We start from the raw sequence: 63865 nt of genomic DNA, 5'->3' as shown, positions 1-63865 counted from the left end.
AAGGAGCAGAGTCTGAGTGACTGCATGCTTCCCAGCCCACTAACTGTAAACCTCCACACATGCACCGCCAGGCCAACGCACACCTTGACACCACCGTCCATTAAGGGCTGCAGTGAGGTTGTATTTACCGACTCTCCCCCTAGGCGTTTCATCCCATGTCGTAACAGCGTTGCACGGCTGTTAAGTCTTCCCGACGTCAGGAGACATGGAATTGATGATGGACTCATGTAATAAGTGTAAGGCCAAGCACATCAAAGCAGGCGGCCTCAATCCTTCACAGCATCTCCTCGCCGATATTCATTTCACTGAGATAATTAGTTTCAACTCTTATCGGTTTTCAAAAATAACCTTTTTCCATGCCAACTAGAACATTTACACGCTTCCACAGGAACCGGCCGGGCGATGAGGGACCGAACCTTAGCCGAATAGCCGTTATCTTTTTGCTTTGGCACACAGCGCGAAAATAAATTAGGAATGTTGATACACTCATATCTGTGGTTCACAAGTTTTTGACAAGCCGCGACATGTTCACACTGCAGTTCCCTCAGAGCGAGAGAGAGACTGAGAGAGAGAGAGAAGGGGGGATGAAAAAGAGACAGAGAAAGCAAAACAGATAGATAGAGAGAACTCTGGAAAAAAGTGAAGAATGAAAGGGAACATGGGAAGGAAAAGAAAAGAGGATTTGGGATTGAGAAAAAGGTTGGGAGAAGGGGATTTGGGGGCTGAGGAAGAATAGAAAGAGAAGGATTGGTGACGGAGGAGAGAGAAAGAGAGAGGAGAGAAAGAGAGAGCAGGGGTTTTCCCACATCAAATGAGGAGTGATAGGGCTAATTGAAGTCTTTGTGCCTCTTGAGGGAGGTTCTAGGATGAGAAGGTGGAATTTCCTAAATGCCTCCTTTGAAAAAAAAATGAACGAGAAAAAAGAAGGCCTGAGTTCAAAGTTTGTGTTTATTTCACCACACCAAACACATTTAAAAAATATATACGTCTGCATATATCATCTCTGATCTACATAAAGTAACAGTTCAAAGACAGGCTGCACAGAGAGAAAATTGCATTTTCTTTTACAGCCATCTCTCATTTGTTGCCACACTGCGAGGGCAAAACTGACTGAAATTGTATGTTGTCGTCAATGTAATTTAAAATACGACTCTCGTATGACAGTTCTGTAGCTGAATTTCCTGAATATTCACTACCATCTTCTTTAGCTGCAAAAACAACAGAGTTTGTGAGCCAGTTCCTAAATAGGATGTGGTTGATGGCAATACCCGGCGCAGTGACATTTTCTGGTATGGGGAGAGTGTATATGATTTTTTGGGGGGGATATTTTTCCAAGCGCAGAACTGTTAGCACTCTCTAAAAATAAAACTCATTTGGCTGTAGAAGGACAAACACGCATGCTATAAATACCCAAAGGCAGTCTCCCATTCATTGACAATGGATTAGTGCCAGGTTTCATATCTTAAAGCTAGGAGGGCTTCAGGGGAGAGCCGTTCACGCTCTCACTATGAAAAGTATCTGAAATATATTAATTATATATTACTGGCATTCTCCTGTCATGCAATTGTTTTTTTTAAGCTGGCCAGTTCTACCAAAGGTTAATTCCACGCTTGGCATTTGGAGACATTAACATTTTAGTGTTCATCTGATAAATGTCCACATCCACTTCCCTATTGCACTCTTGTCAAAACAAAGCTTTGAAGATCCCTAGACGGGGCAACCTTTTTTCCACCAACCATGGTAATTGCTTGTAGTGGCCAAATCTTAAAAGGCAATTATCCCCCGTGTGGCATTTGGCTAACTGAAGATGCAATCGCAGCTCTTCTAATGGAGCTTATCAATACAACACACAGCTTTGATCTCATGACATTTATCCTGGTCAAAGTTATGAGCACGGTGCCGACGGTGGTAATGACGCCATGAGCTCACTGTGAGCATTTGCCTGCTTTTTACACTGAGTAATGGATGCATGGTGTGGGTGCCTGTGTGACGACTGTGTGACAATGACCCACACCCACTCATTGCAACCACGTGGCAGCCTGGCTCTGTGCGACGGGGAAGAAGAAAGCTAAAGCTTACGCTCTGTGTGTCTGTCTGTGTGTGTATGTGTGTGTGTGTGTGTGTGTGTGTGTGTGTGTGTGTGTGAATGAGAGAGAGAGAGAGAGAGAGAGAGAAAGAGAAAGAAAGAAAGCAGGCAAGTGAAACCATGTTAGATCCCGTATTCAGCCAATATCTCTCCGCTTTTATAAAGTCCATGAAGTCAACTAATCCTTATTCAGTTCTTTCCTCGTACATATGCCTGAACTCAATTGCTCCAGACAGTGAATGTTGTTCACACTGTGACCGTGTCTCTGTGCTATCCCCTGTAGAGTCCATGGAGGCCCTGGCCAGCCTGAAGGGCAGAACCACCCAGCAGTTCCACTTCAACCTCACTTCCATCCCCGGAGAGGAGCTCATCACCTCCGCAGAGCTTCGCATCTTCAGGGACCAGGTCATGGCAGCCGTCGTGGCCTCCGGCAACGACTCAAGTAACGCCGCCGCCGCCGCCAGTGGAGGCAGCTTCCACCGGATCAACGTTTACGAGGTGTTCGGCGCGCCCGCCGCCGCGGGCGGAGAGCCGCTGTCGCGCCTACTGGACACTCGGCTGGTGCAGGACTCTCTGAGCCGCTGGGAGAGCTTCGACGTCAGCCCCGCCGTGTCTCAATGGACCTCCGCGGGGCGCCACAACCACGGCTTCATGGTGGAGGTGCTCCATCCCGAGAGTGGGGGTCGGGAGGAGGAGCACGCCCAGAGGCAGAGCCGGCACGTTCGGGTGAGCCGGGCCCTGCACGGGGACCAGGACTCATGGCCGCAGGCTCGCCCCCTGCTGGTCACCTACGGCCACGACGGCCGCGGGGACGCCGTGCTCCACACGCGGGAGAAGCGCCAGGCCGCCGCCCGCAAGCAGCGGCGGAAGCACCAGCACCAGCACAAAGCCAGCTGCCGGAGGCACGCCCTGTACGTGGACTTCAGCGACGTGGGGTGGAACGAGTGGATCGTGGCGCCGCCCGGGTACCACGCCTTCTACTGCCACGGGGAGTGCCCCTTCCCCCTGGCGGACCACCTGAACTCCACCAACCACGCCATCGTGCAGACGCTGGTCAACTCGGTCAACTCCAACATCCCGCGGGCCTGCTGTGTGCCCACGGAGCTCAGCCCCATCTCTCTGCTCTACCTGGACGAATATGAGAAGGTCATCCTTAAAAACTACCAGGACATGGTGGTGGAGGGCTGTGGCTGCCGGTGAGAGGTTTGGCGGAGATGGGACGGACGGACGGACAGACAGACAAAGCGAGGGAGGGATGGGAGGGGATGCAAAGACTTATAAGAGAAAGAGACATCTGAGAGGTTAATATGGACACCCGGTTTCCCAATGAAGACGTTTATTTATATGGAAGAGAGACACAAAACAGAGCTATTGTGGAAGAAGAAGAAGAAGAAGAAAACTATATATGAATATATTTATGTCTACGTAATGTTGGGAAAAAAATAAATATTTTAATCAGAGGAATATTCCTTTACTGGTTTTGAAAATGTATTTCCGATGTACATTTCGAAATGGGTGCAATACCACATGAAGTATAATGCTCAAGATTTTTATTTTGTATTTATTTCTATTATAACCACTTTATTTGTAAATAAATAATGTGTATTTATCGTGAGAAAACACGTGGTCGCTCCAGTCTTCCCAGATTGCATACAGTGAACACCAGCGCTTGTTGACTCAGCCTCGTCAGAGGGATGTGTGGCCAGCTCAAAACACGAAATAACATGAGCCTCGAAACTCTCTCACATAAATTAGCCGAAAAGGAATAACACACAACTTGCAAGCTTGCAAGCTCTGCAGCGCTGATTGCAAACCAAGCATGGACTCCTACAGTAAACGTAACTAGAGACGAACAACAATAGATGTTTATAGAGGAAGATGATGGGGGGGGAGGGGGGCCAGCTACAGGTCAAGGGTGCCAGTGGTGTAATGGACTGCTTGTAGGGTGTAGGGTCACGGGAGGGGAGTGACAGGCCTACAGATGTTATAACCTCCCCGGGGAGGATTAGAAAAACACCACGACATGTTTTCCCGCATCGCATGTCATTGCAAAGCTCCCTGGGAAGGCTGTTCTCTATAAGCTAAACCCCTGGGATTTTCGTCTTTTCTTGATGGCTATGAAGTGTGTGCATGTGTGTGTGTGTGTGGGGTGGGGGGGGGTTAACCTGTAAGCTGTCAAGTCTTTCAAAGAGGGTCCATGCTTATTTATAGAGTGATTCGAGACATGACAGGTTGCAACCTCTGCGGCCTCTCAGCCAGGGAAGAACTCTACAGTACCTATACCGCCACTTTAATTAATAATAAAGACAAACAAACACGCACCTGTGCCACACACGCTCAGACAGATTCTGATACCTGGGCAGGGAGTTTGGCTGCCTTCCCTCGCTTCCTTTTAGCTGATGGCTCTGATGTGTGCTTTCTGGCACAGGAGGGGGGAAAAAAACACCCTCAACTTGGCCATGGGAGCCGTTTGAGAAAACCCGTACGAGTAGCAGCAGCGGCAGGATAATGAAGAGCAACACAAACAATACCACACACTGACACCAAGAACAGATTAGGCGTCATGTTTTATTCACTGAGACAGTGGTTCTGGCTGGCTGGCAAAAACAAAACGTATCGTGTGTCTGCTGCAAGTCAGTCCAGGCCTGAACGCCCCGAGTTAATATCTTAATACTGTGATGTTCACACTGTGAAAACAATGCAACCTCTAAACCAAACTGAATTGCTCCAGAATGCTCCAGAGAGAAAGAAAGAGAGAGAGATGAAAAGTCAGATTTATACTTTGTCGTATAACGGTGACACTTTCTGAAAATAGCCAATCTACAAGCTTACGTGTCACGTCCGCAACACGGTGTGAGCTTGTAGATCGGCTATTTTCGACGTGCAACACAGCGGTACGACGGAGCATGAATCAGGCATTACACCGCAGCCACGATGGCGGATCAAAATCAGATGATGAGAGGAAGGGAAGAGAGACAGAGAAGGGAGAGTTTTGTGGAGTTTTGACTGACTGCATTTTCTGCTGTGTTTGCATTAGAAAAAGGGTTTGGAGGGAACACAGGGCAGCTCAAAATGCTCTAAATAGAATGTGTTTTTTTTATGCGAGCGCACATCGGGACCGTGGAATGTTGGTTTTCAATCTCAGACACATGCGTACGCTCGCATGGAAAACCAACGTGGTTGTTTTTTCAATCATCTATTCAAGGGTTTCCTGGTGGGCTTCTCTCTTCCAAAAAAACAAATGTGCGTCGAACAAAGATACGCTTGTTACTCATATTCGGAACTGTAAATCAAAACATTTTGAAAGAAGGGGCCGTGAGGCTTTATCCATGGGCAGTAAAATAAAAAAAAGCGCAGAAACGTCAAATTCTTTCATGTCACGCAGATTACTTCCCTTTCCACCTTGTGCACTGTGCAGTGTTTTCGCTCACAGAGGGGGTCACGTTGTGTCTGTTGACACAGACGCTGTTGGGCAACAGCAGATGTCAAAATACCCATTCTTATCCTCTCTGGTGGCGTATAGCGCCCGTCCCGCTGCGGATGATGCAACCGGCAAGTCATTTTTGTACCCGTTCGACCCCTCCCAACCCATAGCCTCCCTTCCCTTCCCTTCCCCTCCTCCACCCCCCTCCTCTCCTTCCACCTCCTCCTCCCCCGCCTCCTCCCCACCACATTTCAGTTTCAATCTTCTGCATGTGTTATTTTATTTTACCTTGTATCCGCTCCCCCCCCCCCCCCCCCCCCCCCCCCCCCCCCCCCAGTCCGCCCACCCCTACCCCCCATCTCCCCTCCTCTCTTATCCCATCTGGTGTCCATTTCTCCTGTGTAGGACCCCCACCAGACCACAACCCCAGCAGCAGCATATGGGCTCCCCTCGTAGCTCTGCTCGGTAGCAGTGCCTTGAACACCCCCCCGAACACACACACACACACACACACACACCCCGCCATCCGCCATTTTAATGGACTTCGGGAGTAAGTCACTTCATGCGGTATACACTAACGGTAATGAACATTTGATGAAGATCAATGGAACATTTTTTACACAGTACAGGACAAAGATAGAAAATGAAAGTTACCAGTAAACATTACTTGGGTTGAGCTCAAGAGTTTGGCCAATGAGGTATAAAGGGTGGTGGTGTGGTGGTGGGTGGGGGGGGGGGGGGGGTTTGGTGGTGCAGCAGCAGCAGGAGAGAAAAAATGCTTGTGTTAAAAAAGTGTTAGATTTAGTGGTTTGCCTTTATAGCTCAAGTCTATAAACCTTTCATTAGGTCGGGTGGAAATACTGCTCCCAGGGTGGGTTGCACATGGGCAGTGTTCCTAAAATGTCGCCCCTCCTGCACACCCCGGTCCCAGCTGAACTTGGTTCCGGTTGTTCGGCGTTTGTAGTGTGTGTGTGTGTGTGTGTGTGTGTGTGAGTGAGTGAGTGAGTGAGCGAGCGAGTGAGTGAGCGAGCGAGCGAGAGAGAGGGTGGATAGAGAGAGATGGAGGTTCTGACTTCAGGAATCAGGTTAGTGTCAGACAATTCCTTAGGGACCACTCCTAAAACTCTCACTAAGAGCAAGGGGTCAAGGGTCAAAGCAATAAGGGCCTATTATCTCTGCCATTACTGACTGACTTCCAGGCTCATCACGTCAACATGGGTTAGTGGCTCAGAGTGTGGTCAGCCAGTGGCTGGGACTGAGAAGAATATTATGGCTATGTTCCAGAATCCAGTTGTGTGCTGCTACTCGCGTGCTATTTTAGAGCACACAGGATATAAAGTGATCTATTCTATAGCATACACTTTCAGATTTCAGATGCTAAACGTTTTGTCCTTTCTTGTGCGCGCGCACACTGTCTGTTTGTGTGTGACTTTTTGAGTTCTACGTCAGTGATTTAGTAATAAAAGCAGAACTGTGAGATATGCTTTCTTGGCAGGATGCTCTTCACCTGCTACACAGACCTCTGCAAAGTCGCTCTCCGCAAACTGATTTCCCCCCTCGTTCCCCCCCCCCCGAACATCTGGCAAATCAGTTAAAGGTGTGCTGTGCACTCTTTGTTTACGCGCAAACACACAACAGAGCGGCCGCACAAACTGACGAACATAACACTGGCATTAGCGTGGCGGGGCTCTTTTCGCTCTGCTCTGCGTACTGCGAAACCACACCAAACGGCTTCTCGGCAACTCCAAACAACCAAAATCATAAGGCCTATAAAATCAGATTTCCAGATTTCTTGGCTGGCCGCAGATTTTGGAAAGTATGCGGCCGGCACGCCGCCGTGCACCCCCTGATTTATACTTGGTTTGAGTGCCGTGTCGTGCACTTAACCCATTCTGACCTGAGATCAGATTCTAAAAATGTCAGTCGCTCTTCGATTTTTCAAAAATAGCAGACCTACAAGCTCGTATCGCGCCACTCGGTGGCGCGATATGAGCTTGTAGATCTGCTATTTTTCAATAGATAAAGCATAACATGATGCCAACACCAAAATTGGTGCCCGGTCAGAATGGGTTAAAATAGCGAATCTACAAGATCAGCTATTTTCGGGGCGCGCAGCGGCGCGCAACTTAAGCATAAATCACCCTTGAGATGGAGCAAAGTGCTCCATCGCCATGGGAGATTCTGGGCCGGGCTCGTGCCAGGGCGGGACACCAGAACGACAGGACGAAGGGAGGGACGTGGGGAGGGGCGACAGGGACGGCGGCCACTTTGGAGTTCTTTTTTTTTCTTCCTTCTTCTTGTTACAGTCCTTCACCCCCCTCCTTCATGCGCCGCACACGCTAATTTTAGAGGTGGTGCACATGGGTGTTTTTTTTTCTTCTTCTTCTTCCTTCTTTCTGTTTTCCGAGAACAGCCAGCGAGATGACGTCCAGCATAGCTGAAGCTGTGGCATCTGTGCTGCAGCTCTGAACACATCAAACGCACCCCACGTCCACACACAGATTCAGGAGCAGAGCAAATATGGAGATTGCTTTTCCAGAATGACTGTAGTGATGATTGTACTTTCATATATACAGTCTCATTACACTGTGTGTAGTGTATGCACAAACCCATTTTAGTGTGTGTGTGTGTGTGTGTGTGTGTGTGTGTGTGTGTGTGTGTGTGTGTGTGTGTGTGTGTGTGTGTGTGTGTGTGTGTGTGTGTGGGTGTGTGTGTGTGTGTGTGTGTGCGCGCGTGCGCGAGCGCAACTGTGTCTCAATCTTGCTTATAGTGTTTCAGTACAAAATGCAGAGCGACAGTGCTTGTAGAGGAAATGACAGTTGCATTACTAAAAGCCAACACTAAGTTGTTCCTGAACTATGCTCTGCTACTGTCATTAGTGTTAGAGCTAATCATCCGTGCAATCACAGTGAGGCTGGCCTGGAGTGACATGCTGGAATTATTACCTCTGGCTGGGACTCGCTGGCAGAGAGAGAGGGAGGAGCCCACATAACAGCCTTAAGAGTCAAGGCAGTATAGTGTAATAGCTGGGCTACGGTGTACTGTCAGCAGCTACCCCGCCAGCTGATTTATACTTTGTCATATTATGGTCGAGTGCTGACCATAGCTGATGCACGAGATCACAATGTGTTGCAGATGCGATGCGCCGTGAGCTTGTAGATCTTTGTCATTTCCGGCACCGGTGACCCCGTCGTACGATGACGGATAAATCAGCCTTTATGGTCGTCTCGAGAACAAGGCAATGAAACCGTAGAGGATGGACGCCGGAGCCTGCGCCAGACAGACGATGGCCGGGCACATCGTTACACCGGAACGCTTCATCTCTCGTCCAGGGGACTGTGAATCACACACACCTATCCTGTCATCGACGGGGGGGGGGGGGGGGGGGGGGGGGTATGTGGGTGGTCATGTGTGACTCTTTCCTTCCCTCCTTGGCCCCATATTCCCTCTCTGTCTTTCTGGTAAAGAACTACGTGATTCTCAGATAGAGAAAGAGTCTGTGAGTGTGAGAGTGTGCGTGTGTGTGTGTGTGTGTGTGTGTGTGTGTGTGTGTGTGTGTGTGTGTGTGTGTGTGTGTGTGTGCGTGCGTGCGTGCGTGTGTTGTGTGTGTGGTAGGTGGGGAATAAAAGTTATAAAACATTGGAAGAGTGTTTTAGAATATGGTAAAACGGCTACTGACACAGGGAAGTAATTTATAAGCAAATGAAGAACCTTGTGGTGGGTGACACTACAGCTAGTTGTCTGATAAAGCCAATGTGACGTGAATGAAGGACTTCGGAAAGGGGCTGTGTGCACCGTGCGCTTCCTTCCTCCTTTCACCTCAAGGTGAAAATAACCTGCATTCGCTAAATTATACACTATGGCTAGGCTATGGGTTTAAGGATGTGTACCTTTGCCGGTTTGTGGACCAGCACGTTTCCACACAGAAAAAGGACACAGGAAGCCAAGTCCATATGGACCACATATGGGCTTCCATGAAACACAGGCTCGGGGAGGGAGGATGGATTCGCCTCCAGACAACTGTTCTGAGGTCAGCGCTGTGTTTTCTCCTGTGATGGTTACAGTTAAGAGTTCGCTGGGGGAAGGGTTATGAACTCATCTGATCCTGGAACCGCGTCAAGCTGCAGCATCGGGGGGAGGGAGGTGGGGGCGTGTCCCTTTGAATAGGAGGGTTAGCGTGTGGTTAACGGGGAGCGTCCTCCATCTTTGTAGCAGGAAGTGAAGAGATCAATCACGGGATGAAGTACATGACACTCGCCAGCATGCCTGGTAGATAAATGTCAATCTGAGACACAGTAAATCTCGCCATTACCACATATAAACTTCAAATCGGGGGATGTACCAATAACCCATTCTGACCGGGCACCCATTTTGGTGTCGGCATCATGTTATGCTTTAGCTATTTAAAAATAGCAGATCTACAAGCTCATATCGCGCCACCGAGTGGCGCGATACGAGCTTGTAGGTCTGCTATTTTTGAAAAATCGAAGAGCGACTGACATTTTTAGAATCTGATCTCAGGTCAGAATGGGTTAATCAGACCAGTGTGTGTCCGGCGGAAACCTCGTATGAATCTGATCTCAGGTCAGAATGGGATAAAACACAAAGCGCTGGGCTCGGATCTTATCGTTTGGCCTGATGATGATAGCTGCTATAGTGGACAAAGTTTTTTACACGCCAGTTGGTATAATCTCAGTCTCGGCGTAGAATCTTCGACTCCCCGACTATTTGTAATCACAAACTTTGTCCTAACACAAACATGAAATGCCATTGACATTGAATGGCCAAGTTTTGCGTGTTTGTGTACTAAACACAAACATTGAAGACAAAGGTTGAAGACGCAAATTCTATTTGGCCGGAATGATCATGCAAAAAGTACCCGAAAGAAAGTAAAAAACAAACTAAACTAAACTAAAACTAAAACAATACAACAAAGCCCACAGAGCTCATTCCATGTGTGGACTGGACTGTGTGAGGAAGTGAAGACATTGTGATTTGATGAGCATGTGTGGCTTCTTTCATCTGTGTCCAACCAGTAGGTGGCAACAACCCATCTCCTATACTGTCTTACTACTGTACGGTGGCAACAACCCATCTCCTATACTGTCTACTACTGTACGCTGGCGGGAAATGTACTCAAATGTTTTACTTAAGTAAAAGTATCAATACTGCAATATAGAAATACTCCGTTACAAGTAAATGTCCAGAATTCAAAGTGCACTTGAAAGTACAAAAGTATGTACTTAAAGCACCAAATGTACTTAAAGCACCAAAAGTAAAATGTACTCATTGTGCAGAATATCCCATTTCCAGTTTTCAAATGTATTAAAAACATTTGGAAATAGCAGATCTACAGGCTCACAATTCGTCGCATTGGAAGCTTGTAGATCGGCTATTTTCAAATGGCCGAAATGTATATATGGCTGAAGTGGTTACTGCATGTTTTGTAATGAGAATTTGTAATAACAATCAAAATCTACAAAGTAACTATAGTAACTAAAGTTTTCAAATAAATGTAGTGGAGTAAAAGTACAACATTTGCCTCTGAGATGTAGTGGAGTAGAAGTAAAAGTAGGCTACAGGAAATTGGAAATACGTAAGTAAAGTAAAAATACCTCAATTTTGTACTTAAGTACAGTACTTAAGTAAATGTACTTAGTTACTTTCCACCACTGCTTACTACTGTGCCACACATAGCCTCTAACTCACCCACCCACCCTCTCTCTCTCCCCCTTTCTCTCTCTCTCTCTCTCTCTCTCCTGACAAGTGTCAGCCACAGACAAGGCCAAGATAGTGAAGGATTCTCAAATTGATAGCTAGGTATCACGTATCATTTCTTTCAAGCTTGAAGGCGGCTCACTGTGCTGGAGGTATTTCTGTATGATCACATTCCAAAAAGCTGCTCACCCCGGGACGACGGAGCGAACGGCAACTCAGATATCATTGTCATGGAGCTGTGAAGTTTGCCAGTTTAGGCACCTTGAGAGGCTGCAGGCCTGGAACGCCAGTCGACCAAAAGCATCAGTTGATCCCCGGCTATGAAAGGAGACCTGTTCTGCCGTTTTTTGGGAGCCTCGGTTGGTGGTCTATGAGAACAAGCTGCTGCTGAACCCTTTTGTGCTTATAGCAGATTACCAGGAGGCTCCTTCCAGATGCAGGGCGGTATATAGAGGCGACCTGGGTTCTATTTCCACCGGGTGCATGGGACAGATCTGCTCCCCACACTTTTCTCATCAGGCGTAATAAGCCTCATATAAGCCACAGGGTCGCCGCGGTCAAGGACACGTGCACCTACCTACCCCCAGCCGTCCATTTGTCTGTCCGTGTCTCGATATATCCGTCCGTCCGTTCGTTTAACTGTTCATCGGTGCATTTGTCCTTCCATTCGTCCATCCGTCTGTCCATGTAACCATCCAGTCTGTGGGTATAGTCTCTCCTCCCGGCCTCCTCAATCTTTCATTACGATGGGTGTTATTGTCGCACCCCTCAGTGCTGGAGGCAGGCCAGAGGATTCCGATGTTTAATGTGAACTTATTTCAGCTGCACACTCTCAACACTCTGTGACCGCCTTGCAGCCTCAAGCCTGAATAGAAGGTCAGGAAAAATGCTCTACGTATTTACTCTAACTGCAGCCGATCGCTATCTTGTTGGTCAGACGTTGCCTCACACACCTATACCGAACGTGTTACAGGATCTTACTGCTAGATGTGTGCATATATACAGAGTGAATAACAAAATCACACAATTCACAAAAGGTATACCAACGAGTTAAATAGAAAGGAAAAAAAAAAAATTAAGTGCTTTGCAAGTAAAAGCACTTGAGCAGAGGTACTCTGGGAAAATAAATCTCCAGTACCAGTCACCTCTCTTGAGGCCGGGCGTCATCGACCTGAGTGTGGAGGGAGATGAGTGGAGCCTGTTTATGTAAAGAGCAGGTCCCCAAAACCTGAGGCCCCTGGCCAGCTCAATTCTGAGGTGTAACTCACACTCCCTCACCCCCCACGCTCTCCCACAGCCTGTCAGTGCGGCATGGCAAAGACTGCCTCACTCCAGCTTCCTGTGACTCACTTCCTGTGTCCCGGCCCTGCACCTGCGCTCCCCTGGGTGATGTCATGGCAGGTTTTCCCTCTTGGAGTCGCGCTACCGAGCATACTCCCCGCCGTCTGGCATATTATGTGTGTGTGCGCGTATACGTGTGTGTGTGGTTTGTGTGTGGTTGTGTGCGTGCGTGCGTGTGCATGTGCGTTTTCTGTGTGCATCCATCAGTGTGCCTGGCTCCGACATCAATCAGCAGACCCCGGGGTGAATACGGCCCTTCATGGCTTCAGTGATGACCTCTTCCATGAGGCAAACAGAGGAGAGAAGCACATTAACCCATTCTGACCGGAGATCAGATTCATAACGAGGTTTCCGCTGGACACACACTGGTCTGATCAACCCATTCTGACCTGAGATCAGATTCTAAAAATGTCAGTGGCTCTTCGAATTTTCAAAAAATAGCAGACCTACAAGCTCGTAGCGCGCCACTCGGTGGCGCGCTATGAGCTTGTAGATCTGCTATTTTTCAATAGCTGAAGCATAACATGATGCTAACACCAAAATGGGTGCCCGTTCAGAATGGGTTAAAACGACAGCAGAGGAAGAGAGAGAGCAGTACTAGACAGAACATGGAAGCGGTCCCAAAGCTGGATTATCGTGAACCCCGCCTCTCTCTCTCTCTCTCCTTTCCCTCCTACCCTCCCAAAGACACCAGTGTCTTCGTCCATTCCATTTTCATATCTGCGCAATCAATTACATCATTTTAGGAAGCGTGCTGCGAATTCAGACCGACCTTCAACCTGTTGCAAACTTGACCTCTGCATGAAGGGGGAATCCGCAACGCAATGAGGACAGAGAGACAAGCCCAACCTCTAAATGCCCCCCGATATCTGTAGGAATAATTATATTAGGCTCTTCTACCAGCGGTGACCGCAGTGAAAATGATAGATTGCGGGGAACGCACCACTTGGACGGGCCTGTGAGCAAATGGAAATATCGTATGAGAACCGGTGCATACTTTTTTCCCTTATCCTGGACCGTACGAGGTAATGTTGTTTTTCTTCTGAACAGACCCTTTTTTTTTCTTCTTCTTTTTGCACATTTCTTTTTCAATCCTTCAAATTGGCCGAGTGGTTCGTGAGCTGGCAGGAAATGCTCATGGCTCCCGTCAGCAGAGGAGAAACCCGTTTGGGGTCAAGGGTCATGGGAGGAAGGCAGCGGGCATGTATCAATATTCATTTCCTTTTCTGGTATACGTTCGCAGACCTCTCGCTTCGTCGCACTGTTTCTCCCCACATCTCTTTCACCGCGTTCCGCGTCATTACTTCTCGCCTTCGCCGCCTGTTGACAGCGTTACCGGCTCTAATGGTGTTCTGTGGGAAAAGTTAGCGCTGTCTCCTACCTACGTTTGTGTCTGCCGCAATATATTTGTGTGTTTTTGGGTCTACAAGTGAATGAGTATACTTGTGTTATATATCATGTTTCTTTTTTTGAGCACGTGAGTGGTGACTGGTGAGTGAGTGAGTGAGTGGGTGAGGATCCGTGTGTTTGTGGGTTAGCTTCTGAGAGCTAGCATAGTCCAGACGCCAGTGGGAAGAGGAAGATTTCTAGCTGTATTTTCCCCCGTCTTCCCCATCAACTGCACTCCTGGTAACTGTTCTAAGTATAACGTATCCCATCCCAGTATCCCAAAGGAGTCCACTGCAAGACAGTTTGATGCATGCACTATTGGGATCCATTGAGATAATCACTTTGGACCGGTGAAATAGGCGATAAAGCGATCGCAGAGAACCCCATTTTCCCCCATTAGAACAAGCTGCATTTAGAGGCCCCAGAGTTTACCAACATTCAGGGATTGACTTTGGACTGCATCTCGGCGCTGTCACTGTGCAAACAGCGGGCGTTTTGTTGACTGGGACATAAAATAGTGCTGTTGGGTTTTGGGTTTCCAGAGCGGGATCAGGGCTACAGTATATTGAGTCCATGTGGGGAGTGCGTTTTTAATCTGAGCCTTACCCACAGTCCTTCCTGTTTCTAATTTGGCGCTGCAGCGGTTTTGTCCCTAGGCCAAAAGCCTCTCTTCCACAGAGTGTCTATTTCCTCTGAAGTGAATAGTAGCAGGTGTGCTGGCCCAAGATCCCTTGGTGAAGTCTGCTTATGAATGGCCCACATCTCCCTCTCTCTCCTTCTTTCTCTTTCTCTCCCGTCTTTGTTTTCGTTTGTTTTTTCCTCCCTTTCATTCTCCTCTTTCGTTCTCTCGTACATTCTTTCAGTCTTTTCCAACATACCTTTCTTTCTTTGTTTGCTGTTATGTCTTCACTGTTCTGCGGTCACTCCTGTTCTGCACACACCCACCCCCACCCCCTCCCCATTTTCTTTCATTCCACCTTTTCGTTCTCCTTTCGAGATCAAGATGGAGTTGTTTGATAAGTCGTAAAGCAGTCGCTCGCTCGCTGATGAAAACAATAAAAACCAATGGGGAGAAGAACAAGGGCAGCACGGCCACACATCGACGCCCCGCCAGACATCAGACACGCTAAATCACTTTGACAGTAAAGATGTCAAAACAATCCGAATTAGGTTCAGAATTAGGTTCACTGGAAATGCCTTTGTTGTGGCCGGATGTACTAACCCATTCTGACCGGGCACCCATTATGCTTTAGCTATTGAAAAATAGCAGATCTACAAGCTCATATCGCGCCACCGAGTGGCGCGATACGAGCTTGTAGGTCTGCTATTTTTGAAAAAATCGAAGAACGACTGACATTTTAGAATCTGATCTCAGGTCAGAATGGGTTGATCAGACCAGTGTGTGTCCAGCGGAAACCTCGTATGAATCTGATCTCAGGTCAGAATGTGCTAAAACACCTTCCTGTGCACGGCCCCTCTTCAGCAGCAGATTATGCCTGATTTACGCTTGGATGTACATCGGGTTGAGCATAGCTTGTGGATGTTCTATTTTTGATGTGCGACACCGACGCATGGCGAAGTACAAATTAGGTCTTACAGCACTGAAATTAGTCAATAAACTACATCCATTAGAATAGTATAGGTCGAGATAAAGAGCCATACAGAGCAAGATAGAGAAGTGAGAAATGTACAGTATATGAGCATACTGTATGTGTGTGAGTGTGTGCACAGCACACGCATCCAACAGCATTGAGGGAGAGGCTGTATTGCTTTGTCTGTGTGTGTGTGTGCGTGTGCGTGTGCGTGTGCGTGTGCGTGTGTGTGTGTGTGTGTGCGCGCGCGCACACATGCATGCATGACTGCGTGCGTGTGTGAATCAATCTTCCACACTTTGTCATCTGGTCCCGCCTGATCACTGAGAACTCATCCACTCAGTGAGCGGAGGAGACATGTTGTCAGGCTCCTTCAAGGAGGCACCGCGATTGGAATTAACCCCCGGTGACCTTCACTGCTCCTCCACCTCCTGCTTAAAACACGCTGCTTAATGAGTTGGGCTTGTAAGGGTGCGGGGCGCCTGGCAGAGTGGCAATAAATCCCATCAAGGCGCAGTCATATTTCCCCTTATCTCAGAGGGAAAACTAAAGGGGAAAAGAAACCATTGCCGGGTGTGAATGATTTGTGAGTTAACACTGGATTGCGATACTGTTGGCAAGGCAATAAGGAAACTGGGTCCTGACCGAGGGGTTATTTAGCTGGAGCACTTACACACATGAACTTTTAACGATGTTTGTGTTTATTCAATTTTGCCTCTGCGCCGTTTGCCAAAGTAGGATTTGGTGTAAAGGTCACGATGAGTGAGTCGCACACTCGATCCCAGAGGTTCCCAGAAGTTTCAAGCCAAGCCAGACTTTGCTGCATAACGCACACTTTGTAGCCGATGATGACTAACAATAATGATTGAAAGCGATTAGCATTTTGCAGTCCATTCCTCCGCCATGAAGAAGTGCAGAAAAACAAAATATTCTCCCCTTTTGACCTTCCATGTTACCCCCCCCCCCAACACTTCAGCACACTTGTCTGTGGAATAGGAAATGCCCTTTGACCGCCCCTTGGCAACAATAGAAGCTCTCCAGCCTGTGTTCGGTGCTCTGTACTCCCTTCTGGTTCCCTGCCAAAGACAACCGCGGGCATTTACGCGTCCAGCCGTGGTGTTTCCGGCATCTGCACACGCTCGGTGTTTACACAGGATGTTCAAACTCGATGCAGATTAAACAAATCCAATTTGGATAGCCCGAGTTCAATCGCCTCCTTTATTTCAACATTATAGGAGCATGAAGCTGGGGCCCAGATCACCGCTCGTTCCCCTTTTCCAAAAGGATTTGGGTGAGGGGTTCAGGATGTGTGTATGGGGAGGGTGGTTGGGGGAAGGGAGGGGGGGGCGGCGATCTGTGCACCAATAATTCCAGAAAAGTATTTTGAGAGCGTTTATATGTGGATGGATGTCATCCGCTCGCTCCCCACCGGCTTGCATGTGGTTAGATTTACTCAGTGTGGTGGTGGTGGCGTGTTTTTTTTTGTTCAAACATCTCTCCCCAGCTCTCTCCCTGGCAGAGCATTGTGGGTCTTCTAAGGGCTCATGGGTAGTTTGGCATTAGCTCTGTTCCCCACACTTATGGTGCAAACAGAGTCCTGGCTTTGTGTGCTCACATGGCCCTGACCAGGCAGGCACACACGTAGCACGATTGAATCTAATGAACATATAATTTTGTGTGGGCCTTTTTTTTTCCCTTTTCATTTTTTTTTTGCATCCCACATCAGATAATCACTGATTACTTAAACTCAGGAAATACAGTATAGGTCAGACGTCAAGCGTGCCAAAGTTCACATTCTCATAAGGGAGAGTCGAAAGCTTCCACGTTAGCCCATTCTGACCGGGCACCCATTTTGGTGTCGGCATCATGTTATGCTTTAGCTATTGAAAAATAGCAGATCTACAAGCTCATATCGCGCCACCGAGTGGCGCGATACGAGCTTGTAGGTCTGCTATTTTTGAAAAAAATCGAAAGAAACGACTGACATTTTTAGAATCTGATCTCAGGTCAGAATGGGTTAGAGATCTGCAAAATCGCTGGCCCGGGCCCTCGTATAAGGCCCTCATACGGTCCCTCTGTATGAGGCGAGTTTCAGCTCTCGCGGTCTCAGACTTCGGGATGGGAAATGCACACAGAAGGCCGGAACGGCCTCTGACATTTTCACAACTACAAAAGGACCTTCTTTGTGTTCAACAGGATTTTTAATTGCCGCTCACTCCAAAGAAAGCTCAGAGCTTGGCCCCGGCTGGCCGCGTCCTCACCTGGGTCCCTCTCTTGTCTGCCGCATGGGAGGGGCACTGACCTTCCCTGGCATCTGTTTGGCCGGCGTCCGGGCCGCCCGTCTGCTCCTGGCAATGCACTCTTCCAGCTTCTCGAAGCGAAGCAAACGAGCTCCATTGGCTAGCTGTCCACCTAATTGTATCACATTCTCGGGGCTTTGTCCTGGGGTTCCCTCACCGGCAAAAGGTTGCAAAAATCTCATCCGCCACATCAGAGGGGCCCTATTAACCCATTCTGACCTGAGATCAGATTCATACGAGGTTTCCACTGGACACACACTGGTCTGATTGATCCATTCTGACCTGAGATCAGATTCTAAAAAATTCAGTCGCTCTTCGATTTTTCAAAAATAGCAGACCTACAAGCTCGTATCGCGCCACTCGGTGGCGCGATATGAGCTTGTAGATCTGCTATTTTTCAATAGCTAAAGCATAACATGATGCTGACACCAAAATGGGTGCCCGTTCAGAATGGGTTAACCCCTGACCCCTGGTTGGTGTGTGTGGACAGGGTCGCTCCTCACACCCAACGCTGGGCCCATTAACACGTCGCCCCGCGGCAAAAAAAAACTATTTTGACGGGCTGTAATTGGCGCTAAGTGACGGCCGACAAAGGCCCCCTCTGTGCTGCCTGGCCGACCGGTCGGTACTCTCCGAGTTTCATACATGACATTTCCTCTCCGAGTCCGACGTGAGAGAAGAGGACCTGGGGAAGCCCCTGCCATCATCCGCCACTTCCTTCATCCCTCTGTCTCCTATAGCCCCTCCTCATCTTGCTGTTTGCCCGGTGCTCCTTTGAAAACATGAGATAATGAGGTTCGAGTAGGGAGAGCAGGGCCAGAGCAGAATCGCACGGTTCAGGCTGATTAAGCCATCGGCAGACCGGTCCTTTCAGAGCCGGCCTAATTAGTTTATGTTAGCTGGAGAAGGTCAGAGGGCGTGTTAGGCTGAGGCCTTTCTCTGTAAGTGCCACAATGGTGTGATGATCTGCGGATGCAGGTGCTGGAATCGGCCCTTTAAAGTTGCAGATTCACGTCGGGTATTGGCTGTACGGTTGAGTTGCGAGCAGGCACAGAGACAATGGGCTCTTTTAGTTTTGATTGAATGGCATTTTCAAAAACAGTGCCCAGCCATTGAGTTGGCTCTCAAAGTTCATTAGTCATGAACTTAAATGCTATTACACTCTCAAAATAGACAGGGGAGGCCCTCAAAACTGTATGTGGAGGGGCTGTCATAATATGATCAGTCAGACAGAATATTCTGACAGCTAGAGAGACCATGGGGAGTTGTATGTTGGTCGCCTTGGCCAGTGTTATAGTACTGGTAATCCACAGTCTGCCTATAGTGAAGTTCAAACCTCTCAGGATGACTCAGTATGTTATATAGCCAGCACTCCTACCTTCAGCCTTATCACAACTTTATGTCCCTACTTTAACGGGTCTCTATTCACATTTATGGCAGATACAAATCCCTTTAATGATTGGCTGTAATCCCATGGTTCCCCTCACTGTTGTATACAGCTCGTCTCCTTGGCAACCCTGCGAGGGAACCCCGCCAGTCGTATATTTAAGACGGGTCGGACTCCCTTCCCCTCGGGCCATGCCATGCTCTCATCCCCCGTATTTAACAGCCTGACGTCAGACAGGAGCAGAGGAGGCAGCGGAGAGAGAGACTTTAATACTAAATCTCTCCCTCTGTCATTACCGGCCTGCGCGACCGCCTATCAGAGGCCCATGAGTGATGTGGGAAACCCATGGCCCTGTCCTCCCAACCCCGACAGGCCGGGCCTGCCCGGTCTGTCCAAAACCAAAACTGAAAACTACAGGACGGGCCCATGCGAGGGCTGACATCACGGAGGCGCCGGGCTCTTTATGCCCTCTCTGTGGTCATGAGGAGAGAGAGAGAGAGAGAGAGAGAGAGAGAGAGGACCCTGAATATTAATCTCTCTCTCACCCTCTCTCTCTCCGTCCTTTTACTGGCTTTCTTTCCTTCCTCCTTCTCTCACCACGGAGGCCGTGTTTCTTGGGCTCTCCTTCCCCATTAGGTCTAAATCAAACGAAGGCGCAGACTGTTTCTTTTGAATGGCGCAACATTGCAGGAAGCATGTTCTCACACAGACACACACACACACACACACACACACACACACACACACACACACACAGTCACATCACACAGTCACACAGACTCTATGGACAGGAGGTTGAAGGAAATGAGCGATCCGGTCCAAGGCCGGTTCTGGGTGATGTATAGCCCATTCTGACCTGAGATCAGATTCATACGAGGTTTCCACTGGACACACGCTGGTCTGACGAACCCATTCTGACCTGAGATCAGATTCTAAAAATGTCAGTCGTTCTTCGATTTTTTTCAAACATAGCAGACCTACAAGCTCGTATCGCGCCACTCGGTGGCGCGATATGAGCTTGTAGATCTGCTATTTTTCAATAGCTAAAGCACGACATGATGCCAACACCAAAATGGGTGCCCGGTCAGAATGGTATAGTACCTGGAGTTCAAGCCGAGGTCTGGCATGTTTTCTATGTTAATCTCTGTCCATTAATAGCCTGCTTTCATTCAACCTGAATAAGTCGACCTCACCATATATACTGGTGTTCCGTCGACACCACCAAAACAAACCACTTCCACAGCTCAGTGATATGCAATATCATAAAATATAAGCATTATTTTCTGAGGGGCCCTCCTATATACAGGTTTAATGTTTTTAGTTCTTTAGTTCAATGTTTGTTTTGTAAACACCATTGACAATGAAGGGAAAATGTATGTCATAATGTGCCTCATTACGTGCCTCATATATGTATTCATTCATATTTAACACTTAAAATAAAGTCATATAATGCAAACTAAACTAATGATTACTTTTAATTGCATTAGTTGAATTCAAGGTGCAACGCAATCAATGCAATAACAGAAGAGCACCCCCACAACCCTATTGTCCGTAGCAGTAGTGAAGAAGAAGAATCAGTTACTGTATAAACACCCCTATACCCTCCCCATCCAAGTCAATCAGTCCAGGCCACCAGGCCAGCCCATGTGATGATGGTCTGTGTGGAAGGACACCTGCCGTCCTCACTCTGATGTGAAAGGCCTCTGAACTGGGCCGGGGGACAGAAGGGACAGCTAGAGGGCCAGACCCAGGTTTGGCCCCGTGGGTCTCGCTATCACTCCAGTCCACGGGCTGCCTTTGGCCTTGCTAACTGTTGCATGAAATGGGCCCCGGGAACAGTGCAAACCTCCCAGAAAACAGGCCGCTCACTGTTAGCCAACAGTGCTCCCTTTGTGTGAGAATTGTCAAAGCTGGCCCTTCTCTTTGCGCTGGTCCTCCCTTTCTTTTGAGCCTCAGCTGTGAGCAAACAAAGCTGGCTTGAAGTTTCGCACGGCGCGTTAGCTAGCTAGCTGGCTAGCAGCATTAGTAGTGTTTATGTCAATGAGAGCAATGGGGTTTGTGTTTCCTGGGTTCTGCAGGTGGGGCTTCAATGGGCTAATGAGAGAAGGCCCCGTCAATGCCCCACTGATAAGGGCTCATAAAACCAACAACCATTCCCCTCTAACCATTTACACACTTAGAGAGGGGGAAAGGAGCTAATTCAAGGATCCATACATCCTGTGTACTCCAAATCAAACAGGCTCCAGGCCTTAGTGGTTCTCATGATTATTATTAGTAGCATGTTCAAAGCTAGCGTGTGAGAGGGCCTCCACACAGAAAATATTTGCTCGTGGCAATGACCAATAGTTTTAGATTTCCAGTAATCCATGCACAGATGAAATGTGAAATGAAATGAAACTGTTTATTGCTGTACAATAACTTTAAGTACAGGGAAAGGAATGATTACTTTAGCAGACCTATAAATCATCTTCTATTGATTTCACAACAGAGGCGGAAACGCTCGCTGTTGGTCCGAAAGGATACTTATTGTTGAGAGACGGACCATGTTTGGAACATACAAAATAGCCGATTATTAAATTCTCCGGATTGTGTGGTTTCACTCTCGGTTCTAAGAGACCATCAATTCACCACAATTCGGAGCTCAGAGCTGTCTTGGGCCGCAATGTCCCAAAAGACACGGGCCAGTGGGCCACCGATAAGAACCAACAAAATGAAAAGATAGTCCTTAGATGATACGTGATTGAATTTCTCAGGAGTGTGAAACATATCAGTAACCTATAATACACCACAGGAAGAAAAAAAAAGATAGAACCCTAGCTGCCAAAACTATGGATAAATGCACAAGCATATTTACTTGGGCAGATTGATTTTGCTACTGCAGAGTTCTTCCTTGTTTCCTTTTGGATGGAAAGGAAAAGCAGTAGCACTAGGTTTAACCGCCTTTCACTTTGCATAATTGTTCCCAAGGTTGCAGTTTTTTTTTATTTCCAGGGCTTTCTGCGCCAATATAATTCAATTTCTGCGGCCAAGCCAAATATTTGCAGCATGGCTTACACTTCTAAACTGAGCTGTATAGTTTGGGCAGAAGAAGGTCCCTTTGCCAGCTCTTTTGCACAGACAAAGCCATAAACAGATTTGCTGCTCATCAACAACTTAAACTGTAATCATGCTGTCATTCTCATTACTTTTCCCCGTGTTGTGTTTCTGTTTTGCGATGAATGAAGAGCTAAACATTCAGTCAGTCTGTAAAAGTTTCACAGAGTGTTTGTTTTTCATCGCTCAAACCTACACCTATAGAGTCACGCTGAGCTACGTGCTGGATGGTTTGATGGTAAACCAACTGTTTACTACAGCTTAGGAACAGATGACCCAAACTGAAGGGAGTCAGAGTCATTTACAGTTAGCCGACTTCCCCAGCGAGAGGCCCAGCTAAATGCTCCTTCCACACAGGCCTTTGCTGGGAAATATTTGCAATGGTTTCCATCCAGATCTGGGTCACTCGGTTCCACGTCCACTGCACAGGTGAGCTGGAGCAGGTCTGTTTGGCAGCGGTCGCTGGCTGTCCTTTCCTTTCCACAGGGCTGGGAAAGCAGCACTGCAAACAGCTCCCGTCAACAAGAGATGCTTTTGTCCCCCGGCTTACTGTGGCGAAATGACACCACTAAGCCGCCTGCTGCCAATGTTGTCCAGGTCTCCCAGGACAGTCCCCAGGGGCTATGAGACCTGCTGTTGGCCTGCCCCGCAGAGGCCTCAGGAGGATAGGTAACTCTGTCAGCCAGCCGTGCCGCTGCAACAGGCAGATGAAAACACCCTCTTTCACATGGAGTGTGTTTTGGCTCCCAGGTCTATAATCATGGAAGATTAGCCTATAAGAACTCAATTCCGAGCCGAGCCTATTCCTTATTCCTGTCACACTGTCAGAAATTATATTTGCCTACCACTTTTGCTCAACGTCCCAGGGCATGAAGCAGGGACTTGATTGATCGATGCAAATCAGGCCAGCTTTATGATGTTGATTTTAAACATTAAGAAAACGCCTCTCTTCGGAATGCGTGACATCGCACGGCGCCTTCGGATGATCTCAGGATGTGTTTAGACTTTGTCAGAGATGCTGGATTGAGAAGAGGTTTTCGTAAAGCCCTCTGAAGTAATGCAAATATGTCCATTTGTAACATTCTGATATTTTATAGTCTGAAGAAAACTATTTGCACACAAAATTGAAACACATAATCACAATGCACGACTTCACACTATACCTGATCACAAATTGAAAATAAATAAATTGACAGCAGTTCATCATACAGCTTACAGAACCATGAAAGCAGGTGAGTTATTGTCCAGCCTCAGATAGGCATTCCGAGAATCAATTCTGCTCTCGGGACATTTTAATTATTCAATATGGAAGACATATCGTGGGCTGGCCCTCAAAACGGCATCATGCGTCAACTCACGCTGAGAACTAATTAGTCTGGAACACGCGCAACAGCTCTTGCTGGCTTGGAACTGGTTAATGAATCAAGGCGGCCTGACAAGTTACGAGGATTGATGTCACCCATGGCGAGATCGTCACCCCACGACAGGTGCAGCCCTCTCTGCTCCCCCTCCCCTCCCCTCCCCACCTCAACGCAGCTTGTTCTTTTTCTTCTGCATGTGGAAAACATCAGCATAGGTGGTCCCCTCCTCTCTCTCTCTCTCTTTTTCTTACTCTCCCTCCCTCTCTCAGTTTCTCTCTCTCCCTCATTCTCTCTCCCTCTGTTTCTTGCACTCCCTCTCCCTCTCTCCCTCTCTCTCTCTCTCTCTCCCTCTCTCTCTCTACCTCTCCCTCTGCCGGAAAAGGGAAGTGCTGATTGTAAATATGGAGAGGGCCTTCTGTGCCAGGAGAAACGGGATGCGTATTTCTGGATCCAAGCTCGAGAGGTTTACCGAAACGTATTTTTATCACGAAAAGCCAACATGGAATGGGCCGGCCTGTGCACAGCTGCTGGTCTAATTTGCTCTAAGCATGTACAAATAGGACGGCCCACATAGACCATAAAAAGTGAGTGGAGGTTTTGCTCAACGCGGCACTTTTGTCTGACCAGAGGGACAGGGATGCCGTCCAAAGAACAGACAGATCACAAAAGAAAAGGAAGGGAAGAAAATGCACACACACACACACACACACAGACACTTGCATGTGCACGAGCACACGCGCGCACACACACACACACACGCACGCACACACACACACAGAAAGACAGTCTGTGAAACAGCAGAGTTAACCCAGAAGAGGATGGACTACTGTATGTGCTACCTCGGTGTATTCAAGAAGCGAATGGTGCTTTAAACACTGAGTAAAGCCGCTGACTCTTTTTCCATAAGCTATACGACTATAATTATACCGCTGTACGCTCATTGTTCAACACCGGACGAGCACCTCCTAAACGGCAAACAGCATAAATATAAACGTAAATGTGACTTTTCCACATATTTCAACCTCCCCTGCACCGCCCCCCTAATGCTGTTTTTTATTTACGGAGGGGAGGTCAGTGACTGTCAGAACTTATATTTCAAACCCGTATGCATATATGTTTTCAGTTTTCCTACCTACGGAACCTCGCACCAATGTCTCCCCTGTTCTCCTGTTCTTTCCCCCATACATTTTTATTGCGCCATGGAAAGTTTTATTTGCTCTTGAGCAATTTGCTCTGGAAACCCCCCTGTAGATCCTGTAGAGTACTACTGTACACTCACATATAGACAGACACACATACACACACACGCGCGCTTACATACGTCTGAACGGGGTTCCCCTTTAGCCACCGGATAAATAACTAACTTCAAACAGTAAACTAGGTGCTAATGAACTGGATCCTGACAGGGTTTGCTTTGCCGAAGCGGAGACCCACCCCCACAATGGATCCATTCACGGGCTCTCAGCCATGGAAAGTGTCGGTAAAGTAATCCCGCTAGAGTTTGTGCGACCTTTTCTAACTCTCAGTACGTCTTTTCTCCCCCCGGGCCTTTTAAGGCCGAGCCAAAAACAACACTGGAACTGCATCAGCTGATACAGGCAGAGGCTGCCCCGGCATTTGCATGTTTCAAAATGGTGCCCATTCAAAGGCCGGTTGGCAAATTGATGCAGGGGGAGGAAAGGAACACAACGCCCCTGCTTCCTCTTACCTCTGTGTACCTGTGGTACGTGGGATCGGGTCACGGCAGACTGCAGGTTTCCAGGTGTCAAGGGTTAATAATATCCTCATTCCGCATGGTGCAGGTCTCCGGAAGTACAATGGCAATTCTCTGCAACATCTGGACAGATCCCCAAACAAAGCCTGCGAGAGGAGAAGGTGAGGACGGGTTAGTCCTTTTCATCTTCGGGGCAACATAACTTGAGCAGTGTTTCGGTATACGCTTTGACAAACCCAATAACAGTCACACTAGTCCATATAGGGCCATACGTTTCAACACAGCGCAGTTCCCTTAATACTACACCGATGGGTGGATATTCACAAGGCCAACAGAGCCGTCAGCCGTTTCATGGCCAGACGTACAGTACACCTGCTGAAGCAGACGATAAAGGTTATTGAGAGATATAAAAGACAACGCCAACAATTAACCTGTCCAGCTGAACCTGTAAAAAATGTCCCCTTTCCAGTATATATGTCCTACTCTTTTTGTCTGCTACAGTAACAGGCAGAAACTGTACCCGGGGGGTTCCAGGCGGGATCCCTGGGGTGAGTGATCTCCGTCTGCCCATATGGCTCTGTTCATCCATATCTTTTATGCCTGCAGGGCCGCAGCAGCGTGAATTACTGCCGGTGACAGGTAACGCGATGCCCAGTAATGGAAGTTGTTTTACAGTAGTCGCTTTTTCCTTGGAAAGACGTGCAATATTTAACGCATTCTGACCTGAGATCAGATTCATACGAGGTTTCCGCCGGACACACACTGGTCTGATGAACCCATTCTGACCTGAGATCAGATTAAAAAAGTCAGTCGCTCTTCGATTTTTCAAAAATAGCAGACCTACAAGCTCGTATCGCGCCACTCGGTGGCGCGATATGAGCTTGTAGATCTGCTATTTTTCAATAGCTAAAGCATAACATGATGCTGACACCAAAATGGGTGCCCGGTCAGAATGAGTTAAACATGTGATATCCCGTTCCAAACCTCCAGTCTGGATATTGAGGGTCGGCCGGGCCCTGCATGCGACGCTGACAGCTTGTATTTATGGACCATCTGACCTGACACCATGAAACATTTTATTTCTATCATATGTTTCCATGCAACGAGACGGTGAACGGAGTAAAGGGATATCAGACTTGGCCATTTGGTACGGAAAATAAATGAGAGAAGATATTGAAAATGTATGAACCTCTCTGTCCACTTGTCCGTTATACGAGGTTACTTCTCTTTTTTTCCCCTCAATTTTATCATGTGTGTGTTTGTTTGCGTGCGCACGTGCACACGTGTGCGAGTGTGTGTGTGTGCGCTTGCACATGTGTATGTGTGCTTGCGCGCGCGCGTGCACATGTGTATGTGTGCGTTCTTAATATTTATATAACACAGGCCTCTGCGTGGTAACATTTTTATAAGCTATGATGGAAACATCCACAAGCAAGACCTGGGACGGCATTTTAACGAAGCACCCATGGTTCCACCCTTATAAATAAACAATTCATTTTAGAAATAGAGGAGTCTTTTTCTACTGCGCCTATGCGGCGGTACAGAGATTACACAATCTACCTGGAGAAAGGTCCGTCACACTGATGTAAACACAGGCACTTTTATCAACATAAAGGGGCATATATTTTAGTCAAACATTCTGCTTCAAGACACAAGTCCTCTCTTGACCGTCACACCTGGGTTTGCTTAACTCTCACCATCACTGTATTTTCACATACAGCGTAAAATCCCGAGTGTTCATTTAACTTTGACAGTGTCAAAGAAATAGACCTAGTAAGGGTCCGACATTCTCGGAGTTAAATTGACACTCGTGGTTTCGCAGTGCAATACTGACATTTGCTAAATAAATAAACCGCCTCTGCACATGTTGGCTTTCTGACTACAGTTTTTTTTTAATGTCAAGTTCAGCCGAAACGTCTTTAGAGCTCCATGATAAATGTAAAGGTCCTTCAGCACCGGTGGCTTTCAACTTACAGCAGCAAATCTCACATCAAGAAGAGAGAGAGAGAGAGAGAGAGAGAGAGAGAGAGAGAGAGAGAGAGAGAGAGAGAGAGAGAGAGAGAGAGAGAGAGAGAGAGAGAGAGCGTGAGGAAAAAGGCAACACCAAAGAGAAGTAAACATCCATGCAGCGGCCACTGAAAGGAGGGAACACACGAATGATTGGAAGCCTTTTGTAGACCAGAGGTCTCGGATGCTCCCCTGGGCACTTCAGCTGTCAGAAGAACCTCTCCTCCAGGGTTTTCTCTCAGGCTCCTCAACCCCCCCCCCTCCCCAGCCTCCCCTCTGTCCCAGAGGAGGGCCAGAGGATAAGACCGGTGGTTGTGCCGGGGCAGTGGAGGTGGAGGTGGGAGCGTCGGAGGGGGATGTGGAGGCTGAGATGAGGGGGATGTGGGAGGCCGAGGTGAGCAGCGAGTGGTAACCCTTAAGAAAACACCGCCTTTGAACGGTGTTTACCTCCGAGCCCGTATTGAGTCATGAATCTGTGGCAGAGGCCTCCGCCGACACGTCAAATACGGTGAGGTAAGTTAAGTTTCTTGTTGCATTCATTACTCCGTTACTTCCCCCCCCAGTGTCCCACGCTTACCAACCCCCTCATCCCCATCACCCCACCCCCCCCACCATCCCCAAAGCGTGGAGCAGCTCGGCGGCATGAATGGGGCATTGTGATGCGTCTACCGTCACGGCGGTGAATGTTTTCACTTCCATTTGATCCGTCGGCAAGGCTGCTAATTGGGTAAGCGTGTTCCCAGGTCACCGGGAGGTTTCTCTTTCCATAAATACAGAAGTGAACCGGCGAGGGCTTCCACAGATGTTGCTGTGCTTCCCGCCCGCTTCCAAGTCGGTTCAGAGCGGCTTCAGGCAGTCGGTGTAATTTATTGTGTCTAAAAGGACCACGGTCCAAGATTTTTCCCCTCTCACTCGGTTTCTCTCTCTTCTCTTCCCTCTGAAGACTGGATTTTATCTTTCTACTCGTATACTCTGTATTATACTGCACTGAGGGGACCACTGTCCTCTTCGTGTTACTTAAACTGCAGCATGTAGACTCTGTCGCCATTTCGAGACCGCAGGTGTCGCGATGACATGGATGGACAAGGACATGATGTTACTCTCGAGTGTACTCGCTCCAAACACAGTCCGGAGGCCTGACAGGTCCCAGTGATGTTATTTTCCATGTTAAGAGTCTGCCGATGACAGAATTTATGAGGCCAAGGCCTTATTTGTTTGTTTTTTGTCATGGAATTTACATTTCCTCCCCTGCACAAGGCCTCAGGACGACCTTGTTTGCCAGCGTTAAATGCTCGGCCGGAGAAGTCAGTTGAGACAGGGCTCACATTCATGTTTACTACGCTTGAAATGTCATTTTATAACTTAAAAAAATGTAAGATATAATATATATAAGCTATAACGGTCACCTGGTTGGTAGTGAACCAGCACCATAGACCTGCATTTAGAAACTCAAATTCAGATAACCAGGGTCTAATTCAGAGAAGACATACATGCAATAATCGACAATGCATTGATCTTGCATGTTCGCATATAATGCTATGGTTCACATAGCATTATGTGTGTGTGTGTGTGTGTGTGTGTGTGTGTGTGTGTGTGTGTGTGTGTGTGTGTGTGTGTGAGACAAATGTTGGTCATGAAACCAGTTGATTGCGGTCGGCATGTCAAATTGAGGACAGTTTGACAAATGGGTGTCCTCAATTAGATTTGACTGAAGTTTCGGGGTTGGGGTGGGGGTTTGGGTATGGGTAAAGGAATATGGAATGAATCAATACAATGTCCCCCAAACTTTCCAAAGCAGGCATCCGTTTCTGTGTGCGTGTGAGCAGGTGTATTGGATTGATAGTGTTGGTGTGTTCTACTACTGTCTTTTGCCCAGTGAAATCATCCGTTTTGAGAGTGTAAAAAGGTACCCAAATGGACCCAAATTTGGATCTGTTTTACTGTAACACTAAGGAATTTAGTGTGCACTAACTTCACTTAGTGACAGAGAAAAATAGCTAATAAGGTACCGTTGTTTTGTTGTCCGTTTTAGTGCGGTTTCCTTTCCTCTACTACTCAGGTTAGCCCATGCATGAAACTCTGCCAAACCGCCGCGTGGTGAGGCCGGTCCTCCATCCAATCACCTCCAACCACTGCCAACATAAAGCACTTGTGCACCTGCAATCAGCCCTTTTCCCTTTCGACTGCCCTCCAGCTTGCTTTTGTTGTTTGTTGCACAGGCTATGTTTAAGTCAGTTCGTCCCATCTCTTATGTGGTTTATTTTTGAGTGGAAAAGGATAGGTATAATACCCCTTTACATTTCACACGTAGGAGTTTTATGTTAAGCACACTAAGTTTAGAGGTGAGTGCCACCCACTGTACTTTTGTTCGTTATAGTTAGTTCATTTAGTAGATTTTTGTTGTCTATTGCGTGTTTAGAGAAGTTGTTTTCTTTGTTCAGTTAGTGGGTTTTGTTAATTACTTTGATTTAGCACTCACCAATCCTTTCCCCTGTTTGCTTATGTTTGGCGCCAGACACGATCATGTTGTAAATAAAATCAAGTTTCCTTTTCCACTTATTTTTCACTGGATATGCATTGCCGTCCCTTCCCCTCTAGACCACCAGGACGGGATGTAATGATTAAAGTGTTTAAGAGACCTGTGGGCACAGTGAGTCAAATGACATCGATCATTCAAAAATATAAATATTGTAAGATGACGGTGATTGTAAGTGATTAAAAAAAGGTTCCAATCCTGTTGGTGCATGTTTCCACTCCAGACACAAATGCACTTTCAGTTGTGTAAGCTGAAGAAAGACCAGGTCCACTTCTTAGACCGAAGAAGTGAAATATTCTCCTCTCCTGGCAGCATCACCAAGAGCTGAACTGCTCCACAGACCCAGGATCTTTGCAAGAAAGCTTCTCAGCACCAACTCTTCCTGATGGTCTGATGGCGCCACCATGTGGCAGGGAGAGAGCTTTACCAATAAATCAAAGGCCTTATCTGTTGACCTGCATGTGTCAATATCCAACCCTAATGTGCACTGAAATGTGTCCTCATCTTGCTTAGTATTACCCAATCTTTCAATATTATATGCATTTGTTCATTGAAGCGGATACCTATGCAGAGCTCCAAATTCTTTAGAAGGAAAACTCTGCAAAACATGTTATTTTCATATCAAAAGGATGCAACATAAACTACATCAGGCATGCAAATTGTTAGGGGTGGGGAAAAGGTCAGAAATAACAAGAATGTACCAATCTGTGTACTATTGGTCCTTATTGCTCATAAGTTGTCACCATTTCTGACTACTCTGTCTCAGAGGAGGCCTGTCGATAGTTCATAAACCTGCCTACAAAATGGCATCATTGCAGAGGCATAATTTCTGAAAGAATAGGGGGTGGCAAAAATAAGTTACTAACTATAATAACCCCATTTATAAAATAGCAATAATAATGGCTCTACAAGCTCTAAATGCTTCGCCATGTGATGCGTTGAGAGCTTGTAGATAAAAAAAGTTTACTATTTATTCGGGGGCGAAAAGAGAAAATGTTTGAATATGTTCACTTATAATGGCATTCCCAAAATAGGGTCAGGGATATTATATAACAAGTGGTTAATAAATGAATGGCATACAATAAAACACTTATCTAAACTACTTGTGTCACATATAGATGGACAGGCATCGATTGCGATGAAATCAGATTAATCTGCAAAAACTATATTCAGAGTTGGGGGACAATATTATATGCATATAATATAACTGAATTTAATATTAAATGTGAACACTAGAGTGCCCCAAATGACACCCCTGCATCATTGGTAGACAGTGGCACTAGGCAGGTTTCAGATTTCAATCTTCAGAAAAAAACAGAACAACCAGGTGTTCACAGGAGATATAGAAAAAGGAGACAATAGCTAAAAGTGTCTGCAGTGTGGAGCTCACGGATCAAACCTGCTAAAATACAACAGACGATCTGGGCACTCAGGGGTAAAAAGTAAGAACAGCCTTTATTTATTAAAAGGCAACTGCCAACATGTTTCGACCTCGGAAGGTCTTCATCATGGCCAAAAGAGTTACATCTTTTTTTATTTAAAGGACAACTTTAGTTTTTTTCAACCAAGGTTCATGTTTTAGGTTGTTATTAGAGAAACTAAAAGGTGTGTGTTAATTTTCTTTCATTTGCTGCTTTCTTTCGTTTTTGGGATTTTAGCAGTTTCTGACAGGGGGGCGGGGGCATTCGAGCATGGGGCTAAATATGTATTTTTTTACAAAATATTATGGTGATTTATTATTTTATTATTTACTATAGTCCTAATAAACCCCAAGAAATTACATCTGGCCACAAAATATCACAGGATCTATTGAATGTGACAAACTGACATATTGAGCCTATACACACAGTAGGCTATAAGCCTTCCCCCAGTAGGTAGATCACATTCAGTAGTTCCTGTGATCTTCTGTGGCCAAATGTAATTTCCTGGGGTGTATTAGGACTACAGTCAATAATACAAAAATAAATCACCATAACATTTGGTAAAAAAATACATATTTAGCCCCATGCTCGAATGCCCCCGCCCCCCTGTCAAAAACAGCTAAAATCCCTAAAACGAAAGAAAGCAGCAAATGAAAGAAAATTAACACACACTTTTTACTTTCTTTAATGACATCCTAAAACATGAACCTTGGTTGAAAAAAACTAAAGTTGTCCTTTAACTGCAGAAAGCATGCCTGTCTGTGGGTGTGTGTATGTCGTGTACTGTCCCAGGCATAACTCTGACACGTCTGACCAATTGACCTCAAATGGACGGTCGGACCAATGGTTTCGGAGAAGCTAGAATGCACAAATAAATGTATCCACTGTCCAGGGTTCTGTGGAGGATGCACTTAGCCTAGGACGCATACCATTTCCGCGTTTGGTATGTGTCTGATCCGGTCGGGAGCGGATGGTAACTTGCGTCATGTTGTAGCCACTGGTTTGTATAGTCATCAGGCAAAAAAACACAAACCAGAATCAGAAAAACCCCAAATTCCCCGTGATCAAGGGCATCATAATTTTAGGGCCTACCCAATAAAACCCTTGATGCAGCGTATGAATCCGACACATTTCTTCGAGTACTTCTTGGTATAGTTTGTTTATGTATCCACACAGACCAGGCATTCCCCTGAGGTGGCAAGTCAGGTTAGGATGGACTGAATCTCTGATCCGGACAGGGTCATATAAGCGTGGGGCATGCATTCCCAACTTGCATCGTTATATAGAGATTGGGTAGACAGACCAGGGCCTTATGTATATGACTCTGATATTAACATTATTCTGGCATCCTATATTATCAACAGCACGAGTGCAGACAAATATATACTTGGCTCGCTGTTCATCATCTCTAAATCTGTGTGAGGAAAACGATATTACAGTAGTACCCAGAGAGTACTTCAACACAGCTCAGATTCTTCCTCACCTGAAATCACATGCTCATGGGCCCAGGGCAGTGGCAGAAGCTGCATTCATCTCCAGAGTTTTTCTGGGCAACACTATTTGCCACCATAATACAATGGTGGAACCAGGAAGAAGGTCTGGTTCCTGCAACAGAACACAAAAGACAGACAAGCTGGTGATTTTGTATATGCACTCCATTCAATAAATACACACAGACATGGTTGAAAAGTGTTGCTTTAATCCTCACTTAATAACAGTCAGTGGATCCGTTTCCATCAACACAAGCTCGTTTTTACAATTAGCAACCACAGGGTGGCAGGCTGGGCATACAGTATACAAACAGTGACATGTATTTTATGAATAATGGAATGGCTGTGCGTTCCATCACACGCGCACGCGCGCACACACACACACACACACACACACACACACACACACACACACACACACACGTTCAAACAATATTCAGCTCCAAGTAAAAATGACCAGGGTCTGCAGGCTTTCACAATCAGGGTTCCTCAGCTGTAATTCCTGGCCTGAGTTGTTTGAAGAATGACATACATATAATTAGAATAATTAAGTAGGCTATTTATTTGCTCTTGCATGAATGTCTCAGGGCTGTCCCGAGTTATTTTGTTGCAAACTAATAAGCCCTGGGTCTGACGCTTATATCTCATTCATTCAAGTGTTTTCAGTCTATATGGAGCTGCGTTTCGTTTCATGTTTTGGGAAGTTCTAGACCTAGAATGCCTGTGATCATTTAATTATACTTCGTACATTTTCATGTATATGTATGTATGTGAAATACTGTACATACTGTATGTAACAACAAGAGCCGTTCTAGGGCTAGGGAAGTTCATTCAAGAAAATGTTGATGACCCACAGACCCAGTACAATGCCGCGTACATTCTGTCTACCCAAAGTAAAAAAAAAAGTAGGCCTATTATCGCCTACCGGTATATTAACGTGAAAAAAGGCGATATTTCCCAAACAAACCTTACGTTCCTGACTTGCTTTGGTGACCAGAAGTGGCTGGCAAGTTGGCAACATAAACATGGCCCGTAGACGTCCTCCCGGGCCATGGGATTAAAACAACGAGACGTCGTAACCATGGGGATGGATGTATCCAAGGTGAGCCCACTTCCTTTACCTATTTGAACGGGGCGGGGCCTATTATTACCCAGGAGACTTTCATTATTCTAGCTTCATTCCGCTGGAAGAGAAATCTCAAAACGGGAAAACTTTTAATCAAGGTAAGACGAGTAAAAAATACTTTAATACCTTTCAGTGATCAGTATGAATCGTTGTCTTTGTCTTTTTTACAGGTAGCCTAATAATTGCAATGTGTTGTTTAGGCTACCCCTCCCTACCCCATCGAATGGTTACTTTACTTTCTAGTAAATCTGTGTTGTTAAAGAATAATAGGCCTATACTGTAGCCTTATTATTACAATGTTGAGTACAAAATACGTTGAATATACCTGTTCCAGTCCATATATGGGCCTATTTTATACAAACATTACCATTATTAGGCTACTACTCAATTGAGGACCCTAAAACAATTAGATGAAGCATTTTCTCCTGCTTTATGTTTTCATGGAGCCATGGAAATCTAGTACAGTAGTTTTCTTGCGAGGCCTACTTCATCTTCATTTGAAGGGGATTGCCTTCCTTAAGTTGTCTTAATACAATGTTATACCATTTTACCATATGATACACTCCCATCCCTTCTACAATCTACATACATTTTATGCATATTTCTGCTATTTGATGTATTTTATTTGCACAAGAGACTGGGGTCTTATGTTACACAATGTATGTATGTACTCCTACTGTTGATCTTATACAAAATGTAACTGCAATTCACGGTTACTGTTACTACTGTAGCTTGCACTGAAGAATTTCACCCACTCTTTTAAGCTGAAGTTCCACTTTACAAATGCAAACAGCATTATCAGCAAGCATATTGGGTTCTTTTGTGTTGTGTTATGATGTTGTGTACTCAGGCGAGGGAATTGTCAACACATCATGATTATGCATGATATAACCTTGCAGCTACCTTGCAGATGCATAATGGAAGGTACAGCAGACATTGGATAATTTGTTCATAAGCCTAGCCTGTAGCCTACTCAACCCATACCCCAACCTTTGCAGCCCTGGGAAGTAGAAATATTAAACAGGTATCCTCAGGCCACGGAATACCAAGTGTAACTGTTAAAGCATGTGTGTGTGTGTGTGTGTGTGTGTGTGTGTGTGTGTGTTCTGCGAGAAAACTTGTTACTGCAATATTGCATGTATGCATGTGCCTGTGCATGCATGTTTTGTTTTTGCATTGCATAGTGCATACCTGCATGTTGTGTGTGTGTGTGTGTGTGTGTGTGTGTGTGTGTGTGTGTGTGTGTGTGTGTGTGTGTGTGTGTGTGTGTGTGTGTGTGTGTGTGTGTGTGTGTGCGCGCGCATGTGTGTGTGTGTCATCATTGTTCAGCAGATATTTTTTGCAGGGGGTTCCCAGAGCTGAGGTGAATGGTGATGAGGACGTTGTGATGGCTGTTGTTGTAGTGCTTGGTCTCTTCAGCTCCAAGTCATGTCCCTGCTCGTTACACATTCCACTACTCAACCCTAGCATTCCATCCTACCCTCTCACCTTCTCTTCTCTTCTCTTGCCTGTCTGTCTGCCTGTCTTGTGTCTATCTTGTAGCCTTTATCTATCTATCTTATAGCCTTCACACAAGCCTTGTTCACAGGAAAAACAAAGACAAAGTATGGTGTGGATAACTCTGGATAAGAGCTGCTCCATTGGTGGTGTATTATGCTGGCTCATCACTTTTTCTCCTGCTGCCAGCCTGCCACTAGTCAGAGCACCCCGACAGGTTCTTTGTGCTCTTCACTGCTGTTTTATTTAACAGTCTATTGATTTTTGATGACTTAGGGCTACTGCATCAGTTCAACGAGAGTACAGTATAGAAGCAGTGACGTTTTGCCTTCTACTGTGGGGATATGCAGTTAGTTCATGAAGAAGCACTGCTTTAGTGCTCATTACTGGCCTGGTTCACTGTGAGAATATCTTTGCGCTGACTAATGATGCGCCATCCTGTGAGAGGGTTATCTAATAGTCCAATAAACAGGCTGTACACTTAAAATTATGGATTCACAAGATCTGGCATTTATTGATTGCCCACAATTATCCCAAATTGAATGGTCATGTGATATACATATGAACAGCAAAGACATATATGAAAGCAAATACGACCTGTTACATCACGAATTCGGATTCGATCATATCAGTCCACAGATTTGGGGGCCCCGCGAAGCGCAGGCCAGAGGGTTGTCTGACCTGGAGAATTCTGACGTGTCCCTCTCTGCCCTGCCAATATATAGCAATCTCTCTCAGTGACCTTGCATGCGCACAGCTCGGCGGCACACTCTGAAAGTAATGGTAACTGCTTGAAGGGTCTACTTTCCCCCACCACTAAGATGTGCTATTTTCATTCAGGTTGTTTCCAAACAAAATAAAGCAGTGCATTGAACCCACGATTCGTGTTATCAGTCCTGCTTTGGAACGTATTGTGATTGTGACGTAAAAGGTTTTTTGTCATTTTTTATAATAATGATATTGAATACGTATAGGAGCATCTATTCTAACCCGTCCATTCCCCTCCTCCTATGTGACCAGGGTCATGATCACACCGGCAGAATATGGCAACACATCATGGGAGCTGTCTGTGCAGGTGGACCAGAGGGAAGGAGACGAGTCCATGAGATTTAAAATGAGGGTGAAGGGTGACTTGCACATTGGAGGTCTCATGCTCAAGCTGGTGGAGAAAATCAGTAAGTGGCCGTGCATGCCAGCATGCATCTGTCTGTCTGTGTAGTAGTCCCCCTGACAGTTGCTTATAACTGCCCCATTGCTTACCTGGAAAGATATCACCCATATCCCAACCTCTTCCTGCTGTATCAAGGAGAGTTGGCAGGTGTGATAGGTATAGGTGTAGGTGTACCACACCCTTGTTTGCCCTACATTCCTCTGTACTGCAGTGCCATTGTTCTATAATAATACTCTGGCAGCATTGCCCCAGGGGCCAAAGTCCAGCCCTGATATTCTCTGATAAAGCCCTTTACCCATTCAGATATCTGGATGGGTCTCTCCGCTGGATTTCAACAGGGAACTGAGGGACGAGTTAACATGAAATTGGCCACCACACCACTGTTGCTGGCCAGATACTGTACTGTATGTTAGGGTGCTGTCATGGTGGAGCACGCAACAGGATAAATTATGACTAATCAGCCTGTCATCAAAATACAGGATTTGCCTTTGTCTGATATCAGCCCAGCGTCATAATATGATGTCACACAGACAGACTCATAAAACCACACCTTTTTAATGATCTTGTTTATGGTCCACTCCTGTCGTAGTGATACTGATACTGCAGCAAAAATTACAAGGAACATACATTCTTTCCAGAAAGAAATATAATATTCATATATTATTAAAAATAAACTGTCCAAAAGATATAATTGATTGTTGTCATAATATAGGTAACAAATAATATAGCATGAGCGACCAAAATGTAAAAAATAAAGTTTGTGAAAGTCAATTTACGGGGTCCAAAATATATCCATTTGGTTCCATTTGTACACTCTCAGAGTTAACCCATTCTGGGCGGGCACCCATTTTGGTGTCGGCATCATGTTATGCTTTAGCTATTGAAAAATAGCAGATCTACAGGTATAGGTCTGCTATTTTTGAAAAAAATCGAAGAACGACTGACATTTTTAGAATCTGATCTCAGGTCAGAATGGGTTAATCAGACCAGTGTGTGTCCAGTGGAAACCTCGTATGAATCTGATCTCAGGTCAGAATGGGATAATAACATTGTGGTCATCTCCATCTATCAGAGGCTCCTCAGGACTGGTCGGACCACGCCTTGTGGTGGGAGCAGAGGAAATGCTGGCTGCTGAAAACTCACTGGACCCTGGACAAGTATGGGATTCAGGTACAACACTCGGTGTCATTTTCCTGGTACTGTAAACACTCCCCTAGTTCAGGTGTTTCCTGTCTCGAGTTGTTTATTCTGTCCAATAACGTCCTAGTGTAGGAGCTGATGATTTCGCAACTACTGCTATATAACTGCTAGTGTCATGATGATTTTTTTTTAAACAGGAGAGGGAAAAAAAAGTTAAGAATTGACATAAGAAGCTTAAGGACAACTTAAACGAAACAACAAATCACAAAAATATGAGAGTTAGGAAGAGAAGGGGTAATTAGATGGATATGTAATTTACTAATTTACACAAAGTTTAAGCTAATTTAACAACATATGGACATGCTATTCACATGGTTACCTGTTGCTCAAGAGGTAGAGTGGTCGCTTTGGAATAGTTAGTTTACCCTTCCATCCCTGGCTCCTACTTGGATTTAATGACGAAATATCGAAAGTGTACTTGAACAGGACACACTACCCAATGATCATGTCGCTCATGGTGCCTTACTCCCCGACCATGAGTGTGTGAATGTGTATGTGTTGTGAATGGGTGAATGTAATGCACACTTTGAAGCGCTTTGGGAGAAAGGCGCTATATGAATGCACCATTCTCAGCATTTACATGCACTAACTAAACTAATTGTGTTTCCCAGGCTGATGCTGACCTCCATTACACCCCCCAGCACAAACCCCTGTTACTGCAGCTTCCCAACATGAAGACCATCAAACTGACTGTCAGCTACTCCAGCGTGGTCTTCAAGACTGTGTCCGAGATCTGCAGAACGCTCAGTAGGTGACGAGGATGGGCAGCTCTCGTGCTTCATACAAGAATCCATGAGATATTGTTTTCCGGATTTACTGTTTTAGGATTTCCTGTTGTTGTTTGACGATTCCTGCATTTCAGGAGACAGTTGTACTTGTGGTGTAGCTCATAAGTGCGTTGCCCCCTAAATGGAAACAAGACCGCAAGGACTTTTTTGGTGCTATATCCCAGTTTTGGTTGCATTCTTTTCTGGCCTTGACAGCCCATACATCCAAACAGAAAAGTCCTATCTGATTGCATTAATTGATTAAATGACGTTAAACATACTTTGCCACTCGATTTGCCTACTCACTTCATGCATGCGCATACCCCCTGTTGTTGCAGGTCATCGCCACTCTAAAAGGCCTTAACCCATTCTGACCTGAGATCAGATTCATACGAGGTTTCCACTGGACACACACTGGTCTGATTAACCCATTCTGACCTGAGATTCTAGAAATGTCAGTCGCTCTTCGATTTTTCAAAAATAGCAGACCTACAAGCTCGTATCGCGCCACTCGGTGGCGCGATATGAGCTTGTAGATCTGCTATTTTTCAATAGCTAAAGCATAACATGATGCTGACACCAAAATGGGTGCCCGCCCAGAATGGGTTAAAGCAAAAACGCATGATATTATATGACATTCTTGTTTGTCCCTCATGTTTTACGTCCTTCTCGCACCACGTCAGACATCAGGAGACCAGAGGAACTGTCCTTGCTGAAGCCTCCAGACGATGGGTCCAAGAAAAAGAAGAAGAAAAAGGACTCCTCCCTGGGGGAGGTCTTGGACATGGAAGAACTCAGTGGAAGGTCAGGAGTACCAGGTACTGTAAAGCATACAATTGTTTCATAACTACACAGTAAAATCCTGAGCATCAATTTGGTGGTAAAAGAGTGGTAAAAATACACCCATATGGGTCCATTTTTACACAAAATACAACAGACTGGAAGCTGCTTGCGAGCTCAAAGTGAAACTGCCATACTAGAAAAGTGCATTAAACACATAAAGAGAAGACGACAAACAGAATCCTACATAATAACATGCAGGTGCGCAATGTGGTTTAAGCTACTCTTCCTCAAGCGCAGCTGATTAAGAGTGTTGAGTTTAACACTCAGGATGTTGCGGTGTATGTTATGAATATAGAAGCCTGACCCGAGCCATTGTCATTATACATTTAAATATTTCAACAACTATACGGTTTTACAGTGTGTGTTTCTCTTTGGCCTATTGGCAGTGTGCACAATAAGCTTGGCGGTGATTGGTCCAGCGATTTGCGATATTAGCTCCGGGCTCAGAGACACTGACTGACACACCAACCTTCTTATAGAATAGATGGATAGATCTGCAGAGCCACGCTGTAAAAACCTGCTTACATGTCCGCCCCTAGGAAGACATGCAGAGCCTGCTACTCATTTCTAGCCTTGTAGAGTGCGAGAGTGCCAATCCGTAACATAATCCTTGACGTAATGACTCCAAATTTGGGCAAGGTTTCAGGCCAATCTGGGCCCCATTGACTTGCCCCATTGGTTTGCGAGACTAGCTCTGGACACATAGCCCTAATGCGGAGCCAAAAATGTAATTGTGAGGGCTTTAGGCTTTAGGCAATCAAACGATGAACAGGATGAAGGCAACTGCGAGTGATGGAAAAAGTTATATTAATAATGGAAAGGTTTGTTTGAAACCAGGTGGTGTGGTTAAGGTCGTTACATCCCACTGTTGTTTATTATTCATGTACAGTACTTTTATTGTTTGTTGCACTTTGTTATTGTCCTGGACAACCTTGTAGTTTTTGTTCATGTTGTTACAGTTTTCTACTGACTCTGTGAAAACAAGGTTGTTCTGTACTGTACGTGTACATATACACGTTTCATGAGTCCAGTTTAATTCCTGACTCAACTGCATGGCTACATATGAGAGATTAGACTTTCTTATGCTACAGTCTATACTGTATGCACTTTAGGTCTTCCATAGATGTGAAGGACTGCAGTTTTCATCACTGACATCTGGCAGAATTGTTCAGTATGGTGCAATATTCTCTGGGCTTTCGTTAGTGTTTCTCCTGCTTTCATTAGGGAACAGATTCACACGCATTCCCACGCTCGCACGCACGCACACACACAAACATACAGTTCTTCAGCAAAGCTTTTTCCCTTTTTAATACAGACTAAGTCAATGAGCCTTTCTGTTTCCCCCTGAACTTACGGAAATGTCTATCCACTGCATTACTAACGAGAAAATAAAGTAATAACTTGGTATGGGGGAGTGAAAGTCTCTGAATGCATGCTTTGTTCATAGACCTAGATTTGTGCATCTGTCCATGTCCACCATCAATCATCAACACATATTATTGACTGCGGCGCAACCAAAAGTGACAGTGACAATTCCCTTATTAACCCATTCTGTACGGGAACCCCTTTTGGTGTTTTAACTATTGAAAAATAGCAGATCTACAAGCTCATAGCGCGCCACCGAGTGGCGCGCTACGAGCTTGTAGGTCTGCTATTTTTGAAAAATCGTGAAAATGCTGCACAAATCTTTGAACATATATTCTTTCAGAAGACTTTTTTTTAATTAGGCCTAAATGGGTTAACAATCATCCTCATACCCAGTCTGAATGCCCTCGAGTCAATACACAGAATATTAGCTTGTATGTTTAAGACCCTTGTCTTCTTCCAGGGAGCCCCATGTACAGCAAGACAATGACGGCGACCTATGACCCAGACAATGGGATGCCAGTGTCCGCCACAAGCATGTGGTTTGGGGACAACCCTCTTACTGCCACCCAGCCCAACGTACCCCCTACCGAGCTGGCCAAGATGTACCAGCCACTGTCAATGGTGGACAAATCTGTAATCAACGCAGGGTAAATGAAATGACATATAACCTAAACAAAAATAAATACATTTAAAAAAATGCATAATGCACAAAGAGATCCAGGGCTTAAAACCACAGGGGTCAGTTATCCGTGCGTTTCAGTTGGGGTTTTGACAGTGTAGAGATGCAAAGCGTGTACGCAGAAATGTAACTTTGTGCAATTAGATGAGAGTGGACCCTGAAAATGAATAAATATGAATAAAGGAATGTAAAAATGAACATTTTATATCCCAGAGGGGACATTTGGTCAGTGCCAGTCCTACAGCAAGAAAACAAAATGCTAATACTGAATACAATATTTATTTATATCATACTTGATATATGAGATGGGGGGTGGAGGTGCCCCCCAAACGAGTCCTCACCACTGGCCAGAGGTGCATTATTAGCTATTCACATTGTCAGATTTACAGATGTCTACTGTTATGTACAGTAAATAACATGATATGCACTGTGTAATATACAAAATTCTGTTACATCATTGTTATTTTGGAAGTGGCACAGACTGTAGGTACAGTTTAGACTAGAGGATATTTGTCCATGACTGGCCATAGCTGAAATGGCTTTGGTTTGTTGTTTTGTTGCTGTGACTGACAGGTGGTTAGACTCATCACGTTCTCTAATGGAGCAGGACATTCAGGATGATGACAGATTACTGCTGCGCTTCAAGTATCACTTCTTCTTTGACCTCAATCCCAAGGTAGGAAGTCTAAGATTGAACTTGTGCTTGTCGCCATGCCTGAATTTACAACACAGATCTGAGCCAAGACACTAAAATGTATAGTAACTATAATTTAGTAAGTGTGTCTGTGTGTGTGTGTGTGTGTGTGTGTGTGTGTGTGTGTGTGTGTGTGTGTGTGTGTGTGTGTGTTGCAGTATGATTCCGTCAGGATAAATCAGCTGTATGAGCAGGCTCGATGGTCCATCCTGCTGGAGGAGATAGATTGCACTGATGAAGAGATGCTCATGTTTGCTTCACTACAGGTAAAAAGAAAACGACAAACATTTTCATCAATTGTTTCAACATGACACTCCAGAGTCGGTTAAAAAGAAATAGGTGAATACATTTATTTAATAACATAAGAACATATATTATGAGCCCATTGGTCTGACCTTGCCCTCATCTTATCTACAATAGCTATTGTAACCCACTGTGCCATCCACGAGATTGCGAGATTTGATTAAAAATGATTTAAAAATATTAATTGACCTTTTTTCAGCATCCGTTAGCTTTCGCCGCTAGCATCCATAGGCCTCTCATTGTAGAAACAGCCTACATAGTAATCCGCGGTACACATGCACGTGGACAGGGTTATTAGTGTTATTTAAGCTCAGAAGGACATAAGATGCCATGTTTATAGCCTATCAATACATTCATCCGAGCCGCGCTGATCATCATCGCTGCTTTCGGCGCCTTGTCGAGTCCGTTCCCTATGCATACACAACATAAACAGGACTAATCAATTCTGGGGCGGGCGGAAGTGACCTGTCTTCTGTGCTTAATATTTCGCGGGTTTCTCTGGCACTAGCACAACGCTCTCGGCCTGGAGGCGTGAGAGTGTTGTTGTCGCTGGGAATATTGGCCCATCATATCTTCATGGCGAGCAAATTCATCCAGATGTTGGTGACACTGACATCTGCGGCAAAAACATTTCATCTGCATTGAATTAGGTTTTCCTTTTATTGCACAATTTCCATGATCTGAGAACAGTAGAAATGTCAGTGTGACTGTCAACCGCAATCCTTTAACAGTTATGTCAATTATGTATAATTGACTTTAAAGCCATACTGTGTAACCTTTTTAGTTATTTTTGATATCATCTTTGGTATATGTTTTACAATGATCAAACCACATGTCCCACAGAAGTGTTTTACTTCTGTTTTAGTTCTCTAAACACTATTAAACATTGTTTTTATTCACAAGTGTCAGTCCCACCCCGGAATGTACTGGAAATGTATTTATGTTGGTTTATTACAGTTAATAAATAGGTTTTCTGGCGACGTGTGACTACTAAAATGTATGTTAAATGTATCATTCATTGGTATGAAAACTAGCTTTAAAAGTAGCTTTCATCCAGCGCCATTACACATTTCTCCATGAGCACTGGAGATGTACTGTAATAAATATGATGTAGCACAGTATGCGTATCCTGGGGCTCAGATTATTATTCTCCTGGGAGAACCAGTTTGGTTAGTCTTAATCCATGGGGAGACATGACACAACATGAGGAGAACCCCATAGGGTGAAGGGAGACAGTTATAAAGAGAGGGGGGAGACAGAGTAGAGAATAGCGTACTGTTAAAGGTGATCAAAAGACAAATTTTTCTGCTAGGAACAAATTATTCTAATATATAATGAATAACACATGATTACGAGAATGATCATAATGATGACGATGACATTGCATCCGTGGGATTCTGGCTGTCTGGCTTTTGATCCCACTTCTAATTCACCACGCTGACATGTAGCAACGGTTAGTTCACAGCCATTTAGAAATGGCTGTGATTATGGTTGTGTTCACCTACATGCACGTCTGTGCCATGACTTGTACAGAGAGGTAGTACTCTAAAGCCTCTCTCTGACTCATCCCGGGTCTTGCATCACCTTTTCGTTAGAGTCTGTTTTATGACTTGTAACCGAAGCTCAGCCTTTCTACCAAAGTAAGTTCCTCTGATGCTTCCAAATGTGGATTAAAGACAATGGGTGATGTTATGTTCTTTTTCCTCAGGGCCTCAAAGATCCTTCCCAAAGATATTTCAGAGCCTTGTTTAAAAAAACAAAACGGAAAAATGGAGCCCCTAGTGAAGTCTCTGTGCCGAAAATAACAGATCTACACACACGTTGAGACATACTGTGAGATTAGTGTGGTGTGGTTAAGCCCTATTTCAAAAATAGCAAAAAGCTCACAACGTGTCACATTGCAATGTGTTGTGAGGTTATAGATCATATTTTTTTAATGTTTTGAATTTGTTTGAAAAAAGATATGTTCACTTGCTCAAATTAGGGATGCCAGGTTGGTGTTTTCGTCATTTGTGAATCTTATTTAGTTTGTAGGTACTCCACTACACTCTGACCGGCTGGTGTCATGTCATTTCAGTATCACATTTGCAAACTGACCATGTCAACCGAGAAACTGGACTACTCCGACGAACCAGAGATAGATGAAGTAGAGGCAGCTCTAGCCAACCTGGAGGTCACACTTGAAGGAGGAAATACAGACAGAATTCTGGTAAATGTAGTTCTTTTTATATACCGATAATGACTGCACAGCGCAGAATACAAACAAATAATTTTGAGGCTTTTGGTGTTACAGTGGCATGGTGATAACAGCTGTTTTGATGTGTAGGCCTCTGCTGATTGCATGTCTCAACATGATGATGTCATAGGAAGACACAGGATAATTGACAGTTGTTTGTCCCCGCCCCTAGGAAGACATTACAGACATTCCAGAACTGGCGGACTCCCTAAAGTTGTTTAGGTAAACACAACACACGCATTACACTCCACCGACCCTGGTTTTTTGTGTCTGTGCCCGAAATATTGAAGGCAGGCAAGAGTAAGACGGGCCAAGGTTATTTGTGTAGCACATTCAAAGTACTTCACATACATGAAAAGCAAAGAGTACAGAAAAAGACATGTTTTTGTAATGTTTATCTTCTGGAAGTTTATTCCAGTTACATAATGTGTAGCATAGGAACGGAATGCAGCTGTTTTCTTTGTTTTAATCCTGTTAGCGCACCGGTCCCTGGTGACCTAAGACATCTAGAAGGTTCATAGTGTGGGAGCAAGTCAGAGATCTAATTATGAACACATCCTGCATCCTCTCTGCATGTGAATGTACAGTATATACTCTATATTCTCCCCTGTCTAGTAGCTCCATATCTATGGAGTCAGATCAGTCTGTGTATGTTGGGTGGATCTTAAATCAGACAAATCTACATAAAACTAATATAATAGATATAGGCATTGGCACCCCATCTTTATACTTTCATCTTCCTCAAAGATAAGCTTGTAGACCGCTGTTTGAAAACAGTCTTTACATTCTTTTAAGTTCGTTTTTCCAGTATTTTTATTCTTTATTTCTTAGAGAGGAGAGTGTCAGGAGAGGCAGGAAACCAAAAGCAGAGAGAGGAGTGACATTAGACAGATTAGACAGGAGCCTATCTTTTTTTTCTATTTTGACTTTACAAATCAGTCTCGCCGAAACCGACGCATCCTAGCTGATACTTTATGTTTACTTTCTTTTGTCTGTTTTGTCAAATTTCATCTCACATCTCAGGCCCAAAAGATTGACACTGCGTCCGTACAAAGAGTACTGGTTTGTGTTCAAGGACACCACCATCTCTTACTACAAGAACAAAGAGGCCGCCAGCGGAGAACCGATAGAGCAGCTTCACCTCCGAGGTCTGTTGTCTGCAGAAGGCCTTATTGTTGTGTAATAGCACTCCATATTTATAATGAGTTTCTCTGCCCTGCTTTGAGCATGAGAGTATGAAACGGCACATCGATGTGACATTATATATTGAGGAGTGGGATTCATTACTGGGTTTGTGGAAACAGCAAATGTAAATGTAGACTTCACAGTCTTTCTTTACCGCAGCCTTTAATACAAATTTATACAAATCAAAAATGATATTAATACATTTAAATTGTGCATCATAAAGAATAGCTGTACATAACTCATAAACAAATAATCACTCCAAAATAAAAGATGTAAGACTGGCTCAAATGCAATTTCTCATGTTTATTTGAGAATGCTGACGCGCTTGCGTTCTCAAATAAACATGAGAAATTAATCCGAGCCAGTCTTGCATCTATTATTTTGGAGTGCCGCTTTTTCCACTTAGTTGGTTTATATGAGTTAAGTTATTTTCAAAGCTGAGCACCCACTGCCTTTAACCAAGGGCAGTTTCCAGAGGAAGCGAACACCTGTTTTTCTTTCTTTACCCGAATAGCTGTACAAAGGAATGATAATAATAAATGTTAAGGTTTGTTTTTAAAGTAAATTAAGTAAAAACATTATTAAATGGAGGATTAGGACTATTGATCTAATACGAGCTCTAGTCTGATCCAGACATTGTTAGATTGAATTTGAAGAGAAAGTATCTGTATCGTATTGCAGTTATCGTTTCAATGTTGCTACCAGGGCACTTCTCCAACTGATGGCCTTCTACAACGTCAACACCGGTAGCCTCAACTTCCTCTAGCACTTCTGCGCCCTAAATTCACTGTCTCTCCCCCTGTCACTGTTCCAGGCTGTGAAGTTGTCCCTGATGTCAATGTGACCGACAAAAAGTTTGGCATCAAGCTCCTGCTTCCAGTCGCTGACGGGATGAACGAGGTTTACATCCGATGTGACAACGTAAGGCCCCAAATAATGTAACATACAGATTAAAGACAAGAGAGGGCTATAGGGGACCCTGTTGGCTTAATGTGTCCCAGCTCAGGATCGATCTTGGTTGCATGTCTGACCTCATCCATATCATCACAGTTCTGTCATTCTTCAAATCCGAATGAAAGCAGACATGCCAGAATAAACAATATTGAAGATAGATTTAGATAGGTAGTTGTGTCTATGTCTATACCAAGGGTTCCCAAACGTTTCATAGTTGAAGTGGGAACCCACCCTGACAAGCACTTGGCATTACATTTAGTTTGACTCGGTTCCACAGATAAATAGCCGATCTACAAGCTCACAACGCCTCACAATGTTTGCCTCTTCAATTTGGCCAATTTGCTATTATAAAGGTCTTAAAAAGTTAAAAGTCACTAAATTGACACTTAAGACATGTGCAGCCAACCTGTATTCACTTACTGTATGACGGTTTGTTTACTGTTGAGGGAGAAAACAACGTTGTGCACATTAAGCTAATCATCTGGGGACCCCCCAAAAGAAAGACGACCCAGTTTGGGAACCGCTATAGTAGCTGACAAGTTTATAAATGTATAGCTGCTAATGTTTGGTTATGTTCCGGCCTTAAGGAGACGCAGTATGCTAAATGGAAGGCAGCATGTATCCTGGCCTCCAAGGGCAAGACCATGGCTTACAGCTCCTACAGGTCAGAGGTGAAGAACATCCAGTCCTTCCTACAGATGAAGAGTCTGGCGCCACCTCCTGGCCAGGCAGCGCCCAACCTGGAAGCCATGGAGATGAACGCAGAATGTTTTGTCTCCCCGCGCTATGCCAAGAAGCACAAAGCCAAACAGGTATATGTTTAGTGTGTAACATTATTTCCCCTATTATTATTACTATTATTATACATTTGTATATTTGGGGCGTTTTGAAAGGTATCATTTTATGTCAAGGCTACACTGGTGCATTTTTAAAACAGAACCTGTTCTATTCCTGGTGCCGTTTCTCACCAGCTAACAGCGCGCATTCTGGAAGCCCACCAGAACATAGCCCGGCTGTCGCTCATGGAGGCTAAGATGCGTTTTATCCAGGCCTGGCAGTCACTGCCTGAATTTGGCATCAAGTACTACATCGTCAGGTACAAAAATGTAATTCCTTGTTACAGTGATATGTGGTGAACAGTTGCTATAAAGTCCAGTTAGATAAATAAATTAATGTTATTAAAATGAGTTTGCACTAATTCCTGAGAAAACCATAATCCAGGGGTGTTGCTTGAGAATTTCCAGACTGTTGCAAGAAATGTATGTAATCTATTTACAAGTTAACTGCATGTTGATATATTTTACAATCATCAGTTCTGATTCAGTTTATCAGAACTGATGATGACGCAGGTTAAAATGTTACATTTATTCTGAAATGCATCCATTTTATTCAGCGTTTCAGACCTGAATTCATATAATAAATTATTATAATTAATTAACTATTAATTGATGAACAACGCATTCAGACTTCATCTTTAGTTTTTACCTTCTATGCTGTAGATTCCGAGGCATTAAGAAGGATGAACTTTTGGGAATCTCCTACAACCGTCTGATCCGTATCGACATATCCACTGGCTTGCCGGTCACCACATGGAGGTTTGCCAACATGAAGCAGTGGAACGTCAACTGGGAGATCAGACAGGTAAGGGCTGGTACCTTGTGCTAATGTGATATAGCCTGCGTATGCAGCCAGTGTATCTTTTCATGCCGATAGACAGCAGTTATGATTCTGAAACAGTACAAACATGAGAAAGGAGAGGAAGAAATTACATCAAAATGAGGACTGTTTTCATCAGCTGTAAGAAATGATCATAGAAATATTGTACTCATCATTTCAGGTTACAAGTAATGTACAAGACAGTCACAAAACCACTTCTGGTGGGCCCTGCGTCACACTCTTCACACAGTTACTCCCATTCACCCCTGTGAGCCACCCAGTACAACCACAGTGTCATGCTACGTTCACACTAGCGACAACAAAGCAACAGCCTATAAGTCATTTTCAATGAAAGCCAGCTCTCTGAAGCTATAATGCAAGGCCCAGGGCACTGCATGACGCACTAAAAATAAAAGTGGATTTGGACTTGACTTGACTCACATGACACGGTGAAACATCAAACAATCATATGTATTTGTTTCACCATTTCCACTGCCCCTCTACATCCCCACAATTCCTTCTCTGTTCCATAAATGGAAGAACAAATGTTTTCTTGTTAACCAGTTCCCTGTGCTATTTAAACAGAACCGAACCTTTTTGCGCAGTGTGGCTTGAGCAACACTTCCACAGTGACTCTGTACTGTAGCAACTTAGCTGACCACGCTTGGCCACTTTTTGTAGCTTTGTCGCCACTAGCATGAACGCAGCATCAATCATACTGTTGGCCACTGAGGAGCTCCACGGGAACAGATGGGTTCAGTGCCTTGCCCAAGGGCACTTCACCGGTGGGTGTTGAGGTAGGGGTGAGCGTTGGTCATTCACTGCCTCACGCAGATTTGTCCTGCGGCCTGCCTGTGGATGGAACCAGGAAGGCCACCATTGCACATAATCCACATACTATACTATACTATACATATTAACACTTCCAGTACTGCCCTCACACCATATAGCCTATTCTTTTTTATTTCAATTTTTGAGTGGTGCAACCACTCCTACAACCAGCAATGTCCGTGTACCTGTTTACCTGTGTACCTGTAACTATGAGCACGAGTATGTGACTTATTTATACCAGTAGGGGGCGCCAGAAACAAAGAGAGGGGTATTGCTGTGCCTTCTGCCTGCTAATGAGAGAGAGACAGAGAGAGAGAGAGAGAGAGAGAGAGAGAGAGAGAGAGGGGTGTGTGTGGGGGGGGGGGGGATTGCACCACTCAGTTCACACAGGTGTGATTTTTTGTTTTATACTTCACTGCGTCAACTTTCCGTGCACCAAACGGGTCGTAGCACTGCACCACGAAGGGTTAATCCACCCCTGTATATTTATATACATAGTGTGTCTGAGAGCAATTCACCTAGTCCAGGGGTTTTCAACAGGTGGTCCGTGGACCACTGCTGGTCCGTGAAGGTATTGCATGTGGAAGTGTGTCAATGTTGTCAGTTAAGGTCCACACTGCTGCGTCTCTCGGATGTTTAGCTGCGTTTTTCTGTCTGTTTTCCGAAAAACGAGGCCAGTGTGTGTACTGTATATCAGTTAACCTGAGTTTAATGGAATGTTGGATAACAGAATGGAATAAGGGTAACCGTGGGATAGGAATAGATAAATTGTTCTCAAAAACAATAAAAAATATATTTTGGCTCTGGACCACTCGTATATTTCAGTTAAATAATCCCCAGGCTTGATAACATTTGTTGTACGTAATATCGTGCAATGAATGAAATCAAGCCCTCAACAGTTCACTAGTAGTCCGTGGACCATCGTTTGAGAAACAGTGGATGGACATGGGATGCATGTGTTACAAAAGCACTAATCTTAGCCCATATTCCATCTCAACACATCAGTGGTCCCCAGGTTGATTCTTAGTCAGGGTGGTGGTCCCTGGTTCACAATCAGCTGAAAACCCCTGACCTAGTCAATAAAGACATTTTAATAAATGTTATGTTGTGTTTCAGGTCGCCATAGAGTTTGACCAGAATGTGACAATAGCCTTTTCGTGCATCAGCTGTGACTGCAAGGTGGTCCATGAATACATTGGCGGCTACATATTCCTCTCCACGCGATCCAAAGACCAGAATGAGACGCTAGACGAGGAACTGTTCCATAAACTCACTGGAGGACAAGAATGAAACATTTCATGTTGGATGTTCCAATGTGAAACTTCAACATTCGCCTACATTCTCTAAACCGTGAAGCACCACCACTGCTGGATAATATGTGATACTAGAAGAACATACAGTACTTTATCCATACCATATTTTCCTCCAAAAAGCAAACTGCAGGATCAGTGTTTTGAAGTAATGTTTTATCACTGCAATTCTTATTCCTAGCTTTTATTTAACCAGGAGTCAAGATTAAGAATCTCTTTTAACAGCAACATAATTAAAAGCACATTGTTACAGACATTGAAAAACATTGTTATGTTGTGGTTAAGAAATCGACCTCTAATTATTTCATGTTGAATTTAAAAGAAAAGCTAAATGGATATTCTGCAACATATTCCAAGAGTGCAGAATACACAAAAGCCCCTTTTCTAATTTCCACACAGGCATTTGGGAGATAAATGAATAAATTATTCTCAGACACTTTTTTCAGCATGATAAAGACACAGATAATAATAAGTGACCAGACCAAGAATTGCCTTATACGGTTTGCAGGACCTGACTGAGCCTAAGTAATTAACTTAGGCTCAGTCAGGTCCTGCAAACTACTGAAAAATACAGTATGCTTAGTGGGGACTGATATTGTTGTAAATAAATTGAGAGAAATGTTATTGTTGACTGATGTTTGACCAACTTAGTCAAATGAATGTCCATGTCTAAGTTGCTCATAAAGATACTGTAGTGTAAACAAAGATATGAAAAGCATTATTTAATATACTTTTTTGCTGACACGAATACAGATCATTTCAATGACTTTCTCCACGCTACTGATGTGACACATTTTCTATGACTTAATTTCAATTACATTTTATGTAAAAAGATTGCTTGCTATTAACCGTAAAATGACTGTGAGAAGAATTGTATAGGCCTATAGCTATTTTTGTATTTTCACATTGCTGGAAGACAGTGGTTTCACTTTTAAACTGATTATTCTAGTCACTGACCATCGTAGGACAATATCTCAAACTCATTTTCTGTATGTGAATGTAGTAGCAACTAGCAAGGTAACCAAGTGAATGTTTATGCTTTCATTAAAAACATTCTCTACAGCCTTTTTAAAAGAGCATTTCTTAGCAGCTGCACTGACTAGCACTCATTGGTGTGTGTGTGTGTGTGTGTGTGTGTGTGTGTGTGTGTGTGTGTGTGTGTGTGTGTGTGTGTGTGTGTGTGTGTGCAATATACATGTTAGAAATGCTTTCACCTCGCCTTGATTATTTGCCAGATTATCATACAAGTTGGCACCAGTGCCGTTTAGATGAGAGAGTTGTGACAACTGTTCACTTCACGGGGCCAGTCCAATGGCGGCTCTTCTACATAGACTTCTATTGGCGAAGAGTGACAAAGTCTTGGACCGGAAGTTGACAGAATGCACTGGACTCAGGCAACAGCCCAGCTTTAATGATCTTAAATCCCTTTATTTTAAATCGTTTTTTTTTTTTGTAATAATACAACATAAACATTACAGAGACTTTAGTTGTTACTGTACAATACTTTAAAAGAGTTGTCATGTTGCACACATGCCGAAAATTGCTGATATTTGCGCCGCCCTCGTTGAAAACTATTTCACACTCCAGCTTGTCACACTCTAGTCCAGGGGTTTTCAACTGATTGTGAACCAGGGACCACCACCTTGACTAAGGATCAACCTGGGGACCACTGTTGTGTTGTAATGGGATATGGGCTAAGATTAGTGCTTTCGTAACACTTGTTATGGAATGCATCCCATGTCTTATACTGTTTCTCAAACGATGGCGAGCCTTAACCTTTATCCCTAAACTATTTTTTCCATATTTTACTATATTGAAAAATACTAGCTGATCTACATCCATACATTATGGCTATTATTGGCTATTTGAACTATTTTAATAATAGTAATAATAGTACTATATATATAGTAAAAATGGCAAATATGTGCAAGATATAGCACATGATGACATGATTATATGGGCACATTAACATTTCCTAATAATGATGACTCATTCAGGCAAGCTGGTACAGTGGTACACCCTTCTTGAGATTCTAATTAACTGCCTTTTCTGTGGAATTTCTTAACCTCCGACTTCCCAGTAATTCTGATAACATTGACACACTTCCATGGAACAGTGCACAGACGTTTAATGCACTGTTCTGTTCTGTGGAAGAAAATACTTTGCTACATTACTAAATGCATGGTCAGGGACCACATGCAATACCTCCACGGACCACCAGTGGTCCACGGACCACCTGTTGAAAACCCCTCTAGTCTACTGTAGTGTACACCACGCTGGTTGGCACTACCAACTCTTCATCACATGGATCTCCATATACGGAGCGGAAACAATAACGACTGAATCTCCATAATAGAGCTGACCACATCTACGTCTGACATCACTTATTCCATATAGGGACAGGGTCATCACCTGGATCTCCTTATATGGAGCTGAAACCTACTGACATCATCAACAACTGGATGTCCATATATCACTCTGACATCATCAAGATAACCTGAATAGTAAAGAAGAAGCCCTCTCCTATTATATTCCAATCAATGCACTCAGGAATCGAATCTCCAACCATCTCAACTACCCAGAATCAGAAAATCTGACCCCCCCCCCCCCCCCCCCCCCCCCAGTCAAAAAAACACTTTGTTTGAAATAGACACTCATGCTTTCCAAGGTGTGGTTTGGGCTGGGAGGAGGAGTAGGACTAAGCCAGTGCATTAGACAAGAAATGTGGATATGCGTGGTGTTTGTGGTGTAAAGCTAATATATTGATTCCAAAACGACAGTTTAATGAATGACATCACATGTGGACTTATTTTTCCTTGTAGTACACAGGGTTCCCCAATTAATTTTCCTCAAGGGCCATATTTTGACTAGCGTACCAGGCTGGGGGCCGAGTCTGCACGCGCGAGGTCGAGGTCTTGCCCTGAAAATTCATTTTCAGCTGGGCAAGACCCCATTTGAAAAGGATGCCCAGTTTGACATGCATAGGCTACGGACCCCCATTTAATGCCATTTATATCTGGGACCCTTAAAAAAAAAAAAAAAAATGACTTTTTTTTTTTGGAAATTATTTCATGGGCCACAAGGGGGCGCTCTGTGGGCCGCAAATGGCCCGCGGGCCGCCTATTGGGGTACCCCAGTACAGTCTCAAAGCATTTTGAACAATATTCTCACTTGAAACTAGCCAATCACAGATAAGACCGTGGCCGTCCCTGTGGGCAATGGGATGAATTGTACTATCTGCGATCAACTAGTCGTCCTGCAACGCTAAGGAAGCGCTGGGAAATAATAAGCTAACACGTGTGAATTACTTTTCTAATCCGTATCGTTTCATTTTGTTGTATGCAGTGCCTCGTAGTCGTTAAAAGCAGCACTATACAGTGTGCTAGCTGACGGTAGCGTGTTGTTAACGTAACTGACAACTACAGTCCATAGATCTTATTATGGCGGACGATGAGAGCCAGTACAGAATGAAAGAGGGAGACTATGTTGTGTTGAAACGTGGAGACATCTTCAAAGCTGTCCAGATTCAGATTCAGCCAAAGAAGTGAGTTTTCATCAACCTTCTTATAGATTATGTGTTTCAAAAAATGTCAAGTCATGGCTTTTTCTTTTTTAATATCTTCATAATTGTACTATATAGTATGATATCCATGACTAGCCCTGGTCCAGTGCTTAGACTCGCTGTAAGCACTGGGCCAGTCCAGGGCTAATCCATCACCATCAGTGGTGTCATTTTTTTACTGGTAGTACCACGGAACGTCACGTGCACGCGCGTGCATGTGCGCATCGCGGCATGCACACAGAACAGCTGCATAGCCTAGCGCCCTAGCCTATTGTTAAATAGTGTATGAGTTTCAGACTCAGACACACAAACAAAACACAAAAGTAGACTTAAAATGGTCAGACAGACATCTTTACTGCAAGTTTGGTTTTGACAGCAAAGTTTTGACAGCCGTTCCGTTCCGTCCCTGTGCGTGGCTGCGTGCACGTCAAAAAAGTACTGGTACCACGTGGTACTGCGTTCTACGAGCATGACACCACTGATCACCATCATGAGATGATGTCATGTTGTCTGTTCTACAATTAAGATTCGATACATCAACACCAGAGGGAGTTCAACAAACCATGTGCAACCCAGATTCGGCACAAACAATTAAGGGACTAAATACATTTCGCTCCTATGCCACGAAAATGTGGAACGCCCTACCAACAGTCATTAAGACATGCTAATCCCTTGACTCCTTCAAAACCGCTCTCAAAGGGCACTTGCCACCTACGGACGGTTTCAATTCAAAACTGCCCCCCCGGAAAATCTGAATCCCCCAACCACCCCTTTTTCCCCCTCACTGTATATGTTTCTTTTACCTTTTTATCTCCTATGATGATTTCCTGTTTTTGGCCATATAGTAGTGTTACTAGTGTATATTTGTACGTCTCTAAATGTTATGATGAATTGAACATGGTGGACCCTATTGTAAACAAGTGTAATGCTTTATGGCGTCGTCTTGTATTGAGTTGTGCTTAAAAATGTACTGTAATTCTCAAACTGTTAATACATTCTTCAATCAATCAGTCATATAGATTTTACCTTCTTGTTTTCCAGGAAAGTGAACTTTGAGAAGCAGTGGTTCTTCCTGGATAATGCCGTGGGAGAGTTCTACAGCACAACGTTTGAGATCGCTGGGGGCAATCTACAACCACAGAAACCCAAGGATACAGAGAGCTCCACGGGTATTGAATTAAATGTCATATCATATGATAACATAACACCACCACTGCATGTACAAACTACAAGCCGTTTTAATATAATCCCCACATGTCAGTGCAGCATTACAGCTGTGCCTCACTACCGTGTAGAGAACTTCTCACCATCTGCACTTTAGTGATTGACTGGGCATCATTCATTTACTTGATTACTGACTGAACTAAAGACATTTTTCAATTGATCAAAGGCTGTTCTTCACGATGGAAATGCCATGGAGAACAGTTTAATCATTTTGATAGTTTTTATAAGTGAGTAACGAAATGTTAAGGCATATATATTAGCCTGGAATGCAAGTTTAAGCCCAGAGTCACTAAAGCCAGATTTACTTGGTTCCACACCAATATCACCGAAAATAGCCAATCTACAGTGTGTTGTGAGCTTGTAGATTTGCTCTTTGGTGCAAAACACACCTCACTCACACTTTACATCAAGCCCCTGTGTATATATAATTTCAGTTACATTTTGTTGGCGCAAATCAGTTTGGGACAAAACAAATTTGTAAAAAAAGAAACAAATCTGTTTCTCTGTAGATGCAAAAGAGGCCGGCACGGACAATCGAAACATTGTGGATGATGGGAAATCCCAGAAACTCACCCGGGATGACATTGAAACGCTCAAAGAGCAAGGTCTGAAGGGACAGGTACATGCCAACGCTTGCATTGGGATATTGATTCACGCTTTGTGAGCTTAGATCGGTTATTTGAAAATATTAAAAACTAATTAAAAGTGTTAAATATAAATATAGTAATCATTGCTATAGTGTGATTGTTCAGTAACATGGTCTCCCTGTCCCGTCACCTCTTTGGTGACCCACCTGAAACAGGTTCTGTTTAATTAATAAATAGCTGGAGAGACCCAGAGACCACTGTTGGTGAACAAACACTCTAGCAGTGATTACCATCAGCTTGAACTTTTTAACCAAAAAAAACAAAACATGTTTTGTTTTTAACAGAAAATATCACATTGCAGCTCCTTTTTAAGCGTTCTACCTAAGAGAGAAAATCCATATCATGAATTGTATGTGAGTTCACATGGTACAGTACCCTGAAGGTCCTACAATGTTATCTATGTATATTCTCTACAGGAAATCATCCAGCAGCTCATAGATAACAGCACAACGTTCAGGGACAAGACAGAGTTTGCACAGAACAAATACATTAACAAGAAAAAGAAGAAGTAAGTCATTGCTTTTGATGTTTGTTTATAGATTTTAATGTTGGTGGCCCTGACTTAACAAAATCTGTTCTTGTGCTTAATTATTTTGTTCAAGTGGTTCAAAGTGGGTGTGTCAATGGGGATAATTGCCTTAAGTTGGGAGTCGGGACATCACAGACATCACAGATTTTCTACTTAACTGGCAAAATGCACTTATTCATCACACAACTGGATTTGCAGTTGTAAAACATCACTTTCTCTGGGAACAAATAAATGACATTCAGCATCTTGCAGTCGATGCATCAATTCACACAATCAATCTCACAGTGTGTTTATGCTTATTCCTGTGTTGTGTTCCTGAAGGTATGAGAATAACGTCACAATAGTAAAACCTTCCTGTCGTATCCTGGCCATGATGTACCATGGCAGAGAACCAGGGAAGATATGGTGAGTCGGCGCATGGATTTACAACATCAAAGTGTATGTGAACAACTAAACATTGCTCTGCTGAAAGGAAATGCCATAACTGTGTGTGTATGTATGTCCGTCCTTCAGTCACATGCGGTATGACACCTTAGCCCAGATGTTGACCCTAGGGAACATACACGCTGGCAGCAAAGTCCTGGTGTACGAGACATGCGCTGGTCTGGTGCTCGGAGCTGTTATGGAGAGAATGGGAGGTATGCTATTCGGCATAAATGATGCCTGCAGTCAATGGTACTCGATTGCTATACTTGAATACATATTTGAGTTGTAAATTTGGACTATTTAAAATTTTCAGTACCGTTACATTCTTTTTTAAAGATTTATTTTTGGGCTTTTTATTAAGTTTAGAGTTGAAACGGGGAGAGAGAGATGGGGAGTGACACGCATCCTCCTATTTAAACGTTTGCTATTTGAAAATGGCACATCTAAAGCTCATGCAAGCTTGTATATCTGCTATATTCCAAAGATGTTTATACATTTTTGACATAACTTTCTGATAACATTCTGCATAATGAGTACTTTTACTTTAGGTAGTTGTGCCAATACTTTTGTAAAAGTATATTTGGTAAACAGATGGTCTTTTAACAATGAAGTGAGTTTAGAATTCCTCTTCTAAACTTCGATCAGCTGCTCAGTTGAGCAGCCACACTGCATCGAATATATTTCTAACTCCAGCTCTCGTCTCGTTCCCATCCAGGCTACGGTTCAGTGATCCAAATGCATCCAGGCGGAGGCCCGCTTCTAGCGGGTATGAAGAGTTTTGGCTTCCCCGCTCACTTCCACGACATGCTGCATGAGTTTCCCATCTGCCATGTCAATGCTCTGCTGGCAGGCACCTTGGACACTGCTGCCAAGGACACGAGTAATGGTGGGGCATTTTTCTTTTTATTAGCGGCCTCTTCCTAAAATGAGATGGAACAAAGGGAGAGATGAAACGTATTCAAGAAAAAGCTTACCGCTTGTCCTGCTATGACACCTGAATTTCACCACGGAGATGAATAAAGTCCTATTTAACAAGATGGGGATGAGCATGAGGAAAAACACTTGTTTATCCCCGAGGCGTGATTGGTTTGTTACAGAAGCCGGTTGCATAATAAAACTGGTAGACCAGAAATGAAGAACTGCTATTCATTATGTCATTCCACTGCAGATGGCGGCCAGGCGATCAGAGAGGAACCGAACCAGCCTGTTCCAGAACCACAGGGCAGTCCAGTGGAGCAGAAAATGGAGACAAACTCTAGTGCTGACCCAGCACGGGACCAGGAGAGTGAGGAATGGGAAAAACGCAAGGAAATCAAAGTATGTCATGGCCATTTGTGTCCATCCAACGCACAACAACAAATCTTGAAAAATACGGGCCAATAAATTTGCTGTGCACCTTCATGCTTCTCAGAGGATGGTGCCTATTGATTTTGGTGATGCACTGGCCTTTCCGCTAGTGCCACCCTTTGGTCAACGTTTTGGCAGCGCATCCTCTAGTCTAGGGGGTAACAACAGGGATTGATGTAAGCATAGATTTGTAGGCATAGATGTAGGTTTTACTTTAATTTGAGTTCAGTTGTGTTGCACCTCTTAATTTACCTCTTAATTTTGAGCATTGCTTTACAAATCGGTGATTAAAACCATAACCGGTCATTAATTTAGATTCATGTACGTACACCATCATGGATTGGCCAGTGTTACTCTCTTGAGACTAATCATTAGCATTCTTTTTTTCTTTCCTTGTGACATAAAACTAGCAAAGACCTATTGCATGTTAAAAGCTTGTATATCTAAAGAATGCATTCATTGCCGTCTCACGCGCAAACGCACCCCAACACACCCCCTTTAAAAAGAGAGAGGCCACAGAATACTGGTGCACACACAACACTACACTTGATGAGTTAGCTTGGTTGTGCCAAACACATTAACACTTTCTATTTGCAAATGGAAGTAATCAGCCACAACCAGTAGGCCCCAGGCCTTTGACAGAAGCTCCCTGATAGGTTTACTGAACACTGGTTTCTTCAACCCTCTGTAGCTCCTCACTGGGGGGGGGGGGGGGAGGGGGGGGTGATATTATAATAATTTTGTCGCCACTCCTCGGGGTGTTTTTTGTCACTGTTTATTTGCACGTGTGGAATTTGTACTCTGCATTTTCCAATCCTGTAACTAACAGCCATTAGTAAGGTGCTCAGGGAGCAGTTATGGCTTAAGTGTCTTGCTCAGAAACACTTCGATGTATCCAGCTATTGGCTATTGCCACCCAAAGGTAATTCCTGAGGATTGAACAGACAAGAACACACACACACACACACACACACACACACACACACACACACGGCTACAGCTTTAACATTTACATTGTGTTTCAAAAGGACTAATAGATAGTAATATCTATAATAATTTAATCCAAGTTAAAGTCTTTATTTTTTCCTGATACAACAGACATTGATCCTGATGTGTAAACAGTTGTTGCATGAGTAACAATAACGCAGCATGTTTATGGTCTATTGTAAAACATTGAACATATGACTATGAATTGGAAATTCAATCTGTGTTTTCAAATTGCCTTATGTTACAGATCGAACATCACGCCTGCTGACCTAGGAAGACTGTAAACCTAGAGAGTGAGAATCAGAAAACACAATCTTTGACTGATGAAACCATGTTTTGTTCTGGTTTGAACTTGCAGGCCCAGGAAAAGAGGGTGAGGATGGAGGAGAGGAGGAAGAAGCTAGCATCTGTTGCTGCTCTGTTGGAGGGGAGGAACGCAGACGGGTCAGTTAACATTTCTGCCACATTTTCATAACGTTCCCTTGAATCTCTTCCCCATTCCCCTCTTTCACCAACAGTATATTTCTTCTGTTCCTTTATCACCTCGCCTTACTCTGCTTCTCTTTATCCTCTTGTATAATTAACTTTCAACTGGGCTCTGGATGCATCACGGCACTAGCTAAAATGGATGTGTCGTGATTAAGGCAATTTCTCGGTTATCCTCTTTCATCATGGTCACGATGAAACCTCGTGCAATCATCCGAAATTCAGCGTGGTCATGATGAAGTCTCTGCTATCATCCAAACTTTATAGGCACAATGATTAGAGCCTGCATGGCTGAAATGTCCTTGCAAGGTGAATTGTGCACTTCAATACAAAGTATAAAGTGATAAATAATAATAAAAACTATCCCAGGACTAAAGTTGACAAATGGTACTGCCTGAAGGTTATAAGCACAATTTCACCCCTAACCTTTTTAGGATTGCCTCTTAGCAGTAGACTTTTCTTTTTTTTTTTTTTTTTTCTAATTTTTTATCCCACGATTTTGTAACCCAGTTTTCTTTTCACCCAGTGCCAATTATCTAATGTAATCCTGGGCGCTACACTTCCTCTGCCAACCTGGGGGGGGCAGCGGACTGACCTCATGCCTCCTTCTATGCATGAGGAGTCCAAGCCCGCTTCTTTTCACCTGACAGAGGGGAATTTCCCCGGCCGGACGTAGCACGTGGAAGGGACACGTTTTTCCGACCAGTTCCTTTCCCCTCCATCAGGCGCCCCGGCTGGCCAGGAGGAGGTAGTTTAGAGACCAGGATTACTGCATGTTTTTGTGAGGGTATCTACCCTAGGGGACACAGGGAGAACATGCAAACTCCACACAGAAAGGCCCTATCGCCAACCCCCGCCTCGGGTATGGGCACTGATGACGCGGAGGAGGGAACACGCCGCCAGTGCCCACAGTGTCCCCAGCGGGAATCAAACCCAGGACCTTCTAGCTGTGAGGCGACAGCACTACCAACTGTGCCACCGTGCCACTTAGACTTTTCTTTTAATGATTTTTTTTGTGGCTTTCGCCTTTATTTTATATTTTTTATGGAGGGAAATGGGGAGAGAGATGGGGGGGGGGGGGGGGGGTGGTGACATGCAGTAAAGGCCGTCGGGATCGGGAGTTGGCACTCTGCCAGACTGGATTACCAGCCATGGTGCCTGGACCGCTGAGCCACGGCCCAGGCATTCGCAGTAGACATTTGCGCTCACGAGTCACGACCCAGCTGCGAAACCTGGGTAGGACACATGAATCGATTAAATTCAAAGGAGCTTTATTGGCATGATAAAACTGCCGAAGAAAGTAAGCAAGCAAAATATAATAAAAACGGTTGAAAATGGGTAAAGTATCATGCAGTTGGAAGGGGTGCAGCATCGTGTAAAAAGAGCTAGTACAGTATGTCACATTGCATCCTTAGTCGCTATGAGAGTGAGGTCTAGCCAACGCCAAGTCGGGATTCCTGGATTCCTGCCCTCCACAATTTCCCATCCAACATCAGGTTCTTGAGCTCTGCAGTGTTGTCGTGCCGGAGAAAGACTACATAGGTGGTACGCTTCTTTCCCCTCCTGGCTTTGCCCTGGGTTGGCTGCATTGCATCCTTATCCACATGTTATACAGGGTATAAACTAAGCATTTTTTTTAAATAGGATCAGCCTTTTGCAGTCACTTTGGGACAAGTAGCAGCATTATATCTCAGGACTATTTAAATAGTATACTAAAATAAGCCTCTTATTTAAGATGTGTTTTTAAAGGTAGCAGCTCTGTTTACATGTGCAGTAGGTCTAGCGGCCTACTTGAATCATATCTCAAGACTATTTAAATAGTATACTAAAATAAGTGTCATATTTAAGATGTGTTTAAAGGTAGCAGCTCTGTTTACATGTGCAGTAGGTCTAGCGGCCTACTTTAATCACTGGTAAGCTAACCTAAGTTATTGCTTAGTTGCCAATGCTTTTCTAACAAGGAATTGCTTTAGAATCAATTTTTGTTTTGTTTGACAGTTCATGTATCCCTCCTGTCCTTCTAGGTTGATCATCGCCAGTCGGTTCCACCCGAGTTCAGTTCTTCTGAAACTAATCAAGTTCCTCGCTCCCTCCAGGCCATTTGTGGTTTACTGCCAATACAAAGAGGTAAGATCATAAGTGAGACTTAATTTATCCCTATTGTCCGTTTCAGTAGCTTTAATTTATCCCTATTGTCCGTTTCATTAGCTTTAAGTACCACAATAGAAATACTGCATATATCAGCACAAATAGACAATAACATTCCACATCGTGTGTTTGTATTGTCTCATACTCTTCGTAGATAGTGGAATGTAGTAAAACTCCAGAAATACTGTGGACACCTGACACACAATGAAGCTTATTAGTTTTCTTCCAGATTAATCTCTTGTTGCTCGTTGCCATTACACAGTGTCGTCTCTGACTCTTCATTGCTGAGAATTCCACAGGGAAAGCTCCTTATTACTTTTTCTGCTTGTGTGGACTGTCCTGCCACTGCACATGAGTTATAATGCCAATCACTACCACAGACTTATTTCTTCTGTTGTGCTTGTGTTCCTGCCTAGGCTCACATACACTAGAACCCCTTTCCCTTTGATCCTCCTCTCCCTGCATTTGTTTCCCTTTTTTGATTTATAGTTTCATAGCTGTTATTTGTGTTTGTTTTTGATGACTTACCTACTTTGTAATGTATTGCTTCTCTGCAGGTCAGTTGAAGCGACTAGATTTCTAGGAGGATTGTCTACCTCTTTTATATTGTGTGTGCTTTTCCCCCGCAGCCTCTCATCGAGTGTTACACAAAACTCAAGGACCAAGGAGGCACTGCCGCTCTCAAGCTCACAGATTCCTGGCTGAGACATTACCAGGTGATTGTTTCTGTTCTTTAAACTGTACTCCGCGGTCTGCTCATGTTCCCTCTCTTGTTCTTTAAACTGTACTCCATCCACTCATGTTCCCTCTCTTGTCCGTTTTCACTCAAAGTGTTCCACATTCTGTCCTAACCGACCTGATGGTTGTATTTCTGGCGTCTCCCCAGGTGTTGGAGAACAGAACTCATCCCGTGTTGCAGATGAGCGGTGGAGGAGGCTACGTTCTCTCGGGCACAACCGTCGCCACAGAGCCCGAGGGCCCACAGAAGGCAGAGGAACCGGCGCCCAAGAGACTCAAATTGACAGAGACCGAGGGATAAACAAAGAGAACGCAACTCCCAGATATGAGTGACATAAGGGAGCGTTTCCACTAGTAGCCCAGAGCGAACGGCGCCCTGCAGGATAGAGCCTCGGCCTTTCAGCTGAACTGATTTGACATTTCTGGAACGGTGGCTGGGGGTGGACTATGTGTCCAGTTAGCGTTCATCAGAATTGCCCTGCCGTCCCTGTCTTGTATTCTCAGATCAGTGCAGATGAAGGCCTGGGGGTGGGGGTGAAACGCACTGTATGCCTGTGTGAATTATCAGAGGACTCTTGTTTGTGTTGCGTAAGGAGCCGTTGAAACGCGTTGCGACCTTCTGTTGGTTGCTTTAAGTTGTAAACAAAAGGTTTAGTTTGGGGGGGGTTGAATCCTCCCATCTTTTAGGTTTTAGGTTTATTTTTTATTTTTAAGCAGATAAGTGCCATGTGGAATAAATGGGTCTGAAAATTAACTGATGCATCTTTACATGTCTTTTACAGAATGCACAGAATAAAATGCACACTCTGTGTAATGAGCTCAGTTATGAGAGGCAGTGAAAAGAAGAAGAAGAAAAAAATACACTGTATTCGTTTGGTCCCAGAATATAATTTCTCTTTATTTGAACGCAGATTGAGCAAACGTTTAGAAACACAATTAAACTGCAATTTGGGCTTAGCACAATTTGAATATATATTTTATTCTCTGAACAAATTAGCAAAGCTCATTTCATAGCATTTCTTAATTACAGATAATGTATAAACATAAACCATTCCCATGCTGATTTCAGGACATCAAAACACAAGATGAATA

The 63865-nt window shown here is 44.5% G+C and overlaps 3 protein-coding genes across 4 annotated transcripts in view; all 3 read left to right on the top strand.

Moving 5' to 3' along the window:
- Positions 1-3700, top strand: part of bmp2b (bone morphogenetic protein 2b) — a 7438-nt gene extending 3738 nt beyond the window's left edge. The window contains exon 3 of the mRNA XM_083790193.1: positions 2370-3700. Coding sequence (XP_083646319.1) covers positions 2370-3286 — 917 coding nt within the window. The 3' untranslated portion in view covers positions 3287-3700. The remainder of the gene's footprint in view (positions 1-2369) is intronic.
- Positions 3701-34018: 30318 nt separating this feature from the next.
- On the top strand, positions 34019-51200 carry fermt1 (FERM domain containing kindlin 1). Of its 2 annotated transcripts, XM_083790059.1 has the most exons (17): positions 34058-34083; positions 35315-35348; positions 36503-36657; positions 37726-37823; positions 38465-38600; positions 39304-39438; positions 41292-41478; positions 42084-42186; positions 42363-42470; positions 44585-44716; positions 44916-44965; positions 45767-45891; positions 46743-46849; positions 47470-47694; positions 47854-47978; positions 48382-48523; positions 50486-51200. In XM_083790059.1, exons 3-17 carry the CDS (start codon positions 36507-36509, stop codon positions 50657-50659), a joined length of 1998 nt encoding a protein of 665 aa, XP_083646185.1. In that variant the 5' UTR covers positions 34058-34083; positions 35315-35348; positions 36503-36506; the 3' UTR covers positions 50660-51200. The 2 variants fall into 2 exon arrangements, with proteins under 2 accessions (XP_083646184.1, XP_083646185.1); XM_083790058.1 differs by lacking the exon at positions 35315-35348 and having other exon boundaries at positions 34019-34083.
- A 2729-nt stretch (positions 51201-53929) lies between these two features.
- trmt6 (tRNA methyltransferase 6 non-catalytic subunit) lies at positions 53930-63527 on the top strand. Its single transcript, XM_083791109.1, has 12 exons — positions 53930-54223; positions 55283-55410; positions 55975-56084; positions 56529-56620; positions 56963-57046; positions 57155-57279; positions 57783-57953; positions 58236-58384; positions 59760-59845; positions 61912-62014; positions 62665-62751; positions 62922-63527. The coding sequence occupies exons 1-12, from the start codon at positions 54120-54122 to the stop codon at positions 63072-63074; spliced, it is 1392 nt and encodes a 463-aa protein (XP_083647235.1). The 5' UTR covers positions 53930-54119; the 3' UTR covers positions 63075-63527.
- Positions 63528-63865: the final 338 nt, after the last annotated feature.

Source organism: Protomyctophum parallelum (genome assembly GCF_964188405.1).
Source record: "Protomyctophum parallelum genome assembly, chromosome: 19".
Classification (NCBI taxonomy): domain Eukaryota; kingdom Metazoa; phylum Chordata; class Actinopteri; order Myctophiformes; family Myctophidae; genus Protomyctophum; species Protomyctophum parallelum.
This window is presented reverse-complemented; position numbering and strand designations above follow the sequence as displayed.

Bases quoted from the DNA above. Each gene is read 5' to 3' on its own strand.
- fermt1 (XM_083790058.1), top strand. From the start codon at position 36,507: ATGATCACACCGGCAGAATATGGCAACACATCATGGGAGCTGTCTGTG. The intron at 44,966-45,766 runs GTAAACACAACA...CTCACATCTCAG, and splicing joins GACTCCCTAAAGTTGTTTAG to GCCCAAAAGATTGACACTGC. The intron at 45,892-46,742 runs GTCTGTTGTCTG...TCACTGTTCCAG, and splicing joins AGAGCAGCTTCACCTCCGAG to GCTGTGAAGTTGTCCCTGAT.
- trmt6 (XM_083791109.1), top strand. From the start codon at position 54,120: ATGGCGGACGATGAGAGCCAGTACAGAATGAAAGAGGGAGACTATGTT. The intron at 54,224-55,282 runs GTGAGTTTTCAT...CTTGTTTTCCAG, and splicing joins ATTCAGATTCAGCCAAAGAA to GAAAGTGAACTTTGAGAAGC. The intron at 55,411-55,974 runs GTATTGAATTAA...GTTTCTCTGTAG, and splicing joins GGATACAGAGAGCTCCACGG to ATGCAAAAGAGGCCGGCACG.